Genomic DNA, 72,089 nt, shown 5'->3' with positions numbered 1-72,089 from the left:
CACAACACACCAGTCACTGTGTGTGCAGCGCAAGGGGAGGCTATATAGTGGTGTATCAGTGGTGTTGGTTGTTGGGCTGCCTTCTAAGGCTTCCTGACATTCCTGCATTGCTGTTTACCCACTGCTCCGCAAACTGCTTTTTTAAAAGCAATCCCAATTTTTTTTTTTGTCCTGCTGAGAAGAAAAAAAACTGCTTCTGCTGCTAGCGATTTTGCCTGTACAACACACCAGTCACTGTGTGTGCAGTGCAAGGGGAGGCTATATAGTGGTGTATCAGTGGTGTTGGTTGTTGGGCTGCCTTCTAAGGCTTCCTGACATTCCTGCATTGCTGTTTACCCACTGCTCCACAAACTGCTTTTTTAAAAGCAATCCCAATTTTTTTTTTTTGTCCTGCTGAGAAGAAAAAAACCTGCTTCTGCTGCTAGCGATTTGGCCTGCACAACACACCAGTCACTGTGTGTGCAGTGCAAGGGGAGGCTATATTGTGGTGTATCAGTGGTGTTGGTTGTTGGGCTGCCTTTTAAGGCTTCCTGACAGGCTGGCATTGCTGTTTACCCACTGCTCTGCAAACTGCTTTTTTAAAAGCAATCCAATCTCCCTTATCCTCTAGTCACTTTTGTCACAGCTGTGCCATCGAGCCTGTGACATAGCGCTCAGATATCAGTGGGCCTCACACAATCCAAAAGTGTCCAGTGTCCACAAGTGTCTGCAGAAATTCAAAATCTCCCTTATCCTCTAGTCACTTTGGTCACAGCTGTGCCATCGAGCCTGTCACATAGCGCTCAGATATTCATTGGGCCTCACACAATCCAAAAGTGTCCAGTGTCCACAAGTGTGTGCAGAAATTCAAAATCTCTCTTATCCTCTCGTCACTTTTGTCACAGCTGTGCCATCCATACTGTGACATAGCGCTCAGATATCAGTGGCCCTCACACAATCCAAAAGTGTCCAGTGTCCACAAGTGTCTGCAGAAATTCAAAATCTCCCCTATCCTCTAGTCACTTTGGTCACAGCTGTGCCATCGAGCCTGTCACATAGCGCTCAGATATTCATTGGGCCTCACACAATCCAAAAGTGTCCAGTGACTTCAGATTTTGTATTAGTCTAGCCTGATGAAGAGACCTGAGTAGTCTCGAAAGCTTGCAATGTGTTACCATCTTTTCAGTTAGCCATTAAAAGGTATCAACTACTGAGGACTCTCAATCCTGAATATTTTTCTATCTACTGGCTAACACGGTACAAAGATATACATCTTTCCTGTATCAGTGTCCACAAGTGTGTGCAGAAATTCAAAATCTCCCTTATCCTCTATTCACTTTGGTCACAGCTGTGCCATCGAGCCTGTCACATAGCGCTCAGATATTCATTGGGCCTCACACAATCCAAAAGTGTCCAGTGTCCACAAGTGTGTGCAGAAATTCAAAATCTCCCTTATCCTCTAGTCACTTTGGTCACAGCTGTGCCATCGAGCCTGTCACATAGCGCTCAGATATTCATTGGGCCTCACACAATCCAAAAGTGTCCAGTGTCCACAAGTGTGTGCAGAAATTCAAAATCTCCCTTATCCTCTAGTCACTTTGGTCACAGCTGTGCCATCGAGCCTGTCACATAGCGCTCAGATATTCATTGGGCCTCACACAATCCAAAAGTGTCCAGTGTCCACAAGTGTGTGCAGAAATTCAAAATCTCCCTTATCCTCTAGTCACTTTGGTCACAGCTGTGCCATCGAGCCTGTCACATAGCGCTCAGATATTCATTGGGTCTCACACAATCCAAAAGTGTCCAGTGTCCACAAGTGTGTGCAGAAATTCAAAATCTCCCTTATCCTCTCGTCACTTTTGTCACAGCTGTGCCATCGAGCCTGTGACATAGCGCTCAGATATCAGTGGCCCTCACACAATCCAAAAGTGTCCAGTGTCCACAAGTGTCTGCAGAAATTCAAAATCTCCCTTATCCTCTAGTCACTTTGGTCACAGCTGTGCCATCGAGCCTGTCACATAGCGCTCAGATATTCATTGGGCCTCACACAATCCAAAAGTGTCCAGTGTCCACAAGTGTGTGCAGAAATTCAAAATCTCCCTTATCCTCTAGTCACTTTGGTCACAGCTGTGCCATCGAGCCTGTCACATAGCGCTCAGATATTCATTGGGCCTCACACAATCCAAAAGTGTCCAGTGTCCACAAGTGTGTGCAGAAATTCAAAATCTCCCTTATCCTCTAGTCACTTTGGTCACAGCTGTGCCATCGAGCCTGTCACATAGCGCTCAGATATTCATTGGGCCTCACACAATCCAAAAGTGTCCAGTGTCCACAAGTGTGTGCAGAAATTCAAAATCTCCCTTATCCTCTAGTCACTTTGGTCACAGCTGTGCCATCGAGCCTGTCACATAGCGCTCAGATATTCATTGGGCCTCACACAATCCAAAAGTGTCCAGTGTCCACAAGTGTGTGCAGAAATTCAAAATCTCCCTTATCCTCTAGTCACTTTGGTCACAGCTGTGCCATCGAGCCTGTCACATAGCGCTCAGATATTCATTGGGTCTCACACAATCCAAAAGTGTCCAGTGTCCACAAGTGTGTGCAGAAATTCAAAATCTCCCTTATCCTCTCGTCACTTTTGTCACAGCTGTGCCATCGAGCCTGTGACATAGCGCTCAGATATCAGTGGGCCTCACACAATCCAAAAGTGTCCAGTGTCCACAAGTGTCTGCAGATATTCAAAATCTCCCCTGTCCTATAGACACCTTGTACCTTGTTTTACATTACTATATAGTTTGTTGGATTTTGTCTACATTTCTACCAAAAATGAGGAAGGCTGGTGGAAGAGGCCGTGGAATTGGGCGGGGGTTGGCAGCTGGTAATGATGGTGTTGGTGGTGGATCTGATGGTAGTGGCAAGAGCAAAATAGGACCGAATGCAGGAGGTGTTGAGCCTGCGTCATCGTCTGGCTACATAAGGCCTCGAACGCTTAGTTTTCTAGGAGTTGGCAAACCGCTTTTAAAGCCAGAGCATCAGGAAAAAGTTTTGTCTTACATTGCTGACTCAGCCTCCAGCTCTATCGCCTCCTCTTCTTCAGTTGTAAAAAGTAAAAGCACTGAGTCGTCATTGGAGGCTCATGTTCATGAACCACACCTTTCCTTGTGTCCTTCACCCCAACCAAGATTGAAGGATGACGCAGGCCAAACTACTGATTACTCCATGGAGCTGTTTTCACATACCATGCCTGGATTATCAAGTCAAATGGTGAATTACCCAGGCCAAGATGAATCTGACATGGAGTGCACTGATGCACAGACGCTGATGGATGATTCTGCTGGTACATTCACTCAGAGCACTACATTGTCCTCGCAGTGTATAGAGCCAGATTCTGACCCTGATGAGACTCAGGTGCCCCTTCCCGCACACTATACCACCATACACGGTGACACAGAGGAAGGTGCACATGACATAGAAGAGGAGTTGATGGATGACCCAGTTGTTGACCCAGATTGGCATCCATTGGGGGAAGAGGGTGCTGCTTCCAATAGCTCAGATGAGGAGCATCCACAGCAGACATCGACATCGCAACAGCTGTTATCTGGCAGGCCCGGAGCACTCCAAAGACAGGTTCCAAACATCAAAAGAGTTGCTGGACAGCTTGTCCAGAGGGTCAAAAGATCACAGCGTGCTAGGCCGCAAAATGTCTGCCAAAGTAGGAAGAGTGCAGTGTGGCACTTTTTTGAACAAAATCCTCATGATCAGGCCAAGGTTATCTGTAAGACGTGCGCAAAGACCTTTAGCCGAGGGAAAAATCTGAAAAATTTGAATACCAGTTGCATGCTCACTTGCAAGCGTGGACACAACACCAAACCTCAAGAGCCACATGTGCAACTGATCACAACGAAGGTAGTCAGCAACGCTACATTGTTTCCCCCACTGTAAGCCCACCGGTTAGCACAGCAGCAAATGTTGAGGTGTCGTTGCAAGGCCACAGCAGTCAGGGAATCCCACTGTTATATCAACGAAAGACTGATTCTAGGCCATCAGAAAGAACACCAACTCCATCACCATCATCAACCCTCTCTCAGTCCGCCCTGTCCACCGCTACTTCCACCATATGCAGCTCTCAAGTCCAGCTCACCCTCCCAGACACTATGAGTAGGTCAAGAAAGTACTCAGTCTCTCATCCGCGTACACTGGGTTTGAACGCCCACATTGCCAAACTAATCTCGTTTGAGATGATGCCCTTTCGGTTGGTGGAAAGCACAGCTTTCCGCGAACTCATGGCCTATGCAGTACCACGCTATGACCTACCCAGTCGCCACTTCTTCTCTCGCAAAGCCATCTCAGCCCTCCACCATCATGTGAAAGACCGCATTGTCCATGCACTCAAGCAGTCAGTGAGCGGAAAGGTGCACCTCACAACTGATGCATGGTCCAGTCGGCATGGCCAGGGCCGTTACGTGTCCATCACTGCGCACTGGGTTAATGTGGTGGATGCAGGGTCCACAGGGGACAGCGGTGGTGGGACAGTGCTGCCTAGCCCACTGTATAGGAAACAGTTGGCTGTAGGCGTTCGACCCTCCTCCTCCTCCTCCTCCAGACGCGAAAGCTCATCCACAGAGCGCAGTCGTACGAGCACTCCATCTGCAGCTGCCACTGTTGCACACGATGTGTCCCCCTATCGAGCAGCTAGTGGAAAGCATCAGCAGGCTGTGTTGCAGATGATGTGTTTGGGCAACAGACACACCGCCGAGGTGCTGGCCGAGTACTTGAAGCGACAAACTGAGTCATGGCTGGGCAGTGTACATCTTGAGGCAGGCAAGGTAGTTAGTGATAGCGGCCGTAATTTTGTGGCAGCCATAGCCCTTTCAAAACTCAGCCATATACCTTGCTTGGCTCACACCTTGAACCTGGTGGTGCAGTGCTTCCTCAAAAATTATCCGGAGTTAACAGCCCTGCTCCAGAAGGTGCGAAGACTGTGCGCGCACATCCGCCGGTCGCCTGTACACTCCGTTCGTATGCAGAAGCTGCAGCGATTGCTCCACCTTCCCAACCACCGCCTCATTATCGACATTGCACCAAGGTGGAACTCCACCCTGCACATGGTGGAGCGGCTGTGCGAGCAGAGGCAGGCCATAATGCATTTGTGGGAGGATACACGGCCAGGCACTTTGAGAGCAGACATGGAGTTGACAGGTGTGCAGTGGTCGAAGCTGAAAGACCTCTGTAAAGTCCTTCAGTGTTTTGAGGAATGCACACGGCTGGTAAGCGCAGACGACGCCATCCTAAGCATGAGCATCCCACTTATGCGTCTGCTCATGCAAACTTTGCCGCACCTTAAGGAGCAGGCGTCTGCAGCCAATGTTGATGAGGAGGAAGAGGAGGAGGGAATCCTTGATGACATTCAGCCATTGTCTGCTCAGGGACCTCTCCTGGACGAGGTGGAGGAAGAAGAGGAGGAGGAGGAGGTTGATGGGGATGATTACTTAGGGGAGGAGGATGCATCTCGTGGGGCAAGTGAAAATGTTGGCGTGGCAAGGTCTGGTACAGGGTTTGTGCGTGACTGGAGGGATGTGGATTTGCCAGAAAGTGCTCCTCCAACCAGCACTCGCAGTGCATCATTGACACCGGGAACATTGGCCCACATGTCAGATTATGCCTTGCAGATCCTAAAAAGGGACCCACGCATTGCCAAAATGATGAACGATGACGACTACTGGTTGGCCAGCATCCTGGATCCACGCTATAAAGGCAAATTACAAAACATCATGCCACAGGAGAACCTTGACCTAATATTGGCTAATAAACAAGCAACTCTGGTAAATCGGTTGCTTGAGGCATTCCCAGCACACAGCAGCGGTGATGGTTCTCACACGAGCCGTACGGGCCGGGGGCAGCTTGGCAGAGGTGTTCGTGGTGCACACAGCAGAAGTGGTGTTGGAGACAGGGGTTTCATGACAATGTTGTGGACTGATTTTTCAAGTACCGCTCACACAACTGGTAATACTGCATCGATGGAAAGTGACAGGAGACAGCAGTTGTCAACTATGGTTACAAACTACTTTTCCTCCCATATCGATGTTCTCCCACACAGGTCATTCCCCTTTGACTATTGGGCCGCTAAACTGGACACCTGGCCTGAATTGGCACAATATGCCTTACAGGAGCTCGCTTGCCCAGCTGCAAGTGTGCTATCGGAAAGAGTCTTCAGTGCAGCTGGATCAATCCTGACAGAAAAAAGGACCCGTCTGTCAACCCAAAATGTGGATGATCTAACCTTCATTAAAATGAACCACGCATGGGTTTCCAAGGATTTTGTCCCACCTTCCCCTGATGACACATAGGGTGACAGAAAAATGGCTTGCTTTGGTCCACCTCTTCCTGGTACTTGACCTATTTCACCTTTTGCATCAGCTGAATGTCCAACATCAACATATGCCACTTTCTAAAACTCCCTAAATGTGCTGCCTCCCCCCCCCATGGCCGGGGTCACCACCTAGCGCACGACACCGTGCGAGTGCCGTTGCCCTGGACAGGTGGGTAGGCCGACTCTTGGGCGCGGGCACTGGTACAGGGTCCTTCATAGTGCAATCAAGTGTCTCTGACGGTGGTGGTGCACACCCGCCGTCAGACACACCGCCGTACTATGAGGGGCCCAGTGCCAGTACCGACGCCCACGAGTGGTCCCCCCTTGCTTGGGCAGGGCCCCAGCATTTGCAATCTTTACCTCTCCCTGCTCCTCCGCTGTGTAGTCTGGGCCGTCAAAGCCATACTGTGCCTGACACCGTCTGAGCCTGCCTCCTGATGTATAGACATATATTTTGAATGTGTACGCTATCCATACATGTTATCTGGGGATACGGTACCCTTTCTAACCTTTGTGCAATCACGTGCAATCCATACTGGGCCTAACACCGTCTGAGCCTGCCTCCTGATGTATAGACATATATTTTGAATGTGTACGCTATCCATACATGTTATCCGGGTTAACGGTACCCTTTCTAACCTTTATGCAATCACGTGCAATCCATACTGGGCCTAACACCGTCTGAGCCTGCCTCCTGATGTATAGACATATATTTTGAATGTGTACGCTATCCATACATGTTATCTGGGGATACGGTACCCTTTCTAACCTTTGTGCAATCACGTGCAATCCATACTGGGCCTAACACCGTCTGAGCCTGCCTCCTGATGTATAGACATATATTTTGAATGTGTACGCTATCCATACATGTTATCTGGGGATACGGTACCCTTTCTAACCTTTGTGCAATCACGTGCAATCCATACTGGGCCTAACACCGTCTGAGCCTGCCTCCTGATGTATAGACATATATTTTGAATGTGGACGCTATCCATACATGTTATCTGGGGATACGGTACCCTTTCTAACCTTTGTGCAATCATGTGCAATCCATACTGGGCCTAACACCGTCTGAGCCTGCCTCCTGATGTATAGACATATATTTTGAATGTGTGCGCTATCCATACATGTTATCCGGGGAAACGGTACCCTTTCTAACCTTTGTGCAATCACGTGCAATCCATACTGGGCCTAACACCGTCTGAGCCTGCCTCCTGATGTATAGACATATATTTTGAATGTGTACGCTATCCATACATGTTATCTGGGGATACGGTACCCTTTCTAACCTTTGTGCAATCACGTGCAATCCATACTGGGCCTAACACCGTCTGAGCCTGCCTCCTGATGTATAGACATATATTTTGAATGTGTACGCTATCCATACATGTTATCCGGGGAAACGGTACCCTTTCTAACCTTTGTGCAATCACGTGCAATCCATACTGGGCCTAACACCGTCTGAGCCTGCCTCCTTATGTATAGACATATATTTTGAATGTGTACGCTATCCATACATGTTATCTGGGGATACGGTACCCTTTCTCACCTTTGTGCAATCACGTGTAATCCATACTTGGCGTGAGAACGGCTGGCGAGCTGTTAAGCAAGCTGCAGCACCTGTGGTTTGCACACGTAAGTTTTTCATTTTTTCAGGAATGACGGTTAGGCCTAATTCCGGAACTGCGGTTGACCTGCACTTACTGGGAAATCATTGTTCGCGGGTAATAACTGTAATCAGTGATCCCCATCACTAACGTTGTTCATCGGGTTATCTGCACCTGTAAGCGACAAACGCTGGCCTTTTCAGTGTAGCGCACATGCAGCCACGGACATGTAAGGGCATGACACACCAGTTATTGTCCAATCTCATGTGCCTGAGCCTCACGTGTCCCTCTAGTAAGCCGGACTCGGACCGCGGGGCATGACGGAGTCTCGTTCGTTAACGGAATTAAGCTTGCAATGTGTGCATCTGTTCTGTAGCTGGCATGGTTGAGGTTTCCCAGGTGGAGTCGAATTTAACCGTAGGCTCCACTCCTGGTGGTGCCCTTCTGGACATTCCTTTAAGGTTCAGCTTTGCAACCATACTGCCCACGTAAAACAAACACTTTGCCTTCATGAACGCTGTTTGGAGGGTCATGACTCGTGGGAATAACGCCGCCCAATCAGTTAACCTGCTAGAGAGATCGTTCGTTGCTCCCAAGCATGACATCACACTCCCTAGGAAGAAGGTAATGCCACTGTGGCGACCGTACTCCTGGGGGCGACACAAGTGCACTGATGCCCAGCCACTGCTCGATGAATCTGCTGGTACATTGACCCAGACCACTACATTCCCCTCGCACGCTACACGACCTGAATCTGACCCTGATGAAACTCAGGTTACCCTTCCCATATACAGTTCCATCTTACACAGTGACAAAGAGGAAGCTGCAGATGAAAGTGCAGGTTCGGCCCACCCGCCATCAGACACACCACCGTACTATCAGGGGCCCTGTGCCAGTGCAGTCGCCAACGAATGGGCCCCCCCTGCTTGCTCAGGATCACAGCACTTGCAAAGTTGAAATACTGTGCAGTGAGATGGAAGATGGTGACGACGAGGAATCCAGACAAGTACAGGGATTCCCTAGCGAGGAGACTTATTTGATTGTTTTCAATGTTGGGACAGCAATTTTTGGGGAGCACTATACTCTGGAGAATGATAGATGGGGCCCACCATACACTGGAACATTCCAAAGGTGGACATCAGACACTGGAGCAGCATTTACAGGGCCCATTATACACTAGAGCATTAGAAATGGGGCCCATTATGTTTGGAGCATTATTTGGGCCCATAAGACAGTGGAGCTTCATCCATGGGGACCAACATATACTGTAGCATTATGTGGAGCTCATCATATACTGTTTCAAACATTATATGGGACCAATGATTCTGTATGGAGAAATAGATGGGCCTCGTCATGAGATGTAAAAAGTGAGGTATTTTTCATTGTACTATACCGCTATTTCTCTGCCGTATCGGAGCATGATGAGTTGTGGTATGTGTTAAAGGGGCGCTCTTTCGCCCAGGGCACATGAAAACCTGCAGCCAGCCCTCCCCCCCACAACTTTAGCCAAATAACCCCCATTTTTCAGTGCGTAACTTGTATTATGAAGTTAATTAAGGTTGACAAGCTTAAGTAAGAAGAATTGATGCTTTTGGCATTCAAATGGGCACTGTAGGTGTGTTTCCTGTCCTCCTCTCACTGCCGACTTTTATTCCCCATTGACTTACATTGGGTTTCGTGTTTCGGGACGACCCCGACTTTTCCCTATAATCGGACGATCTTGCTCGACCCGACTTTTGGAAAAGTCGGGTTTCACGAAACGAAACGCGACCCTAAAAAACCAAAAGTCGCTCAACTCTATTCTGTACTATATGGACTGTGGGTCGTTTTTTTTCTTTGGTCTTATGGTTGTTTCCGATTATGTTTTTGCACTGCTTCCTGCCCTGACCTCCGCTTGTTTCCGGTTATGCTTCTGCACCGCTGCCTGCCCTGACCTCTTCTTGTTTCCGACTACTCATTTGCCTGCTGATTTTGTTCTTCTTCCTCAATGCCTGCACTGGTAAGACCCCAGTAGAGGTAATTTATATAAATCCTGCATCCTAACAATGATGCTGGGTTGTAGGGCTTCTGGTCAGAATGGTAGGATGATGCCTCAATGTGAAGAAGGGTAGCACCAGTTCTTCACCTAACAGTATGGAATGCTTATCTAAAAAAATGATAAAGGAACAGTACAGTATAGACAAAGGTCCCATAAACGCAAAAAGAACTTTAAGCATAAACATATGAGACAACAAACCAAGTGGCTCAGAATACCACATCCGACCCAACCAGCAGTTTTGTTGAAGGTATTTTCCTCTGAACTTTCGTTAAGAGGGTACAACATCTCAAATACATTAGACTGGTGTGGGTCTCCAACCATTTAGGAACCCTCAAATCAATAGTACAGGGGTCTTGAATCAGCCACAAAATTGCTTCAGGAAGAATTGGGTGGAGCACTGGTTTCATATGTACCCTGCCGCTCATGTCAAGGTCTATGAAAATAACCAAACACAAGGCTGAGTACTCAGATCTTATAGGAACCTCCCCAATAGTGAATGGCCATCTCTCCATTCATAGTTCCCCAGGTCTGTAGACAGATGCGGGTCTCACGTCCGGGACCTCTGCCTATCAGACATTTATAAAATATTTTATGGATAACACATAAATGTATGAGAAAACTCCTCTTGTAAATAGTGCGCCTCAAGTTTCATCTGCGGTTTGCAGTGGTATGTATGGAAAGTGGACTGTGCCTCAATTATTGCTATGTCACCTGAAAGGGAACTCCTACAGCATAGAGGGGAACCAGAAGGAGCTGAACCAGAAGGCACAAGTATGCTGGCTATGAGGGAATCTGTTTCTGTGAGGGAAAGCCAGGACACCGAAGCCCAGGTGTCCTCAGCCATGGCTACGGTCCTGGCCAACCCTTACATTAGTATAATGCACTCCCCATAGGAATAGTCTATAGCATAATGCACTCCCCATAGGCAGCCTCTATATTATAATAAACCCCCATAGGAAACCTCTAAATTATAATAATCCCACATAGGCAGATTCTATATTATAATGCACCCCCATAGGCAGCCTCTGTATTATAATAAACCCCCATAGGCAGCCTCTGTATTATAATAAACCCCCATAGGCAGCCACTGTATTATAATAAACCCCCATAGGCAGCCTCTGTATTATAATGCACTCCCCATAGTCAGATTCTATATTATAATGCACCCCTATAGGCAGCCTCTATATTATAATGCACCACCATAGGCAGCCTCTGTATTGTAATGCAGCCCCCCTCTCATAGGCAGAGTCTGTATTATAATGCAGCGGCCCTCTCAAAGGCAGCCTGTGACATGCAGAAATAGTGCTAACTGCTGTTGCTTCAAAAGCATCCAGCAACTAGAGGGGTTAACACAGTCACAGGAGACAGGGATTGGTTAGCAGAGTTCCATGGGGATTGTGGGAAACTTGTTTACATTCTGGCAGCAGCCGAAAGGGATGAGTGGTGTATGATCTGTCTCTAAAATACGTTCAGGCAAGTGCACCATAGGGACACAGGATTCCATTACAGAGTGGAGCTGGGATACCCCTATACTGCTATTGGAGAAAGTCTATCAGGAGCAGGAAGATAAGTAAGATAAGAAGTGGTGTTACAGGGATAATCTCCCTCAGCAAACCCTGCCCCCCTCCTCCATCTCACTGTGCTAGAAGAAATGCTGTGCACTGCTGAGCCTTTGTAGAGTCTTGAACTGTGCTAACAAAAGAGACTGTTAGTCAATGTGCCTCTAATAAGCAGCTGTACTGTTATAAAGCCTGTGCTTAAGGCTACTTTCACACATCAGGTTTTCGGCGTCAGGCGCGATCGGGCGTCGTGCCGGAACGCCGGATCCGGCAAATGTTTAGTAAAACCTGATGTGCCGGATCCGGTTTTCTGCCGGATCCGTCTTTTTCTTGACAGACAAAACCGGATCCGTCTCATCCGGTTCATCCGTTTTTCTATCCGTTTTTCGACGGATTACGCCGGATCCGGTTTTTAAAATTGACCCTTGTGGCCTTCTGAACGGGATTGGCTACTGGAAAACTAGATATAGCATGTTCCTACAGCCCTTCTTTGACAGGTTGTAGAGAAGAAAGTGCAGGTTGGAGAGAAGAGCAAGTTACTGGCGAAGATGGATGTTGTCATTGGAAATATTACCACTAGAAGTTCTGTGACGGTTTCAGGGACAATTTTCCACTATACTTTATGTCACCTCAAGGCAGAGTACACTGGGATGACAGAGTGTGAAAGATTTGTGCCCTAAACTTGTGTACCTTCTGTACCAACAGTATATACCTTTGCCAACCAAAGTTGGCTATCTTGTCATGGTCTTACTATTTTTAGCTTTAGGCCACAGGTGTGTACCTGGTTGTGTTTTATGCAAAGTATTTCACCTTTTAACAAAAGTTGTGTACATTGTTAGGAAATCACCAACAATAAACACAACTTTTTAGGTGAAATACTTTGCTTCAAACACAACCAGGAACACAACTGTGGCAAAAAGCTAAAATTTACCCACAGTTATATACCTGGTTTTGAATACCTTTTTACCTTTGAAATACCCTGTATTTAACCTTTTTTTAAAACATAGTTCGCCGCAGAAAGAAATGACAGACAACCATTGTGAAACGATAATTTAACTTTTATTTAAATTTTTATTTTTTTTATGTTTTTAAAGTGCAAAAAACTTTTTTAATAAAGGTTTTAAACCCAATGGGCATTTTTATTACAACAAAAAAAATTACAAATCTGTGTACTGTGGGGTGGAAATACTGCTGGAGGGGCTGCGGGACACTTCGACACTGGGTGTGTGGAGAGAGGACTGGGATCGTAGTGGGGAAGGAACAGTTAGAGGTGAAGGTGTGGAAAAAGCTACAGAATGGGTGGACATGTGGGAGGCAGAAGAGGTGGTGGGCGGTGGAGTGGAGGGTTGGGCAGGGACTGTAGGAGCAGATGATGTTGATGGAAAGTTGTGTGGGGAAGGAGTTTGGTACGGGGAAGGAGTTTGGTACGGGGAAGGAGTTTGATACGGGGCAGGTTGCTGGAAGAGGGGAGATGACTGGTACTGGGGAGGTTGCTGGTACTGGTGAGGTTGCTGGTATGTAATAGGAGGGGGAGGATGGAAAGTGGCTGGAGGGGGTGCAGATGTAATAGGAGGGGGAGGATGGAAAGTGGCTGGAGGGGGTGCAGATGTAATAGGAGGGGGAGGATGGAAAGTGGCTGGAGGGGGTGCAGGTGGAGGAACTACAGTGGTGGGAGGTGGAGGTTGGGAGGTAACCTGCTGTAGAGCACCGTGGCACGAATGCATTACATGCATCTGCTGGGTAGGAGATAGTGTTGCCATGCGCTCCACAACAGACCTGAAAAAGGTGTGGTTTGGCGAAGATCTTGCTTCTGAATGCATGGTTTGCAGAAGTGTCTTCACCTCCAGAATGCTGGAGTTGATCTGCTGAAAGCCTGCGGAGATTTGCTCTGACAAGACTTTGAGACAGTTCTGGAAAGATGCATTCAGATGCAATAACTCTTGCGCATAACTCTTTTCCTGACCCCTCTCCCGCTGCCGCCCAGTACCCGCAGGTGTACTAGAGGCGGCAGGGGCAGAAGGGTGGGGTAAAGGGAAAGCGATCTCCTCACCAGCAGCTTCATGTAATGTAGACGGCCACGATGCTCCTGTGCTGGTGGATGGGACAGATGGGTCGAATGTGTGGGAAGACTGGGAAGGTGCAGATGTACCGGGGCGGTCGAAGTGTCCCTCGGTGCCGGTCTCCTCAGGGATCGCCTCAGAAGGGTCCAATCGTGCAGGCTCCCGAGTGCTGCTCACCGTGCTGTGTAATAAAGAGAAAAAAAAACAATTAAAATACTGACATGGTATGGCCCTGGCTGAAAAAAAAAAGTTACATCTAACATTTTTTTCACATGTGGTGTGTAATATTTACCTTCTGGTGAGCATTGTTTCCATTGTTGAGGAACGACAGGGCTTGTGCGTACTTGTACTTGCTCCTGCGTCCTCCAGATCCACTCGGGGCCCGCATCTCTTTATTGAACTCCTTCTTGAAACGATCCCTCACAGACCGCCACCGATTCACAATTCTGTTCCCTGAAACGAGAAAGGAGTGGTTAGTATACAACATCAGTGTTTCACAAACTCCAGTCCTCATGGTCCCCAGGGGTCATGTTTTCAGGATTTCCATAGTAAATAGAAATCCTGAACACATGATCCGTGGGGACCACGAGGACTGTAGTTCGGGAAACACTGGTTACATCAAGCAACCGTTACTGTATATACTTACGCTCTTTAATCTGGGCCCGAGCTTCGAGGTCCTCCCAGCGGCCCACAAGGAGAGAACAGATTTCCTCCCAGAGTCGTCGGGTAACGATCAGGTCAGCGTGGCGGCGGTCAGCCATATTCCAGAGCGGCTCCCTTTCTCTGACGAGATCGATGAGGCGGTCCACATCAATCCCTCCATCCTCACCGTCAGAGTCGGGAGCACGCTGTGAAGGCTGTTAAAGAAAAAGACAAAAATAACATAATTAGCCTCCACAAAAGAAATGAAATAAAAAGTGCAAAAAAACAAAGCAAAAATATTTATACTTACACGCTGGTGACCGCCGCGTTGCTGTCGCCGACGACCCTGGGAGGCACTGCGAGGACCTCTTGGCCGAGCACCAGATTGGGAAGACTAGAGAAGAAAACAAAAAATGTTATGTCTTTGGATGTAGGCATTTGTTTGCTGTGTGTGGTCTGCAGAACATTGTTTTCTATGTGTTGTGTGTAGTGTGATGTTGTGTTTCTGCGTTTGATGCAAAAAACTTACCAATTGTGAGCCCACTGCAGGTGTCTGTCCACCCCTTCCTTCTTCTTCTGGGAGCTCCTCTTCATCTTGTGATTCCTGTTTTGAAATAAAAGGCAATGAATAGACATATATTACAGAGATGATGGATTTTGGAAATAAAAACTTACCGTCAAACGCTGACGATGCGAGGGAGGGCTCCCAGAAGAAGATGTGCTGTCCTGTTGATGGCCAGACTCCATGGCTGTGGGTATTGCTGCTGCCAGTGATGCCATTTCTGCTGCTGCTGCTGCTGCATCTGTTTGGCGGCTGTTGAATAAAGAGAAACAAAGGGCCAATGAATATCTTGATATTCCATGGCCCTAGTTTGGAGGAATGGGGGATTTGATAATTACCGTCTCTCATCTGCTTCGGGACTCCCCTCCCGTTCAGCATGCTGCTCCATTTGGGGTGGTGCTGATGGTGCTGCTGCTGCAGATGTCTGCTGCCTTTTCCTGCGCCTGGTTGCTGTCTTGGGTGGCATGTTGGGTGTGGCTGTGGGTCCCACTGTCTTGCTTTTATATATGTCTTGTGGGCAGAGCTACTGAGCATGCTCAGACCAAAAAAACCGGATCCGGCCACCGGATCCGGCTTTCGCCGGATCCGGCGCATTGCGGCGCTCATAGGCTTTCATTGTGTGGAAAAGCCGGACGCGCCGGATCTGGCGGGTACGGCTTTTTCGCCGGAGACAAAAAACGTTACAGTAGACGTTTTTTCCAGACGCCGGATCGCGACACATTGCGACACATTGCCGGATCCGGCGAAAACCGGATGAAACGCATGGCCATCCGGCGCGATCCGGCGCAAATGCAAGTCAATGGGGGGGAAACCGGATCCGGCATTGCATTTCGCAGGATCCGGTTTCTGTCAAAAGCGCCGGATCGCGCCTGAAGGCGAAAACCTGATGTGTGAAAGAGGCCTAAGAGAGTTGAATTGTACTGAATGTACTGTGACATTAAACTACACTTCATGAGGACTCTATCTCTATTAGTTGTATCTGTGTGAACAAGTGGATCCACCTTGTGCCTGAGGAAGCTGCAGTACATGGTCACCCAGAGTGACGGTTCCCCCAGAGTTCCAAAGAATTCATGAGACCTGTTCCACCCCTATCTAAACCTAGCGGCATGTTTGTAACATTGGTGGCCCGTTCAGGGAACTCTGAGTGGGAATTAGTGTGTAGAGGCAAAGTGACTGGAAAATACAGCAGCACCTCAACTCTGCTACACCAGTTAATGGAGACCAGCCATAAAACAGCACAGCACCTCAACTCAACTCTGCTACACCAGTTAAAGGAGATAAGCCCTAAAGCAGCACAGCACCTCAACTCAACTCTTCTACACCAGTTAAAGGAGATAAGCCCTAAAGCAGCACAGCACTTCAACTCAACTCTGCTACACCAGTTAAAGGAGATAAGCCCTAAAGCAGCACCTCAACTCAGCTCTGCTACACCAGTTAGAGGGGACCAGCCCTAAAGAAAACTCACTAGCAGCAATGGATGTGGAAATACAAATGGACAGGATCAGTGAACTGCTTCAGTTAACATGTGAAGAATTGAGAGCAGAGGCAGAACATATAAAGATATCAGAAGAACAGATCTCTAAAGCACGCTCCTACAGACAACTTGAAGCCGCCATTAATACATGGATGAGCTGGGGGAGAAAGAAGCTGAAGATGTCATGAGGATGTTCCCCCAGGAGCTAACAGAGTTTCTAAAGGGGTTGAAGTTGGAAGATGGAGGGGTAGCACCAAATACTAAGATCGGGAATCTCCTTCCGCAGACAGAACTATAGGAATTGAAAGAACAATTCAAAGCCTTAACAACAGCCCTGCAGAAATCTACCAAACTCTCTGAACATGGGACAGGCTCTGACCGAACTGTTAAACTGCTTGGGCTTGATAAATCAGGAAAACTATACTCTTCAACACCACAAATCACCATAAGAAAAGAGTTCAAGATCCTGGGACAGACTGATGAGTGTGAGCAGAACGAGAAACTGTCTTATATGAGCTTGTTGCACCAGATCGATGCAGGATTATTGAAAGGCTACCAGCCAGATGAGATTATTGAGGGGGTGGTGAAAGCGATCAGCCCAGGACTGAACCTCCGCAATATGCTAGAGATGAAAAGTCAATTGACCCTACCACAGTTGAAGATGATTTTAAAAGGCCACTATAAAGTAGGAAGTCCTTCAGAATTGCTCCACCGTCTCATTAACATCTCACAGAACACTACTGAATCACACCAAAGTTTCTTGTTCAGAGCGATTGAACTTAAGGATAGACTGTTGTTCACATGTAGAGATATAGGGATGGAGGAGTTGGATGCTGGGTTAGACCAGAAGAAGTTCTTGAGAGTGTTGGGAATGGGCTTAATCAGCAAGGATATTAAGTTACAGCTGAAACAGTACCTAGGAGTCCCAGGCAATGAAATGGGCCATCTGTGAACAATTTAGAGATTATCTCTATTACAGCAACTAGTTTGAGGTTTACACGGACAATAACCCCTTGACCTATGTTCTCACTACAGCCAAACTGAATGCAACGGGTCAGAGCTGGGTAGGTGAACTGGCTGACTTTAATTTCAGTATAAAGTACAGGCCAGGGAAATGCAATGTGGATGTTGATGGTTTGTTGAGAATTCCACTAGAACCTGAGGAGTTCATGCAAGAATGTTCAGAGGAAGTCAGTCTGGAAGCTACTGAGAGCACTACCCAAGCAGTACAAGCTCATCAAGAGTAAGACACACCATTGCGGTGTCCGTTGATGGTGGAAACCACCGTAAAAGCGAAAGAACGAGATCACCCCCTGTCCATTCAACAACTACCAAAAGGATCAATCCGTAGAGCACAACAGGAAGATCAGATAATTGGCAGATTACTTCCTTATGTGGATCAAAATCGTTTTCCAAGTAAACAAGAGAGAGATAATGAGTCACAAGCAGTATCATTTTTAGTTAAAGAATGGATGATGCTCTTCCTCAGTGAAGATAGTATCCTGTATAGTAAAGGAAGACAAAAACAGCAGTTGGTGCTACCCACAGTGTACCGTAGGTTGATCGTCAAAGAACTCCATGAAAACATGGGACACCTGGGAGTAGAAAGAACAATAAACTTGATCCGTGAATGTGTCACACCCTCGCCTTGGCTAAATGGCGCGAGCCGGGGGTTGTGGCCCCACTGTGCCACAGACCAGACTACCCTGGAAGGGGCATGACTGCAACAGCTACCTTGGTCTTCACTGGAGCCTCTGATGGTGAGGTCAGGCTTGTGCAGCAGATAGCTGTCGGGTGCCACTCCAGGGTGGTGTCTTGCTGTGGCTGCTGATCCCACTTGGAGACAAGTCACTTGGACAGATGTGGCTGACAGGCAGACTGAGACACAGGGCAAGAAGGTACGACAGATACAGGGTAAGCAGGCGTGGCTTGGAGACACTGGTTTAGGCGGGCATGGCTTGAGACACAGGACAGGCGGGCACGGCTTGAGACACAGGACAGGCGGGCATGGCTTGAGACACAGGACAGGCGGGCACGGCTTGAGACACAGGACAGGCGGGCACGGCTTGAGACACAGGACAGGCGGGCACGGCTTGAGACACAGGACAGGCGGGCACGGCTTGAGACACAGGACAGGCGAGCACGACTAGAGAAGGAACAGGTAGGGACCTGTTCACACAGCAGGTGCAGGTATGGATGCAGGCAGGCAGGAGTGGAATATGAAGGAACAGGTTTGGACCTGTTCACACAGGAGGTGCAGGTATGGATGCAGGCAGGCGTGGAATATGAAGGAACAGGTTTGGACATCTCAAGAGCAGCTCGACGAGGCATGTCAAAAACTTTACGGAAGGCCACCAGGAAGGCCCCCAGGCTCATGACGACAGGGTCCCCTGCTTCCCAAAGGGGACAGATCCAATTCAAGGCATCACCAGCTAGGTAGGACATGATATATGCCACCTTAACCCGGTCAGAGGGGGAAACAAACTGCATTCTGCAGGATGTAGTGCAGGCACTTTTTCAGGAACCCTTGGCACTCTTTGGGGTCCCCATAGAACCTAGGCGGATCTGCTGGGTCGTGCTCTTCGTAGGCCAGGAGCTGCTCATAGATGGCCTTGGAGACTATGAGTGGTTCAGAAGTCTCCACAATTGGAACCACACAAGGCGGAACAAACTCTTCCGGTGGCTCACACTGGCAGGGAGAGAGTTCATGACGCTCTGCGAGCGGAAGGACATGGGACTCAGCGGGGACCATGGCCTGTGCAAACTGTCACACCCGCGCCTTGGCTGAATGGCGAGAGCCGGGGGTTGTGGCCCCACTGTGCCACAGACCAGACTACCCTGGAAGGGGCGTGACTGCGACAGCTACCTTGGTCTTCACTGGAGCCTCTGATGGTGAGGTCAGGCTTGTGCGGCAGATAGCTGTCGGGTGCCACTCCAGGGTGGTGTCTGGCTGTGGCTGCTGATCCCAATTGGAGACAAGTCACTTGGACAGATGTGGCTGACAGGCAGACTGAGACACAGGGCAAGAAGGTACGACAGATACAGAGCAAGCAGGCATGGCTTGGAGACACTGGGCAAACAGGCGTGGCTTGGAGACACTGGTTTAGGCGGGCACGGCATGAGACACAGGATGGGCGGGCACGGCTTGAGACACAGGACAGGCGGGCACGGCTTGAGACACAGGACAGGCGGGCACGGCTTGAGACACAGGACAGGCGGGCACGGCTTGAGACACAGGACAGGCGGGTACGGCTTGAGACACAGGACAGGTGGGCACGGCTTGAGACACAGGACAGGCGGGCACGGCTTGAGACACAGGACAGGCGGGCACGGCTTGAGACACAGGACAGGCGGGCACGGCTAGAGAAGGAACAGGTAGGGACCTGTTCACACAGCAGGAGTAGGTATGGATGCAGGCAGGTAGGAGTGGAATATGAAGGAACAGGTTTGGACCTGTTCACACAGGAGGTACAGGTATGGATACAGGCAGGCGTGGAATATGAAGGAACAGGTCTGGACCCGTTCACACAGGAGGTGCAGGTATGGATGCAGGCAGGCAGGAGTGGAATATGAAGGAACAGGTTTGGACCTGTTCACACAGGAGGTGCAGGTATGGATGCAGGCAGGCAGGCGTGAAATAAGAAGGAACAGGTTTGGACCTGTTCACACAGGGGGTGCAGGTGAAGGCAGAAGTGCAGAGAGAAGCTGAAGAAAGAGGTTCTGCAGTGGCAGCAGGAGTGGAGCAAAGCTGAACCACAAGGTCTGTGGAGAGAAGCTGCAGCAAGAGGTACTGCAGCGGCAGAAGGAGCCGTGCAGGCAGAGCGGCTAAGGAGCCGGGCAGACAGAGTGGCTAGAGAGCCGGGCAGGCAGAGCGGCTAGAGAGCCGAGCAGGCAGAGCGGCTAGAGAGCCGAGCAGGCAGAGCGGCGAGAGTGCAGATGCACAGATAAAGCTGCGAGAGTGTAGATGCACAGATAAAGCTGCGAGAGTGCAGATGCACAGATAAAGCTGAGAGAGTGCAGACGCACAGATAAAGCTGCGAGAGTGCAGACGCACAGATAAAGCTGCGAGAGTGCAGATGCACAGATAAAGCTGTACGAGTGCAGACGCACAGATAAGGAGGACACAAGGAAAGACACAGCAAGGAAGGGAGCCACGGACATGGAGAAAGGGAGACTGATAGACAAAGGTAGGACTGAGTTCAGACAGAGAGACAGGGACAAAGACACAAGGACCAGGATATTCAGCCTCCTGGCAGGTGGGCAGAGAACAGACAAGGCACTGGGAACAAGACTCAAGGACCAGGATATTCTGCCTCCTGGCAGGCGGACAGAGAAATGCTAGGCAAGGTACCGAGACACAGGAATACAGACTAAGAGCCTTCAGAGAAGGCAAGACATAGGACAGGGCCTGGCTAGCTCAGCATCAAGGAGCTAACTGAGTTTAGACATTGCACAGGCAATGTTTCAGTGGGAGCGGTGAAACTAAATAGTCAAGGGCTCCAGGTGATTGGTCAGGGACAGATTACACAGGTGCACCCTGACTGCATAAGAACCAGAGAGTTCAGGCGCCGCCCCCTATACACACAGTCTGGAAACATGGAGAGCAGAGGCACAGAGCTGGCAACAGACAGAATTCACAGCATGGCTTGAAGCAGAAAGTAAGTTGGTGTGCGGGGGATGGGAGGCCATGCAGTGAAGCCAGCAGTGTTGTTACAGAACGTTTCTTCTGGCTGTACATGCAGAGAGATATTGAGAGGTATGTGACCAGGGAGTGTGGGTGTCTGAAAGATAAACGTCCCAACACAGCAATGGGTTAGCTAGGCGGGTGAAATGTTTCAAAAATCTTCGATAGTACCCAGTAAGCCCTCGGAAGGCCCGAATGTCTTTCACCATTGTTGGGGTGGGCCACTCTTGCACAGCTGCCACATTTTCACTTGCAGGTCTCACTCCTTCACCAGACACGACATGCCCCAAATATTCAAACTGTTTGCGAAAGAGATTACATTTTTGTAGCTTCACCTTCAGGACGTGGCTCTGTAAATGACTTAGCACTTGTTCAAGTCACTGCAGGTGTTTCTCAAACGTGGCCATGTAGACAATGATATTGTCAAGGTAGATCAGTGTGGCCTCAAAATTCAAGTCCCCTAGGCATCTCTCCATCAAACATTGGAACGCCCTGGAAGCGTTAGGCCAAAGGGCATACGGTTGAACTCGATTAGTCCCATGGGCAACACAAACGCCGTCTTTGGCTGGTCATGTTCAGCCATGGGCCCCTGCAAGTACCTGCTGGCCAGATCAAGGGAAGAAAGGTAATTTGCCTGTCCGAAGGCAGATAGGGTCTCCTCAATTCTTGGCAACGGATAGGAGTCCCGCACTGTACAGGCATTCAGCCATCTGTTTGCATTCTGTGTTCATCCATTCTGGCCTCTTTAAATGCTTCCAATTCTTCCCTAATTTTTGGATTGTCACTGATTGTGCAGTGAGAATTTAATTTAGCAAAATCTCCCATCCTTCTTGAACATTTCTGTCCTTTAGAATATTCAGCCATTAAAACTTTCCTACCCTCTTTCTGAGTCCATTAAAATCTGCCTTTCTGAAGTCTAACTTTAAATTCTGAGTCTTCGCAGGTCTTCCTACTCTAGTAATTCAAAATTCGAGGATATCATGATCGCTGCCTCCTCGTAAGTTCCCAGCCACCTTTACTTTCTCAACCATTTCTTCCATGTTGGTAGGGATTAGGTTCAAGGTGGCATATTTTCTTGTTCTCGGTTCTACCTTTTGAAAGATAAAGTTGTCAGTGAGAGAAGACAAAAATTTTTGGATCCATTACTTTTGCCTGAAAGAGATTACCACCAAATATCTGTATAGTTAAAATCTCCCATGATCCTTATGTTAAAATTGCTATAAAAGAGAAATAGCGCAATAGTGCATTTTCCGGTGTGCAGATAACAATTTGCAAGTAATACACTCACCAAATGGAGTTTTGTAACAGGCAATGGAGAATTTGCTGCTGCAGAACCACAGATCCATGAGGGACCAACATAGATGATTCAGGATAGGAAAAATGTGGTCAGATGATCCGCGCTGCAAATCACTAAAAACTCAGATTATTAATACAGTGGTGTTTATTCTACGTATTTCAGAGTCTCACAGAACTCCTTCTTCAGGAAAAACCACCATAAAAAAAAGAGTCAATCCATATCTTCAGTCTGTCCAGGTGACCTATAGTAAACACCTACAATAGTGTCCTTTCTGTTCTTCTCTTGTTGTATTCTTGCCCAAACAGGTTCTACAGAGCTACCATTCTCTGAAGCTTGGATCTCTGTGGAGATATTTGATTTCCCAACATACAATGCAACACCTCGTCCCCTCTTGTTATGCCTGTTTCTAATAAATAAGTTGTAGCCTTCATAGTTTAACTAACTGTTCCGATCCAGGCTCTTTGAAAACAATTCCCAGACATTTTTTTGAAACCGCAATATTGGTAACAAATTCACAGGCCATCCCCTTTCAAATCACTTTCTTACACATCATGGAGGTTCTATTAAAGACATTAAAGTTACTGGCATAAAAGTGGTTAAAAAAAGTTGGAGAAAAGGAAACTTTATTTATCAGATGTCAAGAGAAGAAAGTAAATGGATATTCGAAATGAATACATTGATTCCTAATGGCCTAAATAGTGAGATTGAACTTTTTGCTTTCAATGTCTGAATATGGATAGTAAGTGATTGCGGGTATATAAGCGCCTCTCAAACTCTATGGACCATCTCTGACGAAGGAATCTGCATATTCCGAAGCGCGTAAGACAATAGTGTGGTCCTTTCAACGCTCCTTAGCCAGTCACGTGACTCCTCACGTGACCGTGATGTCACTCAAGGTCCTGCAGCTCCTCTGCTTCACCTTGCCAGCTACAGCTTACGCGCGGTGTCCTTACCATTCCATAGTAGCGGCTGGCACGCGGAAAGCTTGACTCTGTCACCGGCCGGGACAGCGTCCAATACCCAAGACATCACTTCTTGCTTGAAGCAACTGAAAATCCATATCCTTATTTGGGTTACGGCATACATCGGCATCTCTTCATTGGACCTTTACAGCCAAGAACTTTCTACAGCCTACTGCTATGCTGAGATTAAGGTACTTTTAGGTCTCCCTATGATCTGGCTATAGTAGCTATTTGGCTTTTAACTATAATTACTGTTATTTTATAACAACTGCAAGTATTGTTGTGTGTGTATTTAAATAAACCCCACTGCTGTGTAGGTTTTACTATAGAATCTTTATCCGGATACCACTTTAGCGCAAATAATATAATTATTTTATTCCACTTTTTTGAAACCCACCACAGTAACCCTCAGGGGTTTACTGTTTATGGAATTGATCACATCTACATGGGCATCCGAGAGGGTAGTGCAAAGTGAAAACTCTTACAAAAAGAAACCCTCTGGATAGTCATGTTAGATACCCTTATGCCTAATGGTCTCAATGAGGCCATCTGCTTCAAGTCTTTTCTTTGAGATATTCATATTTGTTTTTTAGTCTTGACAGTGGTATATAGGTTTTATACTTATTTTTCTCTTTTCTATATATATTTCCAGTGCTCTTGGTATTGATATTATCTATATGCTGTCAATATAGACCTTATCATCGGCTTTGGATTTGATTCCTACCTGCGATACTACAATCAACTTTTCAAGCACACCATTGATTATGATTCAATCAGCAATCTTGTTCCAGTTCTGAGGGGCTATATTATCTTGTATTCCAGACATCTATTAGCACTACTACTGTATATATTATGTCTTATATCTGTGGTACTTAATTTTGGTTATTTATTCGGCATTAATGTATCTATCGACACCTATAAAAAAAATTTATAAGAAGGGCCAATATTGATAATATATTTATCTACACATATATTTGACCTGAAGATGCCTCATTAAATTTTAGTGTTGATATATACATTATATATATATATATATCGTTTTATTTTTGTGTTACTGTTTCATTTTCTGAGTATTTTACTACTTACTATTCACCAAATCTGTCTTTTGTATGCATTACTATTGGGATACGGCTGATTTTTTGGTCTACACCATTTCCTATCTTTCACCCGGACTACATATATGTATACTGGGATACAATCTGAAGTTACTTAATTTTGATTCTTTTTGGCAAAGTTATGTGTAACAGTCTGTAGATGTATGTATAAATGCCCTTATAACATTTAATATATTATTATACTTGGCATAAAATGTCCGGATGGCCAATAAGATAGGAGAATTCTTCTAATATCTGGTGTTATACCCTGTATGTTACGTTATTATTATGCTGCAGTTTTTTAGTAGTGCCATGAGAACAATGTGCATTGTTATCCGCTTCCCTTACCTGCTGGAACATTACGTCACCCCATTACTAATAGACGGTGGACGTTTTCGATTCTGCCGGATCTATATATCTGGCTGGTCTGCTTGTATTGACTTTACTGCACAGACGCGACTCACGTGTGCGCTGTACCGCCGCTGTGGCTTTGTGCGGTGGTAGAGTTGCCGTGGTGATGGCAAGAGATGATGCACTTCCTCCTTCCCATCACACACCGCGGGCACCGGTGCACCCAGCTGGGGGTGGTGCATCACGCAGTCATACCCTCCCCTCCTGTATATAATCCCACTGTTCCTCATTGCTAACTACGCCTCTTGAAGAAACCGGGTGCGGTGAAATGCGCGTCGGGGCTTTTTATGCATTCCCCTAACGCTCCTGCTTTGGCTGCAATTTCTCAAGGTACTATGCAGATTAGCTTTACTTTAGCTTTTTATCTTTGACATATTGCATTTGTACTTTATATTGGATTACTGTCATCTCTGGTCTGCCAACCATAGCACTCTTATGAGACTTTAGCAGCCTAGTTTACATCCATGCAGTACTGTTGGCGAATGGGTGTTCTTTAAGTACTACATATTTTATTCCATCTAGTACTTACACATTTGGCTATATTATACTCTGAATATCCTGTCTTTTATAATTATTGTTGCAATAAAGTTTATTATCTTTTCTAAAGAGACCCCTATATTGTTTAATTCAATATATTATATAGCAGTGATTTCGCTTGGAATTTGTTACTGAGGTCACACTCTCTCCTTTTTCTTTTGGTTTATACCTACAATAGTGTCCTTTCTGTTCTTCTCATGCTGTTTTCTTGCCCAAACAGTTTCTACAGAGATACCATTCTCTGAAGCTTGGATCTCTGTGGAGATATTTGATTTCCCAACATACAATGCAACACCTCGTCCCCTCTTGTTATGCCTGTTTCTTATAAATAAGCTGTTGCCTTCATAGTTTTATTCCAATTATGTGTATCATCCTACCAAGTTTCAGTGATGCCTATCACATCATATCTCTCTTCCTGTATTAGCAGCTCCAGTTCTCGTTTGTTTCCCATGCTCTGTGCATTTGTACAGACATATTTTAGTTTGTATTCGTTTTTTGTTGCTGCTCTTTTTTCATTCAGAAGTTGTTGTCTTTGTTCTGTATTTTCACTTCAAGTAGCAGAGTTCTCAAAATATTTCATAATCTGCATACTTTTTCCTGGCCATATATTTCCCATCCCATAGTGCTCTAGTTTAAAACTCTACTGATGAGTTTATCAATGCATCTACAATCATGTGTTTTCAATGTAAAGTTAACATGTGGTTAATCACAAATTTACATTTGTTTCTGCTTTCCGAAATGAAGCGACGCTTTCTTTAACAGGGACTTTGCATGCTATATCTGGCTGATCCTGACCTTGATGGTTCCGGAAGCAACTTGTTATGTCTCACTTGAAGAGATGGATCCACAAAGCCATTGGCTTGTCTGATCAGTTGTTAATCAGCACAGACAGCTGGTGATATAAGTTGAGCAAGTTGGAACCGTGTTTTCAGAAGTGGCCAAACTGAAGCAGCGGCAACTAGAGTAGTAGAATAGGAGTCATGGCATCTGGTTAAGCAAATTAGACTCAGCAATGATTAGGAACGGATGCGACAGAACTGAGTTGTGTGAAGAGGAAAGATGAAGGAGCTTGATCACGCTAATTCCAATGCAGGAAAAAGGATTAGACTTGGATCCAGGAGAGTAACATGAGTTTGTTTTTGTGGAGCAAGACAGGAATGGACATGCGAGGGTAATGTTTATATTCTGGGGCTTTGGTTACAAGATGAGCCCACCTCTAACTTGTCCTTGGGCCTTTCAGATCTACAGCGTAGGGAAGAAATCTAGCTGTGGCCATTCTGTTGAGTCCATTTTCCACTTCTCTGCAACCTTATAACCTCACATTAGAAGCCATTAAAGTCACATCGCTTCAGGTATTTCCAAGAATGAGAAATGCAATAAGGTCACAGCTGCAATTGGTTCCAAAGGATTACAGGGTGCAAAAAGAGAAGTCTCAGTGACATGCACCTTCCAGCAGGCATCCTCTCTAGACTCCACTAAACACCATTATTCCTCTATTTCAGGTCAGGAAAGGATGCAACCCATCTACAGATTCCTCTAAATTGATTTGTAAAGACCTTTTCTCTTCCCAACAAGCTGCTGCAGCTCTCCATGGCAAATGCCTATCTCCTCTCACATCCCCCAACAATACGTGCTGTAGAGCGGTCCACCCCTCCATCCTAGAGCTCAGAGACATTGGGAGCTGGATGGTCCCCTCACCAGCTCCTCTTACCACTGCTCTCTTGGAGGCACCAGAGAGGAACCCACTGTTGACTGGTTGGTCACAAGTAGTGTTGAGCATTCCGATACCGCAAGTATCGGGTATCGGCCGATACTTGCTGTATCGGAATTCCGATACCGACTTCCGATATTTTTTCAATATCGGAATTCGGCATCGGAATCGGAAGTTCAGTTGATTGACGGCCTGACGTCATCATGATGCGCGGTGTGTGCGCATCATGATGCGCCGTCATTTCGGGCCTTCCGGGGGTCTCTGCCGGCCTGCCGGGGGGCTGTGCCGGCCTGCCGGGGGGCTGTGTGGACTGCCCGGGGTCTGTACCGGCCTGCCGGGGGGCTGTGTGGACTGCCCGTGGTCTGTACCGGCCTGCCGGGGGGCTGTGCCGGCCTGCCGGTGGTCTGTGCACCCTGTGGGGGTCTGTACCGGCCTGCCGGGGGGCTGTGCCGGCCTGCCGGGGGGCTGTGCTGATGTCCGGGGGGCTGTGCAAGCATCGTCCGATGGGACTACAAGTCCCATCTGGCGATGCCTGCTACCATGACAGTGATTGACACATTAGCCAATGATGGGACAGTAGTAGTCCCATCATCCGGCTAATGTGTTAAATGTTAAAAAAAAAAAAAATACTACATACATACTACATGCATGCTACATACATACTACATGCTACATACATACTACATATATACTACATACATACTACATACATGCTACATACATACTACATGCATGCTACATACATACTACATATATACTACATACATGCTACATACATACTGCATGCTACATACATACTACATACATACTACATGCATGCTACATACATACTACATGCTACATACATACTACATATATACTACATACATACTACATACATGCTACATACATACTACATGCATGCTACATACATACTACATATATACTACATACATGCTACATACATACTGCATGCTACATACATACTACATATATACTACATGCATGCTACATACTACATACATACTACATACATACATACATACTACATGCATGCTACATACATACTACATGCTACATACATACCACATACATACTACATACATACTACATGCTACATATATACTACATGCATGCTACATACATACTACATGCTACATACATACCACATATATACTACATACATACAATACATACTACATACATACTACATACATACTACATGCTACATACATACTACATATATACTACATGCATGCTACATACATACTACATGCTACATACATACTACATATATACTACATGCATGCTACATACATACTACATGCTACATACATACCACATATATACTACATACATACAATACATACTACATACATACTACATACATACTACATGCTACATACATACTACATATATACTACATGCATGCTACATACATACTACATGCTACATACATACTACATATATACTACATGCATGCTACATACATACTACATGCTACATACATACCACATATATACTACATACATACAATACATACTACATACATACTACATACATACTACATGCTACATACATACTACATATATACTACATGCATGCTACATACATACTACATGCTACATACATACTACATATATACTACATGCATGCTACATACATACTACATGCTACATACATACCACATACATACTACATACATACTACATACATACTACATGCTACATACATACTACATATATACTACATGCATGCTACATACATACTACATATATACTACATGCATGCTACATACATACTACATGCTACATGCATGCTACATACATACTACATACATACTACATGCTACATACATACCACATATATACTACATACATACAATACATTCATACAGTACATACATAGACATACAGTACATATAACATAGAGTAACATACTTACCAATACTTGTCACATTGTTCCCCGAAGCCATTGTCGTCTACGGAATAAATATTAACATAACAAACCACAAAAATACTCACCCACGATCCGAAGCAGTCCACGAGTGTGTCCCACGACGATCTTGGGTAGAGAACTGCAGCATCAGATGATGCTGCCGTTCTCTACGGGCTGCAGGAATCCAATGACGGAAGGTAGGTATCCTTCCGCACTGTATTCCTCCGCCACTTAAAAAAAAAAAAGTCCCTAGTCTCACTTTATGCCATTGCTGCGTGGGAATTTCCCACACAGCAATGGCATAAAGTGAGACTAGGGACTTTTTTTTTTTTAAGTGGCGGAGGAATACAGTGCGGAAGGATACCTACCTTCCGTCATTGGATTCCTGCAGCCCGTAGAGAACGGCAGCAACAGCTGATGCTGCAGTTCTCTACCCAAGATCGTCGTGGGACACACTCGTGGACTGCTTCGGATCGTGGGTGAGTATTTTTGTGGTTTGTTATGTTAATATTTATTCCGTAGACGACAATGGCTTCGGGGAACAATGTGACAAGTATTGGTAAGTATGTTACTCTATGTTATATGTACTGTATGTCTATGTATGTATTGTATGAATGTATTGTATGTATGTAGTATATATGTGGTATGTATGTAGCATGTAGTATGTATGTAGTATGTATGTAGCATGCATGTAGCATGCAGTATGTATGTAGCATGCATGTAGTATATATGTAGTATGTATGTAGCATGCATGTAGTATATATGTAGTATGTATGTAGTATGTATGTAGCATGTAGTATGTATGTAGCATGCATGTAGTATATATGTAGTATGTATGTAGCATGTAGTATGTAGCATGCATGTAGTATATATGTAGTATGTATGTAGCATGTAGTATGTATGTAGCATGCATGTAGTATATATGTAGTATGTATGTAGCATGTAGTATGTATGTAGCATGCATGTAGTATGTATGTAGCATGTAATTTTTTTTTTTTTTTTTACATTTAACACATTAGCCGGATGATGGGACTACTACTGTCCCATCATTGGCTAATGTGTCAATCACTGTCATGGTAGCAGGCATCGCCCGATGGGACTTGTAGTCCCATCGGACGATGCCTGCACAGCCCACCGGCAGGCCGGCACAGCCCCCCGGCAGGCCGGCACAGCCCCCCGGAGCCTGCACAGCCCCCCGGCAGGCCGGCACAGCCCCCCGGCAGGCCGACACAGCCCCCGGAGCCTGCACAGACCACCGGCAGGCCGGCACAGACCACCGGAGCCTGCACAGACCCCCTGGCAGGCCGGCACAGCCCCCCGAAAGGCCCGTACAGACCCCAGAGAGGCTGTACAAGGGCAGGAAAGGGTTTTTCTTATTCCGATACCGGAAGTCCCATAGACTTGAATGGGACTTCCGGTATCGGAATCGGCGATATCGATACTTTTTTTAAAGATCGGCCGATACCATCCGATACGATACTTTGAAGTATCGGACGGTATCGCTCAACTCTAGTCACAAGTGAATGGGAGATGCTGCAAATACTATTTCCAATGACTCAGGATTGCAGAATCATCAGTGCAGGGTCATCAGTGTCTTAGGTTTATGTAGTCACTCCCGTGGTGTCACAGTGTCCAGCCATGGTAATGTGGAGCCGCCTTCCTTGTAACGCCACCACTGGACAAGTGAATCAATATACAATTTTAATTTAAATTGTGGACAATGGACCAGGAAAAATACAGAAGTCATATGGCTTTATAGCAAAATTTAAAATTGCCCCCAATCTCTTAAATGTGATGTTTCACCACAGACTTGTGTAGTATATCTCTTCCATCAGAAGGGTTTGTTCTGTTCATAAATCTGAAAACTTTGGCTATTTGCAGCTACTACTAGGAGCTCAGTGAATAGGGATATATACAGCTACTACTGAAAGTAGGATCGGTGAAAATATCTAGACAATGAGCCCTCCCCAGTGGTTGCAAAAAATGATTGTCAGAAAGCAGAAGCACTTCTGTGTCTCTTAGCTAGGGTCTCAGCTTCTTTGTTGCCTCCTCCTTGGTTCACCTATGTTACACCTTTACAGGATAAGTCTTACTTAAAACATATTGTTATAGTTCTGTACGGCATTGTTCTTCAATATCACCATGAGCCCTAAATCCTCACTGCCATTAAACCAAACTTTTCATAAATCAGTAATATGAGCGAAAAAAAAATAAACTTTGTAATGTATCTTATTAAAGAACTCTGCTTCTTTCTCAACTTTCCTCCACTTCTTCTCCTCTTCCCTGCCCCTAAACTCATTATTAACTCTAAAAAGCAATTACTTTAAATCCATCCTGCTCAAAATACAATTGACTGCCAGCTAACTAAGGGATCAGGTTACTGCTGCCTACTAAATTCTACAAAGTGAGAAGGATGGCCCAGGAGGGAGGAGCAAAGTGGGAAAAAAACACAGTGCTACTGGTTTTTAGTAAGTGTTCACTCTAATGCTGGATTCACAGCTACCCTGCTCAATACTGCCGCATAATTTCCTCCATGCTGCTGCTTCTGCTTCTAAACATCTTCTACGTAGACACATGAGAACAGAGATCCCTCCTCTCTGTGCATTTATGCGGTGTATGTGAGACAACATATCAGCCAGTCTACACCCACTAGCTCAGAGAAAACTTAAAATGAAAGATGGAGCCTAACGAGGAAACCTTGTGAAAATGCATGATAGAAATGTAATGTAATAGTGTTATCCCTCATGTACACGCATGTTATTCAGAACACTTACCCAGCAATGACAGGTATACTTTAAGAAAGCATTTGATATTATCACTTAAGATTTAGTAGAGAAATTCATAAAACATGGACTCCTCCCACACATAAATGTTTAAGAAATGCTTTTATTTTGATTTCTTTACATTTTTTGACATCATAAAGCCCTTATTTTGCTCAAGGATCTGCTAAGTGTTCTCTGGATACAAGGACTCGACGGGAGACTCAAACACGCTCCTTTATGTTCAACAAAACATGGTGCCTGTACCTGGAAGGTAAATGTCTAAGTGTTGGCGGCTCGTCAGCCTCCGTCATGACGCTTTCAGCCTTACATACAGGGTGGAGGAGATATGTCCTTGTTTGTTCAGCAGTCCACAGCTCAGTGATAATTCCCAGATTAGGCTAAACTTCCTACAGCTCAGTAATTAGACATTTACGTGGCAAGCGTGGGGGTTACATGTATAATTTATCATTTGGTGAAAAAAAAAAAAGAACCAGAAAGATATGGAAGAAAAAAAAATAAAAAAAAATAAAAAGCCTAAAATCACCGCAAGCTCACACAGAAGAAAAATAATACAATATGTTCAAAACAAACAAACAAAACGGTCCCATGTTAGAAAACGGTAGAGATAAAGCGATGTCGTCTTCTCTGGAAGCTCGGTAAGTGCAGATATGACTATTTTTTTTGCATGGAGAAAAATCCGTCCGGGCTTCTATTATCACAGCAAGGTTGTTCGATGGGATTCTTCAGAAATTCGACAGATGCTGCTCTTCAATTACAGGTTCCTGATCTTCAATAACTGGTGGAAGTAGATACTGGAATATAAAGCAGAAAATTAATTAGTCGCTGATATAATACATACCTGGCCATATCACTATTACTGACATCATCTCTACCGTTAAAGAAGATTTCCAGTTTTATGTAAATAATGATTAAAGGGAACCTTTGTCATCAAATATGATGTCTTATCTGCCATCTTCATGTTATAGAGCAGGAGGAGACGAGCTGATTGATATATCGTTTTTTAGGAGAAGTTTCAGTAAATCTTGCAAAATATTCATTTAAATTCCTACTCTTTCTATGCTTAAGAGTCCAGTGGGCGGACATATTTAGTGTATGACTCAGTAGGCCCTCCCACTGGACTCTTAAGCATAGAGAGAACAGGAATTGAAATGAATTAAACACAGGTTGCCCTAAATCTTTCCCTACAAAACTATATATCAATCCGCTCAGCCATCCCTGCTCTATAACTTGCGGCCTACAGATAGAACTGCATTCACAGTGTGACAGATTCCCTTTAAAGGGCTTTTTGAGTTTCTAGTATTGATGGCCTATTGTCATAAGCCTTCAATATTAGATCACTGAGGGACTAACTCTTGGCATAATTGCTGGAACTTTATTCTCCCCAGTGGTGATCCGGTATCAGTCACAGTGGCGGCTCAGTATACAGAGAGGCGGCTGTTACTGCGTCCCGGCCCTGACTGACGGCCGGACCCAATGCAGAGCCAGTGTCAGTCATGGCCGAGGATGTGGTTACAGCCGCTGCTCTGTATACTCAGAATGGTGACTGAGCCAGCGCCGGCACCACCCCCGTGACTGAAACCGGAACGCTGCCAGGGGGAAAAAAAGTTTATTTTCTCCCTGCAGGGTTTGGCTCCGGTCAGGTTAGTAACGCCATTAACCTGCAGATTAACCTCATAACTGAAGGTTAGTGGTGTTTTTTCTGGTGACAGGTTCCCCTTAATGATTCACTGACTCTACTAGGTAAACATTTCTGGAGGCTTCAGTGATTACACAAGCCTTGAGGCTTCTTTAAAAAGCAGATTAATGGGGATCCCTGCCAATCTTATGTTCAGTGTATGGAGATGGCTACTCTTAGCATGCTCCTGTACACACTAGTTTTCTGTTTGGAAGTGACGGTCAGTCTTTTGATAATCCTATATTCATGGTCCTACCAATTTCTCAACTTAGCAGGATATCACCTAACCATAAATAAGTGATAAATTGCCGATCACTGGAGTCCAACGTCTTCTGATCTCAAGAACAGGGCGCTAAACTGTTCCGTTAACATGGAGCCTCACTGCTTCATTTATTCTAAGAGACTACTGAAGAAAATTGGGTATGAATACTGCAGAATCAGTGGTGATCCAAAAGCTTAGACCTCCAGTGATCAACAGCACATTATCACCTAGAATTTGGGAAACAGATATGTATGTGTATACATATATATATATATATATATATATATATATATATATATATATAAAAAATACACAGTACATATACAGCTATAAAAAAACAATTAAAAAAAATCAATAAAAGACTGTAAAAAAATGTGAAAAAAATTTGCGACTAGCATTGAATACGGTTAACCAATGGCTGAATATATGAGCATAGGACAGGAAAGTACTGGGCTTGGGGATGGGCGTGTGTGGGGGAAAGTAGAGAAAAGTGCAGTAAATCAAGAATGGGAAAATTAAATTGTTTTTTTCTCTATATAATTTAAATTTATTGTATTTATATGCATATGTAGAAAAAATATAAGAATCAATTCGTAAGCTCCAATACTGAACTTTCAGAATTGGGATATAGACTTTCAGAGGGTATATTAGAGGAGATATTTATTTATGTAAATTATTTATTTTACTCATTTATATAGCGCCATTAATTCCATGGCACTTTACAGGCATTATTAGCACTGTCCCCATTGGGGCTCACAAACTAACTTCCCTATCAGTACGTCTTTGGAATGTGGGAGGAAACCGGAGAACCCGGAGGAAACCCACGCAAACATGCGTGCCGTCCGTAATATATGTGGCTATTCTATATAATTATCTACAATAAGTATTACAATCTGTAAAACATGTAAAGTAGAATTGCGCTGCCTTCCCGTATCTCATATACTGCTTCAACTTACTCCACATTACAGATTACCGTATGTAAAGAGTAAGACCTTCTATACAAGAAATTACATTTTGCTTCATTTTGCTAAAACAAACAGTACAAAAGTGTAAAATGTTAATTCAGAACTGGCAAAACGGAAATCATATTGTAGTTACATTATATCTTCACTGTTAATGTGCGGGTTAGCGTTATTCAGCTTAGTTAAATTGCTATTATATGTGAGATAAGCAGTGGTGGCATTCTCCTACATAGCGGTTAGTAGTGAAGGGTATGACCTAACACAAAGAAGGATGATCTGTGAGCGTCCGATTACTAAGACCCCCAAAGTGGCTGTGGATGCACTATGCCACATCATCTACTGCCAGATCCACATGATCAACCCATGATAAGCCACAGAGACCGCGAAAAAGGCCATCCCAAAATACAGTCATTACATTCTAGTGACTGGAGTGGATCTCGGTGATCAAATCCCCACAGATCGGGCATATCTCATGAATCCTACTGACAGGCTATCAGTATCTGTTCTGGGAATCCCTTTTAGCGCATTAATAATGATAATTAACCAATAAAATGAGCAAATTGTTGCACTTCCATAATATGCAATTAAGGGCTTTATATACCAGGGGAAAGTGTGAAAGAAAGATGTTTTTTGATGTAACCTCTGTTGTAATTGAAGAAAATTGCATCAACTACCAGTACTTCTATTTTTACCTGGCTTTGATAAAGTACAAAACTGCAAAGGGGTGAGGGCAATTAAAAAAATATGAAATTTGCTTGTTCAAGATGGCGGCTTTCCACATGGGTTTTGCAGGCCCGTTGGTTGAAAACATATTGGTAAATGAGTAGATCCATGTTGACGTTGGATTGGCCAGATATCACAAACACATTGCCGTCTATTATATATTAATTAAAAAAATAAGAACATTTTGAAATTATTTCTTGGTCTATGAGGGCACTTACTTGAGCTGGAATTTAGGCTTCCATACTGTAGTCCACCTCCAAAGCTAGATCCAAATCCAAAGCCTCCACTGCCCAGGCTTGCACCACCGCCAAGTCCGGAGCCAAGGCCAAGCCCTAAGCCACCTCCAAGGCCACCTCCAAGGCCACCGCCTAGACCACCACCAAGGCCACCACCAAGTCCAAGGCCTCCTCCGAGACCACCTCCTAGTCCTCCTCCAAGGCCACCTCCAAATCCGGCTCCACCGCCAGCTCCTCCACCACCTCCCACAGCAGAAGATACAGTAGATTTGGACATTTGGACGGTGATGCCACTTCCAGAGCTGAGTCTGTAAGACAGAGAGACAGAGGATTAAATACATTTTATGTGCCCATTTCCAATCTCAACTGATAAAGTTTGATAATGAATCCAAACATGGGAGCTACAAGGAGGTGGGTGATCCTTGTGGCAACCTATAGAATGGTCACTAGGGCTGGCTTTACAAATTCACTATTTCTCTCATTTGCCCCGTATGCAAAAATGGTTGAGTGAGTTGAGTCAGTCAAATATACATGTTTCTGACACCTAACACATCTGATGGTGACTTAGCTCCCCTATGAACAAAAAAGGATTGAACATATTTAAATCCAACTGCCCGATCCTTCTTGATGATCTTGCCCAAATCAGTTGCTGTTGTTCTCTTGTGTATTGTCAGCTTATCATTTTAATTCCCAGGCTCCTGCTCCATAGATCTGGAGAAAAGTAAAGGTCCCATACACATTAGATAAAAGTCATCCAAGCCTACTAATTTTGCAGGGATTGGCTGACCACCCAATGTGTATGGTAGCCTATTGACTCTCCCTTGACCAATGATGACAGGAGAGAGAAGGATCTGTCATGTGGAATTTCAATGGCCAATCTATTTTTTCACCGTAGACCTAAGCAAGGCCGGGTGAGATGGGTGTACATATGTATGGGTGAATCAGGAGAGATAGCATGATCGTTAAATGAATGACCATCTGTCTAAAGTGCATGGCCAGCTATAAAGGTGAATATCATATATTTTATTTTTACTTAGGAGAAGAAGGAAGGAAGAGATGATGGTCATTTTCTCTTGTATCTAGAGTTTTTCTTTAAGCAAATGATTGTGTTCCTTTTAGTCTCTGAAGCAAGTGATGTTATCTACAAACTCATTTATCACAACCCCAGAAATCCAAGTAATTAGACACTTGATTCAGAAAACAAAGATTCTTGTAGCTTTTAAAAATACCTAAAAAGCAACACAAATTGTCACTGTTCCATAAATGTAAACTACGTACCTGGGACAAGGGACTAAATGAAATGGAACTGATCCGAATATGAAATGATAAGAGATGTAGGTCAGTCCATGTGCAAATCTTCAGGGTTGTCAGTGTTGACAAAAACAGGCCTTCAGGTATTGGGTCAACAGAACTTAGTAACTGACTGGGATTTTGAGGTAGGAGTGAAATTTGTGCTGGTCAAGGGGTCTACAACTTGGACAACTGTTGGCCAGGCCAACTAGTCCGTGTCAGTTTCAGAAAGTGCCACAAACTTAAGTAAGATAACTGATGCTTGTATGGCTATTTCTCCAGGCTCCACCATACCCATGAATAATCAGTTAAGGCAAATTTTCTTGTGTTATTGGGAACAGGAGTTGTCCAGTTGAGGGAACATGTTTTTTCCCACTTAAATGTATGTGTTTTAGGCTAAAAATCATTTTTGCAATCGGTTTAGTTAAAAATGTTGCACTATTTGGCTTTCACATGCTTTTTGCTTCCATGAACATTACATTTTGAAGTGGTCTATGGTCATCAATTAGCTGAGAGGAGCTCAGAAAAAGAGTTACAAACTCCGTGTCAGACAGGCAGGACAACCTCAATGACGGATTTTCAACTGATTCTGCAGCCATCAATAGACAGTGAAAGACAGAGGCCGTAGAAGGCAAACAGTGGAAAATTAAAAAAAAAAACAATTGCAAAAAAAAAGATTTTTTCCGCCCCCAAATACATGCAATTAAATAAAAAAAGAAAATTGTCCCCAATGGTGGATAACCTAAACTTATTGCATACTGCTGTATTATTGAGTTCAATATATAGACAGTATACCACAAGCTGAGCCCTAGAAATATGTACAGAAGTAAAAAAACGGCACAACATTTTAGAGAACAATTTTAAGTAATAAACCATATGAACTTTTCACAAATGTTAACAATTGCATGTAAATAGAGTTACTTGTGCAAAAAAAACCTGTAGTAAAATCTTAGGCCAGAAGCTTGTAATAACGATTTCCACATGCCGTGACATTAATAATGGCAGAAACTAAAGTACGTTTGGATCAAAGTTAATCAAGTCTGGCTTTTTTTTTCAGATGTAAAATGCTCTTTAAGGTGCAGGCAATAAGAATGTTAATTCCTGTTGCTTAGACCTCTGCTAATCATTTCATGGCATCTCAAGAACTCTAAACCTCTTCTGAAATATTTCTTTCCCTCTTTCAAAGTTAGATGAAAGATTTCTCGTCTGGAACGAATGGTGTACCTGGCTGTCCCTTTCTATAGGAAGAATATAAGCACTTAAATGGTCATTGCTTTTCCAGCTAGCCTGATGTCATTTCATAGATAATGTGATAAATAGGCAATCTGCAAATTACTTTATTTAAAAAAATAAATGACACTGATAAATCACTCAAAAGTGATAGAGAGTAGTAGCAGAGACATTGAAACAGATTGCAGGAAGTAGGGACCGGTATTTGTTGATTTACAGGAAGTGGGGCGGCTCGTTGTCTCTCTGCTCCTGCTCTCCTGTCTGTCAAACTAGTGATTGGCTCTTTTTGGTGATCTGGCTCTCTTGGCTCCGCTCACCAAAAAGAGGTGGCTCTTTTGGATCCTAAATGGATCCCTATTAAAGTTGTGTTCACAATATGTGAACACATATTTAAAATGACATGAATGTAGCCAAAAAACCCTATGGCTGGATCTCCACCTACTTGCAGCCAGCCATAAAATTGACGAATTGGCAGAGTTTGAGTCATGTTGGTGGAGTTACGTCCGCTGAACACCAGAATTTTACGCCAAGTAAGAGCCATTCAGAGAATTCTGTGAGTCTTACTGGGTTGCCGGCTCCCATCGTTCACAGCAAGGAGCCGGCTCTTTGTCTCGATGCATTTATGAACGACCCATCACTATGCCAAACTGCATATAGGCATAACACAGAAGTAGGCAAGACAGTCATTGATCAATGGCATACTAAAAAGTCAATGGCCGACCTTCATTAATCAGTTTTAGGCAAGAAATGTACTTTAAGAAGTCATAATTACATATAGTAGTGCGCTTGAAAAAAGATGTCCATCAGTTCAATCAAGTGATGGGAAATGTTAAAGGGAAGAGGAATAGGATCATCAATAATGCAAGATCCAGTTTACCCTGAATGCAAGATTTTCCTTTCTGATCACAAGTGTCGATTGGCACAATCAACATGTAGAACAAGAATTGTAGACATATTCCGGAACCTAATTTTTTTTATGTTTTTTTTTTCCTAAGTGGCCAATGATGCTTGCACATAAATTTGTGACTTTTCTCGAAATTCAACAAAATTTGCGCAAAGTGCGCCTTTCAATACATTTTGTATTAAACCAATTTTTACTTTAGACAGGAGTTAACCGAGTTCGGTCTTATTAAATGTGGTCCAAAGAATCAAAAATATTGACCCTGTAGATCGCCGATGTCACAGCAAAGGACGGGGAGAGCTGAAGCAGCTCCTCTAACAGAACAGCACAGAAGGGTTAATGATAGAAATGCAAATATAGGTCAGACTATCACTTACACGCCAGCAGCAAAACATGAGGTAAGTAACCTCTATGTAGGTCACCGCGCAGTATATTACCAGTGATTTATTGATTACAACAAGCAATCTATAGAAAGCTCTATACAAAATGTCACCCTGAGAACCCGGCACCATGCAAGTATCTGCTGCTCATGTGTTATATCAAGGAGCGGTAATTCTGCACCTAGTATCTTCCCCGGCGTCTTTCTGTTATGCAATCCCAGCTCTGTTCTTTTATATTATTTCATTCCTTCTAACAAGGTATTTATTCCTCTGTTCTGCTGTAATGCCAGGAAGATAGCAGTCAGCGCCGCATACAGAACATAATGCATTACGCCGCTCTTCTGTGCTCTGCTCTATTTCACTAGTAATATTTTACTGGAAATACGGCACGACTATTTTTAGCAACCCATTAACAAGTACGCAATGAAGAAACACATTAAAGCGAGGGTCTTGTTTGATGCAGAAGCCTCTCTCCAATGTTCAGAGGGAAACGTCAGAATATCAAGAGTGAACATCAGCAGAGAGGAACATAGTCATGTTTTTGCGTAGGGACGATTTGCTCGGATTGATAAATCTCTAATAAATAGTTATTTTTCCCTTTTGTAAAGGAGTCTGTGTCTTATCCAGTGGTATATATACAAAAGAGTGGTCCCAATATCCCATCACCCAGGAGAGAAGAGAATGGCCAGGTAGCTGTTACTTTTCCCATCTCTATAACCCGTGAGCCATTCCTTACCCTCTGATTTACTAACAGTGTGGTTCCTCTGGGGCGGGACTTCTCTGCAGATTATCCTGCCCAGTAGCAAAGAAGATACCACACATATTCATGTTCATATTCATCTATATTCATCTGCGGTGACCTAAGCTAGACACGAACATGGACTTATTGGGTCACAGGAATGGTTTTTGGGCGTGTGGTCTTTTTCCCTATTGTAGAGTCGTCTGTTTAATGTGCAGTGGTATGCATAGAAAATAGGGGACTCCATATCAAAGATCAAAATGGGCAACGCAACCCAGGTTATACAGACAAAGAGAAAATGGATATGTGTATATCACTACATCCCTTATCTCTTGGGCCTTTTTGATTTGCTAAGAGTTCAGTTCCTGATTTGCTAACAATCCTGTTCCTCTAGGGTGGGGACATCTCCACAGCATATTCTACCTGGCAGTAAGGATGATACCATTAGCCAGGACCTTGTTGAAGCTGCCTGGCCTGCTTTTATAGCATATATAGAAAAAATATATAGATACACAGGAATGGGTCTGAATGTATGTGGGCCCTTAAGTCACAAAGGGCCCTCATCCTATCCAAGCTCAGCCTGTCAACTCTCCAATTGTTTACCTAGATTGTTAAGCCCCCTTTACCACTGACAAACAGTGGACTCTAGCATTTGCCCAGGTGTGTCTAGTGCAGATGTCAATCCTATAGGGAATCCTACAATTAAATATGTTCTCCTGATATATGATATTGAAGACCTTTCCTTAGTAAAAATTTGTCAATATCAGATCGGTGGATCTGTATTACCTCCACCGATCACTGTTTTTTAGCTGTAGCGGCAGCCGGATGTAAACACTGAACGAAGCTGCAATCAATGTGTAGCAGCCGTTGTTCAGTACCGCAGAACAGCTCATCTTCTCTTGAGGTTAAGACATCCATATCATATGACCGGAGAACCTCTTTAAGCCTCTGGGAATGAGGGAATACGTGGTCGTCTGTTACTTCCCAGGCCCAGAACGCTAATCTGACTCCTCATTTTGCATTTTGCCGCTGCTCTTTCTGTTCGGATTGACTTCTGTATACTAACACTTGCCCATCACTGGGGAGTTCATGCACAAAAAATTGATTACAAGCAAGGAAAAGTTACAATAATTCCAAAGAAAATATTTTTTTTCTGGGACTCGGATAACATCTGCACATAGACTGTTGCAAGCGAGTGTCATTAAGGTGGGCACGCCACAGTACATACATTGCCTCTATTTGTTTGTACTGATAGAAAATGCAGTATTACAACCCCAGTAAATTATTCTAGCTATTAGTCATTTTGCTATCTATCCGGTCTATCCGGTCACTTTAGTCTTCGGTTTTTATTTTCTGTTCTCCCAGCTACATCTGATAAGAGCGTGTTCTTCTCTCCGGCTGCCTATTAAGGAATAACTACAGTTCTACATTCTGGTTTTACAGCAGAAAGGGCAAAAAGAGAGAAAGACAGCTAAGACCCTACTGTCGTTGCGGTATAAAACATCCCCCCCCCCCAGCCCGAGTGCGGCCTGACCTCCTGGGCAATATACCTGTCATATTATGACAGACTATGGAGGCCATAATGTAATCAGTCACATTTTGATTACCCAGCTCCTTTTTTTTTCTTCCTCTCACTCCAGTATATTTTTCACATTCTCTAAATTTCTGCTTATTTTTGGCTGACATGTCCCTCTCGACTCTAAATTGCTCTGCTAAATAATTTAAAATGGATTAGACCAGAATTCTTCCCGACAGTTTAAGGATTGTGAATAAATGCTCCATTCAGGCTTTTTTCAATATTACTTTTCTTTTTTTCGACAGCGGATTTTTTGGTCACTTCCAAATCCACTACAATTACTGAGGTTATATAAAAAGGTAGAAATGTGACTTCCTGAAAATTATCGTAAACGTTCATATCTACATTAGTCACCGGTCAATGTATGACGTCGTGACTAATTAGGACCTAGATTTTATTCTAGCCAGGATAAAGCATCTAGAAACGATCCTGGTTTCTACCCATCGAAGTCTCACTGAAAATTTGGGCAAAAGGTTGTCCATAATCCAAAAAGTCCTACAACTCAATGATCTGGCCCAGCCCTATTGCTTATTAAAGTTTAAAGCTTTTGTGAAAAATGTAAATTGTCCATTTCTACCAATGTATTCTATCTCATTTTTCCTTTGGCTCAACTTATACTCGAGATATAAGCTGACCAACTTAATAGAAAAACACGGCTTTTCGATATTCCATCAGAAGACATTTATGAGATATGTGCCTATATATGGCGACGAAGTGGTTGCGATGTGATCTACAGCACCTTCTGTTTTTTTGCCAGTATAACACCATAAAATGCAGATTTTGTACTGTGACTTTGTCAGATGTCTTAAAGAAATTTGGGAAAAACTCAGGGTGGGCAAATTAGAAGATCGAACGATAGCCTTTTTCTCCATGTTATTAGTCCTACTGCAGGATGTCAAAGTGGTGACGATTGTGACAGGCACCAATCTGGGGACACAAGGTCATAATGATTTTCATTTAAAGAGGTTGTCTGCTGTCTTTTGATTGATGACCTATCCTTAGGATAGTTCATCAATGTCTTATCAGCTGGGGTCTGACACTTGGCAGCCTCGCCAATCAATTGTTATCAGTGTCAGAGGCTGCCGCCGGCTGCTGGCTGTCTCTTAGTAGTAGCCGAGGCTTGGTACTACACATCTGCCTCCTATTCAATTCAATAGGAGGCGGATGTGCCATACTCTGCCGTGGCCACTATCAGAAGGCGGCCAGCTCCGCAAGTGAGCCCTTCCGACTGGTCATCAATGAAAAAGCAGTGGACATTTTTAGTGTATAAATGACATTGAAACACCTGGGAAAGAGTTTTCTGAATATTTCATGCTAGGAGTGCAGTGAGACCTTTAAATTTAGGAGCTGTGTATCAAACCAGGTTCCTTTAAATAGGACCTGTCATCAAGTTAATAGTGGTCAATTTTTTATCTTAGGCCAGGGTCACACTTGCGAGTGCAATGCGAGAAAGTCACATGAGTCTCTCGCCTCAATACCCGGCAATGCCGCTGGCACTTGGGACTGGAGTGTGCGGTTACATGTCTTTCTATGCAGCTGAACACTCCGGTCCAAACCGCCGGCGGCAGTGCCAGGTATTGAGGCGAGAGACTCGCGCAAGTTTCTCGCATTGCACGCGCAAGTATGACCCTGGCCTAATTCTACTCCCGTTGCTTCCCTGAGTGTTCTGTTTTTTTTTCTAAATCTGCCATACACATCCATAGTTATGGGCCCTTTTATTTAGTGCAGATTCTTCTGCCGTTTGCCAGATGGTTGTTGGGGACATGTATTTAGGTTCCTATGAATAATTACCTGTTGAGCACCGTCCCCTTTGCAACGACTATAAAAATGAGACTAAATAAAAAAGTTCACATGTCTGCAGTTGTATGGCAAATTGAAAAAAAAACAAAAAACAACATACAATGACTCAGGCGAGTAGCGGGAACAAAATGGTGACAGGTCGCCTTTCATTCCAGGGACCCTATACACCTCTGCCTGTGAATGTAGCATATCCCAATGTAATATACGCAGTGATCATTCTAAACACCAGGCTGATATTTCAATGCCAATTTCTCAGTGAAGTAAAACATTGTCTCATATCCAGTTCTTGGTGTCCTAAATTTACCGAATAGTCACCTTACCTGATCTGCTTAGGGTCTGATTAATTCATCCCACTCTCACTGTATGTTCCTGGGCTGTTTGAGCCAAGCTCTCTAATTTACAGCCTTCTACACTCCATTACTCAGCAAAACCTGCTATCAATCAGCTGGGATCAAGGGAACAGCTGTTCACGGTAAGACAAATGCAGGTCAGGGAAGGCAGTAGATCCTGAATGAACACAGCAAGGACGGAAACCTATTCCATGCTGCAGGCTATAGAGCGCTATCTAATGCACCGCACTTTTACCAACTAACCGGCTCTGATAAATCCCATGGTAAACAGCTGATAACTAGTGATAAGCGACAGTGCTAAGATAAGGTGTTATCCACCATGCTCGAGTGCTAACCGAGTATCTTCGACATGCTCGAATAATATGTCTGAGTCCCTGCGGCAGCATGTCTCGCAGCTCTTTGAGAGCTGCAACACATGCAGAGATTGGCTAACAAACAGGTAAGCCATGCATGTGTTACGGCTGTCGAATAGCCACAAGACATGCAGCTGCAGGGACTCGAACATATTATTCGAGCATGCCGAAGACACTCAGTTAGCCCCCGAACATGGTGGATATCACCTTCTCGGAGCACGTTCGCTCATCACTACTGATAACTAGTGTGACAGAGTAGCAATGCCATATCGTCCAAAATCATACACATATCTAATCATAAATTCCAAAAAGATAATGGAATATTTGAAGTTTTTCCCTATTTTCCAAGAAACTAGCTCAAAATTGGGCAGAAAGCTCCCTTTAGGACTATTTAATGTACGGTATGTTCCACCAATTTATTAGCAGGTCTGATCCATAAAAATTGAGTCTTTTGGCAAAACAATTTACCATATGTACATTTTTGCCAACAGACTCAACACTTGCCAGTTTTTCGAAAGTGTCCTCCTAGAGAAGAAAAGCTGCCTGATACACACAGATAGAATTTTTCGCATGAGTCCTGCCCTTTTTGAGAGGCAACACCCATCTGACCCTGTTCCTACCTGTTGGACATCTAATAGAATGTCTGCTCTGTGTCTAATGTTTGAACACTCCAATGTCGGGCACAGGAAAACTTTTGGGAGTGCTGTTATTGGGATGTTTAGGCTGCACACAAAATATTTGCCAACTCTTCTTAGAGTTTGGAAGGTCTCACCTTTTTTTCCGGGAGAGTTATGATCTATAATTAATAAATATATATATCATATGAATTATTGTTTCATACCTCAATTCTTCACTGTCCATCAGTTTCTTGTAGGCTGTAATCTCTACATCCAGTCCCATCTTCACGGCCAGCAGATCCTGGTATTCTTGACCATAGTGAGCAATTTGCTGTTACGGTAAAAACGAGCACAATTAGAATGTGTCTTTATACTTCCGTGATGATACAACATGAATAAATGTAAATTATTTTTTGCAACGGTTGCAAATAAACAGGAAAAACCTTTTTGGAATATTTTCATCTCTTTTTGACGTTTAGTACGAGTCGATCAAGAGGTTTAAAAAAAATTATAGTAAGATTCAATGTACTCGGTATGAAGTTGTGTCTTACGCTAGGGCACTGATACTATCCCTATCAGATAGTCCTAAAGTTAAAACATGGATTCATCAGCTTAACGCTCGGTTGTAATGCTAGAAGTAATACGCTCCAGTGTATTTCTTTGGATCACTTTCCCTTGCAAGTTGAGTTCTCAAGATGTTCCTACCACGGCTCTTGCAAGCCTTACCTTTCTAATGTCATCTAGTTGAGATTTGAGAGCTGTAGCCTGCTCTTGGTAGGTGTCAACCTCGCTGGATGAGCTGGACTCAGCTTCTGCAATGGAAGATTCCAGCTGAAGGTTCTGTAAACCAAGGTAGGAGTCAGTTATGTTATATAAGGTACATACTACATTTACAGTAGACATAAACTTAATGGAAACATACAATGGCTAATGATTTTCTTTCTTTTATCCAAGAAATATATTTTGTTTATTCAGATATGAACATCTTTCTAACTTTGGAAGAGAAGATACGAAACCCAGCACTGCAAAAATAAATAAAAAGACAATATACAAATGTCTTCATAAAATGGAATTAAAAAATTCAGTAGAAAAGTATATAATATGAGTCTTACACATATGATATGTGTAAGGACTCGCAGTAGTCCGAAACGGGTGAGACTCACATCATATACTTGTCCACTGGATTTTTTTTATTTCATTTTATATTTGTATATTAAAGATCATTTTTTAAATTATTTTTGCGGTGGAGGATTTTGTCTCTTCTCTATTAAATGTTACTCGAGGGCACCGGCCTGGAGTTTCTGTGCATCGCTTGTATCATTCACACTTGTCATTTCTCGCATTAGTGATGAGCTGATACAGCTTTTCCTATTTTTTTTCACTTTGGAAGTCATCTCACCAGAAGTTAATATGGAAGGGTGGAGTGTCTTGAAAATGGAAGCTGTTCTGGCACCGCAAATCAAGTCAACAAGGAATCCTTGCTCTATGAATTTATCATTCAATGATCGGGGGCTGTTCTATAAGCTAGATATATCATCTAGCACAGGACAGATAATAAATGTATTATGATTGGAGGTTTGAAGAATGCGACCCTCCATTCATAAAAAATACAGGGGTGCCAAAGTTCACCGTGTGAATGAAGTGTTAGTGAGCATGTGCGACCACTTCTATATGCACTGTCTATAGGAGTAGTGGTCACACATGCTCACTACTGCTCCATTCACACTGAGGAATTTGGGACCAAAGATGGTGGTGGTGGGGGTCTCTGCAGTTGGACCCCTATTAATCATACATTTGTGATCTATGCCGTGTATAGATGATAAATGTTTTTGTGACTGCAGGTGCTTTGAGTCCTGAATATTATTTTGAAGGACATATATCTGGTTTTGAAAACCCATGCAGTATATGGAGAGATCATTGTTTTCGATGTGCAGATACATCTTTTCTCCTCTGGGAGCACTGTAGGGGAATCAAACACTTACTGCCAGGTTGCCCCACAGATTACAGGTGATCGCCAAGATTCCCATCATTGGTACAAACTGGGATCGGCTCATTTTTAAGAAGAACTACTAACGGAAAACCATTGTAGAAAGCAAACAAACCCTATCTGTACATTATATATAAAGTAGAACGTGCAGACATTCAAAGTATAACAGGTTTGATTACTTGATACCTACCAGAGACTTAACCCTTTCGATCTCACGAATTATAGCGTCGACTTGGAGTTTGATAGATCTGTATTCTTCCTTGAATGATGTCAGTGCTTGTACAGTTGGCTGCGTGGATCCAGATGCCAAAAATAACTGTAACATATGGAAATCATTATTATATAGTGAAGAATAATATAACCGTATAATTGTATGCTAGCCCTGCAATTCTCTTGTATGTAGGATTTATTATGAAGGTGACTTCTAGATACCCAGAGATCTAGCTTAAAGCTTCCCAATGCCAAATATGTAAATAGAGAGAAAACCCATTAACCCGGTGCCATTTATATCACTGGTGTCCCCCTAGGTACCAGGGTGTAACTGACATCTCAGCACCTCCACAGCTCCCCCAGGCAATATTTACTGTCCAATTATATTTGTTGTTTCTGTATTATAGTCCGTACCCAGTTATTAGATTGAGAAACCTAATTATGGGGAACATGGCTGCTCCATCAAAATATCCCAGTAAGTAATATGCAAGGGCAGGCAGCCAAATGTCCTTCTAATAAATGTTCATGATGGCCATCAGATTAGGATCAAGGTCTCCATGTGTACATCCAGCATCAAGTTGCACAGTGCCAAGCTATGGGTCCAGGGTCAGTGGTGTCTCTAGGAGGATAGGGCAACGACAAGCCACTTTGCTGCTGTCATAGTACGGTATTGAGCGATAGCATTAGGGCAGCAGATTGAGACAAGGAGGTCACTTAAAGGGGTCTGTTCATCTGCTATGTTCAGGGATGCACCAGTTTGCTTCCCTCAGCCTCATGAGAAAGCTTAACCAAAGGGACAGTTCTGCTGGCACATCACCTTAAATAATGAAAGAATGGGGGAACAAGCACAAGGCCCTTTTTGTCCTACAATGTAAAGGTGTAAAAAAAACACCATCAGGGGGCAACATACTAATTGTTCCTATCCAAAGGCGGACAATATGATTGTTTCCTCCCAGAAGTAGAGCTGTCAGCCCAATGCTTGTTCAGCCAATAGCTATTCCTCCTGTCCCACCTCCAAGTTTGGCTTGGTCCAACACACATATTTCCAAGAGCACAATAGGGGAGAAAGCCAATTCCCAATATCTCTAACTGCAGCTTATCTCCCCTCATAAGGGATCAGGCAGATGAAATTCAACATGTCCAATTGGTGTTGAATTGGAATTGGAGCATCCCCAAACACTTAAAGTGGGCCTGCTCATCTCCTGTGTTCAGGCATGCACCAATTTACCTTTGGGCTTCATGCAAGTTAGGGAGCAGCGTGATCTTGAAGATCGACAGTTTGGGCCATGGGCATGGTTGCACCACTGGTCTGAACTGTGCGCATTTCCCTGTTGCAAGCATAGGCAGCTTTGACTCTTCAGCAATGGAGGAGCACAAGAGGACTGAATCAATCCGGCTTCTGAGCACAGCTTGTAAACTCTAAGACACGTACCTTGTTCTCGGCAGCTGCGAATGCCTCGTGTTTGGTCTTTGCGACAAGTAATTCATATTGTGATTTCATGTCAGAAATGGCTGATGTCAGGTCCACAGCTTGGGCATAGTTGTCAAATGAAATGGAAATTGCTGCCTTGGTGCCGCTGGTGACAATGGACTGGACTTCTCTGACTTTCTGTGAATCGGAAAAAGGAGAATAGTAGATCATCAATCACACCAACATAGGAAGAGCGTTAAGGATGCATAGATTATAATCTGAGAGGTTGGGGATATGTATGGAAAAATTAATCTCGCCTCCCTGATTCTTAATAGTTTGGGGATTTGTAGAAGTAGATCAAGAATATTTTACTAATGTTATTATGTAATATGTGAATTTGCTTTGAGACTAATGTTCTTCATGTATCTGTTACTTACAGCATCATAGATCTGCTTGGACAGAGCGATCTGATCTTCCACTCCAGTTAGTTTGGTCTGCAAGTCGAAGATTGTCAGGTACAAATGATCAACATCCTGTAGGGAAGAGAAAAAAAGACTTTAGTTTACAATAGGGATGGGCGAATCTACTCGTTAGGACTCGTTACTCTGCGAGTAGTAGGGGACTCGCAGGACTCGGTACTCTGCGAGTTTCCAAGCGATTACTCGCACAGTAAAGAGTCCAAAGTAAATCAATGGCAATCCTAGTTTTGGTCCGTTTTGTATTCTACTCAGATTCTCAGATCAATGCTTTCTGCTTTCAGAGTTTAAATCCGAGTTTTGCTTTCAGAGTTTAAATCCGAGTTTTGCTTTCAGAGTTTAAATCCGAGAGCATTCAGAGTTTTGCTAACTCGCTATCACTGTAGGATCATTTTTGACAGTCAATCCGGGTCCAGCAGCAGAGGAATCGCTGCAAACTCGCTTCCCCATTAATTAACATTGGACTCGCTAGACTCGCAACGAGTAGCGAGTCCTGCACTCGGACTCGTTAGAGTCTAGCGATTCCGAGTAATTTAGGATTCGCCCATCCCTAGTTTACAAGTGAGAAAAATATAAGACTGTGATACATAGATAAGAGATAAAGATTATACATAAAAGATAGATGATAGATAATGATAGGAAGATAGATAGATAGATATGGGATAGATATGGGATAGATAGATAGATAGATAGATTTGGATAGATAGATATGGGATAGATAGATAGATAGATAGATAGATAGATAGATAGATAGATAGATATGGGATAGATAGATAGATAGATTTGGATAGATAGATACAGTAATTAGATAGATAGATATTAGATAGAGCGATAGATGATAGATAGATAGAGAGATAGATAGATATTAGATAGATGATAGATAGATAAATAGATAGATAGATAAAGATATAGATAGATACACAGGTAGAGAAGCATGTCAGCGCTATCTTACCTCTTTAAGTGTAGTCCATTCCACCTCCAAAGACTTTGTGTTTGAGCTGTCCTCATCATATCTGCAAACACCAATGATAAATCGGTTTAGTCTGAGAATGTGGAAACAGAACTGAAAAAAATATTGTGAAACCATGAAACCATTTTCAGTCACTGTGATTTTTGTTCATTTTTGACCATCTCTTTAGATAACTTCCTGGAGGAAGCTGACAGTGAGTGTTCTATTTCCCTACAGCTCCCCTACAGGATAAATGAAGCAGTGCTCATCTACATTAATAGGCGATTGGTGTAATGCACGGACATATTATATCCTTCTGGTTGAGAGATAATCATTGTAGTTGTCGAAGAAGATTGAATGGACCCGTAGAAGCGTCAGCCAGACGCGAAACGGCCATAGTCCTTGTATGTGTTTTGTCTCCCCTGTCGGAAACTCCCTTTGTACCTGCACAACTGCACTTTATGGACATGTCCATTTGAAGCAATTAAAGGACTTTTAGCCACAAAGGATCAGGTAAATGCAGCTTTTCCATTTCTCTTTTTCGGTAATCATTGTAGTTGTTCTCTACTCTGCAGTGGTGATTTCATTTACTTATTGGCTATCAGGTGTGGGTCCTGAATGCTTAAAGGGAATCTGTTAGCAGGTTTTTGCTACCTCATCTGAGAGCAGCCTGATCTATGGAAAGAGAAGCTGAATCCCATGATGTATCACTTAGATTACTGGGTGCAGATGTTCTGAAACAATCAGAGCTTTTAGATTTAGCAATGCAGCAGAGTTGAGAAAGCTGCTCCCTCCCAGACCACAGCTAACCACGCCCACACCACAGCTAATCCCACCCACACCAGGCTCTGTACATACAATGTCCATAGACAGTGAGCTATTTATCACAGGAGTGGGCGTGGCCGGACTGATGTAGTCTGGTAATGTTAATCTCTTAGTGATAAATCCTTCACAGTTAGTAAACAACAGCACTGAGTTTGACAAGTGACACATCCCTGACTTCTGTGCTTTAGCCTCTATCTCCTGCTGTCTTCAGATTACATAGCAAAAACCTGCTGAAAGATTCCCTTTAAGTGTTACTAAGTCTTACGTTTTAATGACTTCTGAAGATATATTTTCTAAACTACACAATTCGTTTATTCAAATAGGAATTGCAGCCAAACTCGCTGTAAAAATGATATCTCACTGTGTAACACTCTGCAACATGTGATGTGAATTCTCAAAAAATTGTGTTTATGGAGAAGCCCTCTAAATTCAGCAGCCATAATGAGCCCACTAGCCCACTAGCGCCCTGCTATTTTAATGATCGGCATTTCTGGCGCTCACTCACTTGGCTTGGATTTCTTCAATCACTTGCTTGTAGTGATCAATTTCGGCCAAAAGTGCTGTCTTAGTTTGGGATAGGACGTCAATCTGGGCTTTGTAGCCGGCAACAGCAGTAGTTGCGACCACTCCAGCGTTGGCTGGGCCGCTGGGGTCACTTCTGTTGTACAGATTGATCTGGGCTTTCAGGATGGTGTTCTGTTGTTCTAGACTGCGGACCTGAAAGCATAAAACATGCCTCATTACAGCTCGGCATTCATGTGGTTCATATATTAATATAAGTGGACACACTCGGTTCTGCGTCTTTGACAAAGTTGCCTAAAACTAACTATTGTCATATCTGGCATTACAGCTCAGACACATTGAAATAAATGCAATATACATGGATACAGCCCATGGTCGAGTGGGGTCAGGAAGAATGCCGAACCTTTTTACTATATTGTAACCAATCTTAATTAAATAGTATCCTGGAAACTTTATAGATTCTTTTTGTTTAGTGCACATGATAGCTATCTGTACTCACCAAAGGGCTCATAAAAAAGGGCCATTTATTGGCAGCCTATGGTGGTGGTCCAAAACAGCACTTCGAAGACATACCGGTAAGTTCATTCGCTAGTACAGTAGACCATCAGTAAAAAAAAATTAAGCTCGTCTCCTGATATTTTATTCTGTGGTCATTAATCCTCCCTTCATGTACAAGGAGGGTCCTTTATAAAAGTTACGGGACTTTCTGAGAATCGAGGATCCAACATCCACACTCATGACAGTCTTTGTGACAATTAGTGATGGCGGCAATAGTCAGAGCGTCGCTGGAGTGAAGGTATCGAATGTTCATGAGCAGTAACATTCATTGCATACTGCTACGTATAGTTTCATTTTTCTCATATAGAGCGACAAAATCCTGATCGAGGCATGAAGGTTACATGACACAATTATTACTACCTGTAGTCACCACTATAGGGAGATAACATGAGTGCCAAATACTGATAATACAGTATGCAGTCAACGCCTGCACTCCCCCTAGTGGTGACTGTAGGCAGTCAGAATGTTATCAGATAGCTGTATTCTCTCTATATGGGGCCTCTGTAGTAAAAACTCAAAAATTATATATATATACATATTTATTTTACTCATTTATATAGCGTCATTAATTCCACAGCGCTTTACAGACATTGTCGACACTGTCCCTGATGGGGCTCACAATCTAAATTCCCTACCAGTATGTCTTTGGAATGTGGGAGGAAACCGGAGAGAACCCAGCAAACACGGAGAGAATATACAAACTCCTTTCAGATGTCGTTCTTGGTGGGATTTGAACCCAGGACCCCAGCGCTGCAAGACTAACCACTGAGCCACCCTCATATATATATATGTTAATGAGTACAGATACTTAGAGTTATGAGAGATGATGTGAGACAAGGATTGTAATTAAGTTTAAAATGAACCAAAGTGATTGAAGGGAACAGGGTAAGTAGCCCCCGTTATTTGTCATGTGCTCAATAAACAAAAATGTTACTATGTTAAGAGGAAGATACAATAAAATATAAATATAAAGAGTTAATCCTTAGAAATACCTTGTCAATGAAGCTTGCAAACTTATTGTTGAGACCCTGGAGCTCCTCCTTCTCCCTCAGGCGGGTGACTTGAACAGTGTCCACAGAGGGTAGGGATGGGTCAATAGATGGGATATCAGGAGCACCTGGTCCACCGCCCAATCCACCAAGTCCTCCTGGTTTGCCAGCAGCAAACAGGAAGGATGGGCTTCCACCATAGCTGCCTATTTTGAAACCTCTACCACCTAGGCGACCTCTTAGCACACCGATGGCTCCACCAAATCTACCTCCAGCACCACCAATGCCACCACCTAACCCAAATCCTGCTCCTGCTCCTGCACCGCCACCGAAGCCTCCACCAAACCCGGCTCTCAGACCAGCACCACCAGCCAGACCAAAACCACCTCTTGATCCAAAACCTCCACCACCAGCTGCTGCTCCTAGCCCAACTGCTCTGGAAAGTCCAACTCCTCCAAAGCCACCACCAAAGCCACCACCAAAGCCACCACCAAAGCCTCCACCAACCCTAGCGCTGCTCCTGGCTGCAGAGAAGAGCCTGTTGCCTCCATAAGATGCGCCATAGCGCACAGCAGAGCTGCTGACTTTCACTTGCTTTTCCACAGTCATGTTGAGATGTATCCAAGGCTGAAACTTCCAGAACAGAGCTGTATCTGGACCTCTGTGCAATTATATACCCCTGCCTGGTGTCCAAAGGAGACGCACAAACTCTGCTTCCTATTGGGTGAGGCCCCTTTTAACAAGACTCATCAAAATTCTGCAATCAAACTCAGCCTAAGGGCAGGTAATGATGAAGTTCAAGACAAGGGTTAGCAAGCTGCTGAAAGAATTAAGAAAATGTCAGCGTACAGTGTTTAAATTTAAGCTCATTGCCAAAGGCTGGCGTTGCCTTCACTTTGCTCCCAGGCTGGAAGTTGTTGGAACTTGTCATTTTTATATTCTGATGATCATCATTTTTTGGTGGGATGTTCCTCAGTCATTACATGGACTAAATATACTGTATGCAGGCGTGAGAGAGGAGCCTGAGCTCAAGTCAATGAGGATCTTGCCACGTAGCTACTTTTATTGACATTAGATGTTAATATTGTACAGCCATGGTCACATCTCCAGGTTTTCAGTGCAGGACATAAACTCAGATTATCCTACCAATCAATTCACTTTAAAGATGCTCTGAACCTAAACTCAACCTGCAGTAGGGTCCTTAATCCTACCGAAAATCTATCTATCGATCTATACACCTATCTATCTATCTATCTATCTATCTATCTATCTATCTATCTATCTATCTATCTATCATCAGCCTACCCTTTAATATCTACATCCATTTGTAGTTTTCATTCTCAGACATACTAGAGTCAATTTCATAGAAAGTTAATTAACTCATCATGTGTTTTTGGAGTGTGGGAGGAGGCCGGAGTTCATGAGGAAAACCCATGAAAATATGGGGAGAATATGCAGCTCCCAAGGGCATAGCTAAAGGCTCATGGGACCCGGTGCAAAAGTTTAGCTTGAGTCCCCTCAGTGCAGCTTCATTTCGGAGCCATAGGCCACGACTCACCTGCTCCTGTCAGCTGCATCACTGGATCTAGTAAAGGAAAGTTATCATCAGAAAATGGCCTATTTGTTAAATCAGGTTTTTTTGTTAAATATATTTCTTAATTTTTGGGGGCAATTTTTTTTTACTTTATTACATTTCATTAAAATAATATAAATAATCTTGCAATTTTCACTAGTGACCACTGGTATTTTTTTTTTTTTTTTTAGACTCTGACTTCCTTTTGTTTCAGGAACCAACAGATGTAATTGGCCCCAATGGTTGGATTGAAGCATTTTAATGAACATGTACAAAGGCCATTGTGAAGGGAGAAGGGTCAGCTGTGACATCGCCTGTTGTGATGGGTGGATCCTGTGTTATCAGCTGTGTATAGAGATGTACAGTAACATGTTAATTTAATCCTGCCTGCTGAAAACACTTCCTGAATTGGGAAGTGGGAGTCTTAAAAAGCCCCGGTGGCCAGTGTAAAGATAGCAAGATCATTAATTTGGCTTTATTTTTTTTTTAGTAAAGATCATGATATGAAAAAAAACTAATTTCCAAATGTTTATTTCAAAAATACCTGTACCACAAAAAACCTGATTTATACAATAGTCCATTTTCAGATGACAGATTCCTTTTAAGTGACCTGTCGATGTAGCATTAGAAGTGCAGAGTCAGTGTTAGTAGTGTGAGTAATTTTACTTTGAGACTGTATAGCTGGTGAAAAGGAAAGTTGGAGACCTAGGCTCTGTTCCTTCTAAGCCAGGTGATCCAAAACGTCACCAAACTAATTGTACAGCGCCAAATTGTGTGCCGTAATTATTCCTGGTGGCCAAGAGGAGAGAAAGAAAGGGCAAATGTTTGCATCTCTCATTCTCAAAGGCTGCAAGTGGGATAATCAATGTCAGGATCATTGGTGATCTAGGGCATAATTAGTGTGAATGTGGCATTTCTGGTGTCGAGTGGGTTACATGCTCATCCAGTCTCAGCATTGTCCATGCAGCCGGTAGGTTGGTTCCCTCTCATGCAGTGCTCGCTATGCCCCTCTCTTTTACACAGTCTGTTCTATGCGGTTCTTCATTCCTCTTAGGCAGCTCCCCGCAATCCCCTGTCATAGACTAATCCTTATGCCCCATTCTCACACAGACAGCTTTTGACGTCCCTTTCCCACAGACTGTTCTGTACTAGTGATGGATCTTTGCAACCTATCCGAAACAGAGTCAGCTCCCTGCTAGGAATTATGGGAGCCGGCACCCCGGTGAGGGCCACTAAAGTCTCTGAAAGGCTCTCACTAGGGGTAAAATGGCACCCAACCAAGCCAACCCTTGCCCACCCATCGATTTCTTTAGCTGCAGGTAGGCAGGGTTTCAGCCCCGCGTAGGTGAGGTTTCAGCTCTGTTAATTTCATTGTAAACATGTGTTTACCTAGGGTAAATGCATATTTAATAAAGGTCCATTTCCGATTCAAGAGCCGGCTCTTTTTGGTGAGCGGAGCAGGGACGCACCACCAATAGCGGTAGACCATGCGGCCGCTATGGGGCCCGTGAGTCGGGAAGAGGGGGGCAGTGCCAGCGCCTGCACTGGGCCCCAACTACATGGTAATTTCATCTGTACGGCATCCTGGTCTTGGATGCCGATACAGTTGAAAACAATGATAGGAGGGTGAGTGTCAGCTGACTGTCCCTATTCCATTATTTTCCCTCTGTGTCGAAGCTCTGTGACATTTCAGCGCAGAGGGCCTGATGATGACACTATATAGGGCCATCTGTGCCAAACAGTGCAGAGGGTCAGAAGAAGATGCACTGCAGAGACCAGAGTAGAGGGGGAATGGGGAGTGTTTATTAATTTTTATGTATGGAGGACTATATAGGACATATAATACTGTATGGAGGACTATATGCATCCCGTAATACTGTATGGAGGATTATAACCTCAAAAATAACCAACTGATGGAGTAGTCACAAACCACCAAAACCCTTTAAAATATCAGTTTATTAAGAAACATTAAAAGCTTTAACATTATATACATGCTGGTCTTAGAAGAAAGAAATGATAGGGAGAACATCAATATCCAAAATTTTGTACACAACAACTTGCATACACCAAATAAACAGTCCATGTAGGAAATCATTCAATTATAATGTCCAAATGACCATCGCCTAAAGTGACACATGTTGTTTAATGTATAGCAAGTTGCTAAGCCATGAAGAGGGAGGATAGATGAGCCCGCCATGTTGCCCGAATTCACGTTTATCATATTTGCTTTCTCACCTTGAGAAAGAAAATCACTTTGTTAGGTTTTTTAAGTTGTGAGATATGCTCTTCTGTGACCCTGCCTTACAGTATATTAAGATTTTTTTTTGGGGGGAGGCCCAATTAGAACTTCTGCTATGGGACCCTATGATTTCTATGTATGTCCCTGTCCCTATGCCCTCCTCTCACACTACCTTCCAGTCTGTAGTAGGCAGACGATTACTGACCGGCTTTCCGTTTCCTTACAACATTGATCATATAGATGAGTCCCTTAGAGAAGACTTTCCTTGAGGGGAGTTTCTGCATTGCACAACTTGAAGTGAACAGTGGTGGTAAGAGACTTAAGGCCCCGTCACACATAGCGAGATCATTAGCGAGATCGCTGAAATGTCACAGGTTTTGTGACACAACAGTGACCTCGCCAGCGATCTCGCTACATGTTACACATAGCGGCGACCGGCCCCCCGCTGCGATATCGCTGATCGTGCTGGAATGTCCCATACCATTTTTTGATCGTTGGTGTCCCGCTGGCCAGCATGCATTGCTGTGTTTGACACGCCATTACAACGACGAGCGACCTCGTTGGCGACTCGGAACTCAGGGTCGCAGGCGTGAGTCGTCAGAATAGCTGCTGTGTGACAAGGTCCCAAAGACCGACGAGGTTGTTATACGGATCGCCTTATCGCTGGTGCGTCATTGAGTAGATCTGCCTATTTGACAGCTTTCTAACGACCATGTAGTGACGTACCAGTGATCCTTACCAGGTTGTATCGTTGTCGGGATCGCTGGAGCGTCGCTATGTGTAATAGTACCCTTAGCGTATTGGTTCCAAGTGGAACAGCTGCGTCTCCTGTAGTTATCCAACTGCAAACACCATTGTTGCCCTTGGTTGGAATTAAACCGAGACTCCAGCTCTGGAAGACAACAGTGTGAGCCATTGAGCTACTGTGCTTGAACTACTTTCCACCAGTTTCTTTTTTCTGATCTCTGAATTAACGCTTGAAAAAGGAACAGAAGACATTTATTAATTTACCAGTCATGTGACTCCACCAGTGATTTAGCCTCTGAGGTCATTAGTTGGTGTGAAACCTGGTCTAGAGACTGGAGGTATACTGGAGTCTGTTATGGGGTCTGTAGTTATGCAGGAGAATATAAACTTGGCACACACACATGGATTCCAATGGAATATAGTGTTTTAATAGAATGCAGTACATACAGTCAGTGATGTTTCGGTCTATATGACCTTCATCAATGTACTGTAAATAAAATGATTACAAATTTGTAAAACTAAATAAAGTATATACATATCATGTACATAAGATAAGCTGGGTGCAGTATGTATTTTTTACAGATAATACATGCCAAGTAAGATCAATCACAAAATAGCCAAAAGGCATATTATATACATTGCTGAGGAGAACAATACTAAAGATCAGGTAACAAGTAGTAGAAGAAGCACATACCCCTGTACTGTACTGAGAACTTTATATGAGGGCAACAAAAGCCTGTGAGGAAAAAAAGGCAGGGTCATGGAGTTTGTATCGCAATATAGTGCTGGTATATAGGAGCGTGAAAAATCTACATACCAATAGTGGTTGGGCAGACTGCTTGTGGCCGTTTATCTAGAACAAGAAATAGTGCCGCCGTTAAGTCTATATGTCCCGTTTTAGGCTGAAGTGTGTTAAGGTGTGCCATTAGGAACTTACCGGTCTATAGTGCGCAGTGCGTATGCCAGCAATGACACGGCTTCCACCACTTGTCCCGGGTGCTGGGCTTAGCGTGGCCGACGGTGTATTTATGTGGAGAGAATATGGCGGCCGGGCGGAAGTGTGGAGCCGGAAATGACCCAGCGTGCGATTCACCGCAGCCATCTTGCGTTCCACCAGCCGGAGGGCATTGTGGGAGGGGGAGCGGCCTGCGCTTCGCATCTCAATAGGGAGATGCTGTGAGGGACGTGTGTAGACTGTGCATCTGATCATGCAGTCTGTTTTATAATGGTGGAGGAGAAAGATCACGGGTGCTTCACTAAAGAAGTCAGGCGGTGCCATACAGGGAAGTAGTGACATCGTGTGCTCGAGTGGTAGAAATCTCACTGAATTCATAGTTGTGGATTCTGCAATAGAGAATACATAAGATTAATACCATGTCCAGATAAAACATAATAGCATAGTAGAGCTCGACCTAAAGGGGTAAGACACAAGTTAAAACATCATAAATGATTGAACATCATAATCCTTATTTAACCCCATAGGTGCCAGAGTATTGAGCTCATGTATCCAGTATGCCTCTCTCTTTTTGAGGAGGTGAATAATGTTACCACCCCTGCGTGGGGGATGGACCTGCTCTATAACTTGGAATTTTAGTTGGGCAATAGTATGTCCTGCGCTGATAAAATGAAAAGGGATTGGAAACAATAAGTTTTTACACCTGATGGTAAATTTGTGCTTCGAAATCCGGTCACGTATGGGTTGTGTAATTTCTCCCACGTAAAGTAACCCACAGGGGCATTTAATCAAGTATATAACGAAAGATGTATTGCACGTATAATATTCTTTGATATTGTACTTCTTCCCTGTGTAAGGATGGTAGAAGGTAGTACCCTTTTGGACATTATTGCACTGCACGCACAGCAGGCAGTGGAAGGTACCGTATTTTGGGTTCATAAGGAAACGTCGTGGTATGGATGGACGGGAGGAACCCACGTCTGCTCTAACCAAATCTCTTATGTTTCGTGGTCTCCTGAAATAAGGGAGGAACGGTTCCTTAAATTCGTCAATATTAGGATGGGCTGTATGCAGAATATGTCAATGTCGGCGCATGGTAGTGTGTAATCGATATGCCAAAGGATGATAATCATGAACAAAAGGAATGCGGTTCTTGATTTTAAGTTTTGTTGGGTGGTTAAATCTAATGAGTTCAGTATATTTGGAGGGTAATTCCTCTCCATGAATTTAGAACGCATTTCTTCCATGCGTTTGTGTGGCGCCCCTGAGGGTTCAGTCGCCACAGAGGTACTGCACCTCCTCCTGAGGATAACTTTTGGTTATCCTTTGGTCTGACTGGCATCTGTAGTTATTCTGAGGTCTTGTCTGGAGTTTGAAGTTACTCTGGGGTCTGGATAGCGGACTTTCATCATTCTTAGTTCTTTCCTATAGTTATTCTGAGGTCTTATCTGGGCTCTATAGTTATTCTGGGGTCTGGTCTAGGGTCTGTTCTGGGGTCTTTAGTTATACTTAGAGTTGAGCGACTTTTGGTTTTTTAGGGTCGCGTTTCGTTTCGTGAAACCCGACTTTTCCAAAAGTCGGGTCGAGCAAGATCGTCCGATTATAGGGAAAAGTCGGGGTCGTCCCGAAACACGAAACCCAATGTAAGTCAATGGGGAATAAAAGTCGGCAGTGAGAGGAGGACAGGAAACACACCTACAGTGCCCATTTGAATGCCAAAAGCATCAATTCTTCTTACTTAAGCTTGTCAACCTTAATTAACTTCATAATACAAGTTACGCACTGAAAAATGGGGGTTATTTGGCTAAAGTTGTGGGGGGGGGAGGGCTGGCTGCAGGTTTTCATGTGCCCTGGGCGAAAGAGCGCCCCTTTAACACATACCACAACTCATCATGCTCCGATACGGCAGATAAATAGCGGTATAGTACAATGAAAAATACCTCACTTTTTACATCTCATGACGAGGCCCATCTATTTCTCCATACAGAATCATTGGTCCCATATAATGTTTGAAACAGTATATGATGAGCTCCACATAATGCTACAGTATATGTTGGTCCCCATGGATGAAGCTCCACTGTCTTATGGGCCCAAATAATGCTCCAAACATAATGGGCCCCATTTCTAATGCTCTAGTGTATAATGGGCCCTGTAAATGCTGCTCCAGTGTCTGATGTCCACCTTTGGAATGTTCCAGTGTATGGTGGGCCCCATCTATCATTCTCCAGAGTATAGTGCTCCCCAAAAATTGCTGTCCCAACATTGAAAACAATCAAATAAGTCTCCTCGCTAGGGAATCCCTGTACTTGTCTGGACAGGTGCTGTAGCTTGCTTAACAGCTCGCCAGCCGTTCTCACGCCCAGTATGGATTGCACGTGATTGCACAAAGGTTAGAAAGGGTACCGTATCCCCGGATAACATGTATGGATAGCGTACTCATTCAAAATATATGTCTCAGGAGGCAGGCTCAGACGGTGTCAGGCCCAGTATGGATTGCACGTGATTGCACAAAGGTTAGAAAGGGTACCGTATCCCTGGATAACATGTATGGATAGCGTACACATTCAAAATATATGTCTCAGGAGGCAGGCTCAGACGGTGTCAGGCACAGTATGGATTGCACGTGATTGCACAAAGGTTAGAAAGGGTACCGTATCCCCGGATAACATGTATGGATAGCGTACACATTCAAAATATATGTCTCAGGAGGCAGGCTCAGACGTTGTCAGGCCCAGTATGGATTGCACGTGATTGCACAAAGGTTAGAAAGGGTACCGTATCCCTGGATAACATGTATGGATAGCGTACACATTCAAAATATATGTCTCAGGAGGCAGGCTCAGACGGTGTCAGGCACAGTATGGATTGCACGTGATTGCACAAAGGTTAGAAAGGGTACCGTATCCCTGGATAACATGTATGGATAGCGTACACATTCAAAATATATGTCTCAGGAGGCAGGCTCAGACGGTGTCAGGTCCAGTATGGATTGCACGTGATTGCACAAAGGTTAGAAAGGGTACCGTATCCCTGGATAACATGTATGGATAGCGTACACATTCAAAATATATGTCTCAGGAGGCAGGCTCAGACGGTGTCAGGCACAGTATGGATTGCACGTGATTGCACAAAGGTTAGAAAGGGTACCGTATCCCTGGATAACATGTATGGATAGCGTACACATTCAAAATATATGTCTCAGGAGGCAGGCTCAGACAGTGTCAGGCACAGTATGGATTGCACGTGATTGCACAAAGGTTAGAAAGGGTACCGTATCCCTGGATAACATGTATGGATAGCGTACACATTCAAAATATATGTCTCAGGAGGCAGGCTCAGACGGTGTCAGGCACAGTATGGATTGCACGTGATTGCACAAAGGTTAGAAAGGGTACCGTATCCCTGGATAACATGTATGGATAGCGTACACATTCAAAATATATGTCTCAGGAGGCAGGCTCAGACGGTGTTAGGCCCAGTATGGATTGCACGTGATTGCACAAAGGTTAGAAAGGGTACCGTATCCCTGGATAACATGTATGGATAGCGTACACATTCAAAATATATGTCTCAGGAGGCAGGCTCAGACGGTGTTAGGCCCAGTATGGATTGCACGTGATTGCACAAAGGTTAGAAAGGGTACCGTATCCCTGGATAACATGTATGGATAGCGTACACATTCAAAATATATGTCTCAGGAGGCAGGCTCAGACTGTGTCAGGCCCAGTATGGATTGCACGTGATTGCACAAAGGTTAGAAAGGGTACCGTATCCCTGGATAACATGTATGGATAGCGTACACATTCAAAATATATGTCTCAGGAGGCAGGCTCAGACGGTGTTAGGCCCAGTATGGATTGCACGTGATTGCACAAAGGTTAGAAAGGGTACCGTATCCCCGGATAACATGTATGGATAGCGTACACATTCAAAATATATGTCTCAGGAGGCAGGCTCAGACGGTGTCAGGCACAGTATGGATTTGACGGCCCAGATTACACAGCGGAGGAGCAGGGAGAGGTAAAGATTGCAAATGCTGGGGCCCTGCCCAAGCAAGGGGGGCCCACTCGTGGGCGTCGGTACTGGCACTGGGCCCCTCATAGTACAGCGGTGTGTCTGACGGCGGGTGTGCACCACCACCGTCAGAGACACTTGATTGCACTATGAGGGACCCTGTGCCAGTGCCCGCGCCCAAGAGTCGGCCTACCCACCTGTCCAGGGCAACGGCACTCGCACGGTGTCGTGCGGTAGGTGGTGACCCCGGCCATGGGGGGGGAGGCAGCACAGTTAGGGAGTTTTAGAAAGTGGCATATGTTGATGTTGGACATTCAGCTGATGCAAAAGGCGAAATAGGTGAAGTACCAGGAAGAGGTGGACCAAAGCAAGCCATTTTTCTGTCACCCTATGTGTCATCAGGGGAAGGTGGGACAAAATCCTTGGAAACCCATGCGTGGTTCATTTTAATGAAGGTTAGATCATCCACATTTTGGGTTGACAGACGGGTCCTTTTTTCTGTCAGGATTGATCCAGCTGCACTGAAGACTCTTTCCGATAGCACACTTGCAGCTGGGCAAGCGAGCTCCTGTAAGGCATATTGGGCCAATTCAGGCCAGGTGTCCAGTTTAGCGGCCCAATAGTCAAAGGGGAATGACCTGTGTGGGAGAACATCGATATGGGAGGAAAAGTAGTTTGTAACCATAGTTGACAACTGCTGTCTCCTGTCACTTTCCATCGATGCAGTATTACCAGTTGTGTGAGCGGTATTTGAAAAATCAGTCCACAACATTGTCATGAAACCCCTGTCTCCAACGCCACTTCTGCTGTGTGCACCACGAACACCTCTGCCAAGCCGCCCCCGGCCCGTACGGCTCGTGTGAGAACCATCACCGCTGCTGTGTGCTGGGAATGCCTCAAGCAACCGATTTACCAGAGTTGCTTGTTTATTAGCCAATATTAGGTCAAGGTTCTCCTGTGGCATGATGTTTTGTAATTTGCCTTTATAGCGTGGATCCAGGATGCTGGCCAACCAGTAGTCGTCATCGTTCATCATTTTGGCAATGTGGGGGTCCCTTTTTAGGATCCGCAAGGCATAATCTGACATGTGGGCCAATGTTCCCGGTGTCAATGATGCACTGCGAGTGCTGGGTGGAGGAGCACTTTCTGGCAAATCCACATCCCTCCAGTCACGCACAAACCCTGTACCAGACCTTGCCACGCCAACATTTTCACTTGCCCCACGAGATGCATCCTCCTCCCCTAAGTAATCATCCCCATCATCCTCCTTCTCCTCCTCTTCTTCCTCCACCTCGTCCAGGAGAGGTCCCTGAGCAGACAATGGCTGAATGTCATCAAGGATTCCCTCCTCCTGTTCCTCCTCATCAACATTGGCTGCAGACGCCTGCTCCTTAAGGTGCGTCAAAGTTTGCATGAGCAGACGCATAAGTGGGATGCTCATGCTTAGGATGGCGTCGTCTGCGCTTACCAGCCGTGTGCATTCCTCAAAACACTGAAGGACTTTACAAAGGTCTTTCAGCTTCGACCACTGCACGCCTGTCAACTCCATGTCTGCTCTCAAAGTGCCTGGCCGTGTATCCTCCCACAAATGCATTATGGCCTGCCTCTGCTCGCACAGCCGCTCCACCATGTGCAGGGTGGAGTTCCACCTTGTTGCAATGTCGATAATGAGGCGGTGGTTGGGAAGGTGGAGCAATCGCTGCAGCTTCTGCATACGAACGGAGTGTACAGGCGACCGGCGGATGTGCGCGCACAGTCTTCGCACCTTCTGGAGCAGGGCTGTTAACTCCGGATAATTTTTGAGGAAGCACTGCACCACCAGGTTCAAGGTGTGAGCCAAGCAAGGTATGTGGCTGAGTTTTGAAAGGGCTATGGCTGCCACAAAATTACGGCCGTTATCACTAACTACCTTGCCTGCCTCAAGATGTACACTGCCCAGCCATGACTCAGTTTGTCGCTTCAAGTACTCGGCCAGCACCTCGGCGGTGTGTCTGTCGCCCAAACACATCATCTGCAACACAGCCTGCTGACGCTTTCCACTAGCTGCTCGATAGGGGGACACATCGTGTGCAACAGTGGCAGCTGCAGATGGAGTGCTCGTACGACTGCGCTCTGTGGACGAGCTTTCGCTTCTGGAGGAGGAGAAGGGTGGAACGCCTACAGCCAACTGTTTCCTATACCGTGGGCTAGGCAGCACTGTCCCACCACCGCTGTCCTCTGTGGACCCTGCATCCACCACATTAACCCAGTGAGCAGTGATGGACACGTAACGGCCCGGGCCATGCCGACTGGACCATGCATCAGTTGTGAGGTGCACCTTTCCGCTCACTGACTGCTTGAGTGCATGGACAATGCGGTCTTTCACATGATGGTGGAGGGCTGGGATGGCTTTGCGAGAGAAGAAGTGGCGACTGGGTAGGTCATAGCGTGGTACTGCATAGGCCATGAGTTCGCGGAAAGCTGTGCTTTCCACCAACCGAAAGGGCATCATCTCAAGCGAGATTAGTTTGGCAATGTGGGCGTTCAAACCCAGTGTACGCGGATGAGAGACTGAGTACTTTCTTGACCTACTCATAGTGTCTGGGAGGGTGAGCTGGACTTGAGAGCTGCATATGGTGGAAGTAGCGGTGGACAGGGCGGACTGAGAGAGGGTTGATGATGGTGATGGAGTTGGTGTTCTTTCTGATGGCCTAGAATCAGTCTTTCGTTGATATAACAGTGGGTTTCCCTGACTGCTGTGGCCTTGCAACGACACCTCAACATTTGCTGCTGTGCTAACCGGTGGGCTTACAGTGGGGGAAACAATGTAGTGTTGCTGACTACCTTCGTTGTGATCAGTTGCACATGTGGCACTTGAGGTTTGGTGTTGTGTCCACGCTTGCAAGTGCATGCTGGTTAAATGTCTAAGCATGCAACTGGTATTCAAATTTTTCAGATTTTTCCCTCGGCTAAAGGTCTTTGCGCACTTCTTACAGATAACCTTGGCCTGATCATGAGGATTTTGTTCAAAAAAGTGCCACACTGCACTCTTCCTACTTTGGCAGACATTTTGCAGCCTAGCACGCTGTGATCTTTTGACCCTCTGGACAAGCTGTCCAGCAACTCTTTTGATGTTTGGAACCTGTCTTTGGAGTGCTCCGGGCCTGCCAGATAACAGCTGTTGCGATGTCGATGTCTGCTGTGGATGCTCCTCATCTGAGCTATTGGAAGCAGCACCCTCTTCCCCCAATGGATGCCAATCTGGGTCAACAACTGGGTCATCCATCACCTCCTCTTCTATGTCATGTGCACCTTTCTCTGTGTCACCGTGTATGGTGGTATAGTGTGCGGGAAGGGGCACCTGAGTCTCATCAGGATCAAAATCTGGCTCTGTACACTGCGAGGACAATGTAGTGCTCTGAGTGAATGTACCAGCAGAATCATCCATCAGCGGCTGTGCATCAGTGCACTCCATGTCAGATTCATCTTGGCCTGGGTAATTCACCATTTGACTTGATAATCCAGGCATGGTATGTGAAAACAGCTCCATGGAGTAATCAGTAGTATGGCCTGCGTCATCCTTCAATCTTGGTTGGGGTGAAGGACACAAGGAAAGGTGTGGTTCATGAACATGAGCCTCCAATGACGACTCAGTGCTTTTACTTTTTACAACTGAAGAAGAGGAGGCGATAGAGCTGGAGGCTGAGTCAGCAATGTAAGACAAAACTTTTTCCTGATGCTCTGCCTTTAAAAGCGGTTTGCCAACTCCTAGAAAACTAAGCGTTTGAGGCCTTATGTAGCCAGACGATGACGCAGGGTCAGCACCTCCTGCATTCGGTCCTATTTTGCTCTTGCCACTACCATCAGATCCACCACCAACACCATCATTACCAGCTGCCAACCCCCGCCCAATTCCACGGCCTCTTCCACCAGCCTTCCTCATTTTTGGTAGAAATGTAGACAAAATCCAACAAACTATATAGTAATGTAAAACAAGGTACAAGGTGTCTATAGGACAGGGGAGATTTAGAATTTCTGCACACACTTGTGGACAGTGGACACTTTTGGATTGTGTGAGGCCCACTGATATCTGAGCGCTATGTGACAGGCTCGATGGCACAGCTGCCTGTGACCAAAGTGACGAGAGGATAATGGAGATTTTGAATCTCTGCGCACACTTTTGGACACTGGACACTTGTGGATTGTGTGAGGCCCACTGATATCTGAGCGCTATGTGACAGGCTCGATGGCACAGCTGCCTGTGACCAAAGTGACGAGAGGATAATGGAGATTTTGAATCTCTGCGCACACTTTTGGACACTGGACACTTGTGGATTGTGTGAGGCCCACTGATATCTGAGCGCTATGTGACACGCTCGATGGCACAGCTGCCTGTGACCAAAGTGACGAGAGGATAATGGAGATTTTGAATCTCTGCGCACACTTTTGGACACTGGACACTTGTGGATTGTGTGAGGCCCACTGATATCTGAGCGCTATGTGACACACTCGATGGCACAGCTGCCTGTGACCAAAGTGACGAGAGGATAATGGAGATTTTGAATCTCTGTGCACACTTTTGGACACTGGACACTTGTGGATTGTGTGAGGCCCACTGATATCTGAGCGCTATGTGACACGCTCGATGGCACAGCTGCCTGTGACCAAAGTGACGAGAGGATAATGGAGATTTTGAATCTCTGCGCACACTTTTGGACACTGGACACTTGTGGATTGTGTGAGGCCCACTGATATCTGAGCGCTATGTGACACGCTCGATGGCACAGCTGCCTGTGACCAAAGTGACGAGAGGATAATGGAGATTTTGAATCTCTGCGCACACTTTTGGACACTGGACACTTGTGGATTGTGTGAGGCCCACTGATATCTGAGCGCTATGTGACACGCTCGATGGCACAGCTGCCTGTGACCAAAGTGACGAGAGGATAATGGAGATTTTGAATCTCTGCGCAAACTTTTGGACACTGGACACTTGTGGATTGTGTGAGGCCCACTGATATCTGAGCGCTATGTGACAGGCTCGATGGCACAGCTGTGACAAAAGTGACTAGAGGATAAGGGAGATTGGATTGCTTTTAAAAAAGCAGTTTGCGGAGCAGTGGGTAAACAGCAATGCCAGCGTGTCAGGAAGCCTTAAAAGGCAGCCCAACAACCAACACCACTGATACACCACAATATAGCCTCCCCTTACACTGCACACACAGTGACTTGTGTGTTGTGCAGGCCAAATCGCTAGCAGCAGAAGCAGTTTTTTTGTCTTCTTCCCTGCCTAACGCTCTCCCTACAGAATCAGCAGCAACCTCTCCCTATACTAAGATCAGCAGAAGTAAGATGGCAGTCGGCGTGCACGCCCTTTTATACCCCCTGTGACGCCCACCAAAGCAAGCCAATCACTTGCATGCCCTTCTGAAAGATGGTGGTGACCCGTGCCTAGGTCATCACGTTGCCCACAGTGTCCGTGGATCCTGATTGGCTGAAAAAGAGCGCAAAACAAACTTTTGAAACGCGACTTTGGCGCGTAAGTCGCCGACCTCGTGGCCGACCTCATCCTAGGGTCGGGTTTCGTTTCATGAAACCCGACTTTGCCAAAAGTCGGCGACTTTTGAATTTTTTAGACCCGTTTCGCTCAACTCTAGTTATACTCAGGTCTGGATGTCAGACTTTCTTTATTCTTTGGTCTGGTATCTGTTTATAGTTATTCTAGGGTCTGGTCTGGGGTCTTTATTTATTCTCGGGTATGGATGTCAGACTTTCTTCATTCTTTGGTCTGGTCTCTGTCTGTAGTTATTTTGGGGTCTGTACTGGTGTCTTTAGTCATTTTTGAATCTGGTCTGAGGTCATTAGTTATACTGGAGTCTGGTCTCTGTCTGTAGTTATTCTGGAGTGACTTTCGTTGTTCCTAGGCCTGGTTTGGAATCTGTGGTTATTCTGGAGTCTGTAGTAATTATAGAATCTAAGCTGCGATCTGTGCTTATTATGGGGTATATTCTGGGGTATTTTATGGGGTCAGTAGTTATTCTTGGGTCTGGTCCTGAGTCGGTAGTTATTAAGGAGTTTGGTTTTGAGTCTTTAGTCATTCTTGGGTATGGTCTAGACTCTAGAGAGTCTGTAATACTCTGGAGTCAATACTTATTCTTTGGTCTGGTCTGTGGTCTGCAGTTATTCTGGGGTCTGTAGTTTTAGGTGTATTAATAATGCACCATAAGACGTCTCTTTATAATGATCAGTGAATGAATAACTGCTAATCCACTGAAACAATGTTCTCAGGCTCTAGGTAATCACTGGAGCACTCAGGGCAGAGTTATTACACATTACATGGAGGAAGCTACTGTATAAAAGAGAATGACAATAGCCGATAGATAAATGAGTGCCTGTGATGTCATTGTCATCATCCATGCTATTGAACCAGTCCTTGGTAAAGAAACTGCTCCTATTACAGTTAGGGCACTCGAGCGATGGCATGAGCAGCTTTGCATGAGAAGTAATTGTCTTATTCTGCAAATACCTCCTCACCTTACAAACCATTATGTTGCAATGCACAGCCTTCATTATCTTCTTTCAATTTGCAAATTCATTGCTGAACAGAATTTAGAATAGATCGAAATACATTAAAAGTCTGTTTAATCAGTTCACAGTTGTTTATGGGCTGGAAAGCTGGTTTCCATGAAATTCATTTATATAATATGCTTCATTCATGTCTGACAATAGATGTTTCCCACAGAGTAGTAGCATGATGGTTGGCCTCGCCATGACTCAGACTTGCCCTCCCAATAGGCTGGAATACTTAATGAAGGAGATGATATGTGATCATATTGTATGTATTATGTAACCATGACAATTCTTTTCACCTTTTCGCCTCCCAGATTTATTAATTGTTCATTGTTAGTCTAAAGACAATGGTGGCACTAAGAGTCAGTGAAGCAAAAAGCTACGAAGACCCCAAAGTCAGATGCTATGGTGTGATTCACATGTTCCTGAGGTTCTTCATCTATAGACACCAGGGTGGGCTGCTGTAATATCATGAACTTATTAGTATAGGTATATCATCAACGTATTAATGCAGATTTGTAAAATGTACAATTGGGTTGGATGAGATTAGAATAAAAAGGTCAGATTTTTTTTTTTGATCAGGAACACATTCACTCTTGTCTATTGGCTAATTGTGGTTTACAGCTCTGCCCCTTAGGCCTCTTTCACACATCCGTTTATTTACGGTACCGGAAAAAACAGTACCTGAGATATCCGTGTCCCTGTGTGTAATACTTGCGGCACACATGTGGCAACCGCGTGCAGCCTGTGTGCTGCATCAGTACCACATGGACGGCTGGCAGGGAAGAAGCGCTACAGTAAGTGCTGTTCCCCGACGGCAGGTGCTGAAGACGCCTCTCATCATACTGAATGATGAGAGTTATATTAAAGTCAGAATGATGACAGCAGGTGGGGGATTTATGGACTATTATTCCCATCAACCTACTCCCATCAGCGCTGAAATCTCATCTCCTAAGATCTTGGTGCTGAGATCTCCATCTGTGCAGGCGCCGCCCCCGGCAGATATTTTCTCGGAGTCCACTGCACAGGAAACTGTTAGGAACACCGCACTGCACTTACTCACTGAGCCAGTGCGCATCTCCTGAGTAAGACAAACTGTGCTCAGATATACCTGTGGAGCTGGCAGCAGCAGAGAAGATGCTTGCTTCAGACCCACAGGGCCTGAAGCACGAGACTGCTGGGGGCATGGCCTAAACTCTAGAGAGCTAGGAGCTGCAGGAAAACTCCTAGAATGGTAACTACGGAACAAAGTTACTAATTGGCATAGACAGGGACTTAAACCAGATCAGGCCGGGGTCAAAGCACGAGATAGCACGACAATTACCAAAGGGCAAGACAGAGCAGATAGTCAAGACGTAGCCAAGAAGTCAGAAACCAGAGAAGCAGATATACAGTACAGAATCAACAGGCAAACTCACAACGGGGGACAGAACCGGATCAGAACCATATAAGCAAGCTATAAGACAACGAACAGGCACACAGGGGTCACAACACTCGGCCAAAGGCAAAAGTATAACTGACAGGGATTGGAGTTTCTCAGGGCTATAAAAAGCTCTGCCTGAACCAAAGAGAGGACACAATAATTAATCCCAGGCGTGCAGGTCAAAGCCTGCACTGAGCTCAAGACATTAACCCCTGACATGCAGGTCAAAACCTGCACTGGGATCATGACAGTACCCCCCTCTCAACGGGGGGCCTCTGGACCCCCAGGCTTCCCCGGGTACTTGGCATGGAAAGCCCGAACCAGGCGATCTGCATGTGCAGAGTGAGCAGGAACCCATGAGCGATCCTCTGGTCCATATCCCTTCCAGTGGACCAGGTACTGCAAAGAGCGGCGCACCCGCCGAGAGTCCACAATATGTCCAACCTCATACTCCAAGTGACCCTCCACCAACACTGTAGGAACAACAGACTCGGAGTCCTCCTTCACAGACCCCACGGGTTTCAACAGAGATTTATGGAACACATTGGATATCTTTAAGGAGGCGGGGAGACGCAACCTGTATGCCACCGGGTCTCATACGGACCAATGAACTTTGGTCCCAATTTAGCTGACGGTACCTTCAAGTTGATGTTACATGTGGAAAGCCAAACCTTCTCCCCCACCTTAAACATGTGTCCCGGGGCCCTCTTTTTGTCAGCAAAATATTTGTTCCTCCGCTGGGCCCGAGAGATATTACGCTGGACTTCAGCCCAGAGGTTTTTTATCCATTGGACGGACCCCTCTGCCACTGGACAACCGGAATCCACCCGTGCCCGTGAAAACTCCCCAAAATGAGGATTAAACCCATAATTGATTAGGATTGGGGACATGTTGGTGGACTGACTCACCCGGTTGTAAAAAGCGAATTCTGCCAACGGTAACGCATCACACCAATCCTCCTGTCTGGCGGAGGTCAGACACCTGAGAATTTGTTCCAGGGATTGATTGGTGCGTTCCGTCTGACTATTACTCTCCGGGTGATATGCCGACGAGAAGGAGAGTGAGATGCCCAATTTCATACAGAATGCCCTCCAAAATTTGGCCACAAACTGCACACCTCTGTCAGACACCACATTCAGGGGTACCCCATGCAATCGGACCACATGATGCACAAACAACTTTGACAATGTTTCTGCTGAGGGTAGTGCTGCCAAAGGAATGAAATGGGCCTGTTTTGAAAACCTACCCACCACCACCCAGATCACAGTATTGCCCCTGGAAGGTGGAAGAGCGGTAATAAAATCCATGGAGAGATGAGTCCATGGCCTATCAGGAAACGGTAAAGGTATGAGTTCCCCAGCCGGCCGGTTATGCGAGCTTTTGGAACGGGCACAACCTCCACAAGCAGCAGTGAATTTCTTGACATCGGACCCCAGTGAAGGCCACCAAAAAACCCTGGCTACTGCCTCTCTAGTGGCCGTGACACTGGGATGAGCACTCAACCTAGACTCATGAAACTCCTGCAGAAGTCTGGGCCGCAATAAATCTGGAACAAACAATTTATCCCCTGGCCTGGTCGTCGGAGCTAGGAACTGAGCCCTCAAAATTTTTTGTTCCAACTCTGATGAGACCCCCGCCACTACCACCCCTATGGGAAGAATGGAGGACGGCGGCTCGGGGGGAGACACTGGGTCAAAAATTCTGGACAGGGCATCCGCATTAACATTTTTGGACCCTGGTCGAAAAGTAATGGAGAATTGAAAGCGTGAAAAAAAAGTGACCAACGAGCTTGTCTAGGAGTAAGCCTCTTAGCAGATTCAAGGTATGCCAAATTTTTGTGATCCGTGATAACAGTGATAGGGTGAGCTGCCCCTTCCAAAA

At 44.7% G+C, this 72,089-nt stretch overlaps 1 protein-coding gene across 1 annotated transcript; it reads right to left on the bottom strand.

The window, feature by feature from the left end:
- Positions 1-31,834: 31,834 nt before the first annotated feature.
- Positions 31,835-53,368, bottom strand: LOC141096613 (thread biopolymer filament subunit alpha-like). The gene is made up of 10 exons (XM_073583347.1): positions 52,712-53,368; positions 51,145-51,356; positions 49,818-49,878; positions 48,827-48,922; positions 48,411-48,587; positions 46,959-47,084; positions 45,508-45,621; positions 45,006-45,112; positions 35,528-35,853; positions 31,835-32,478 (listed from the first exon to the last, which is right to left on the bottom strand). Exons 1-10 carry the CDS (start codon positions 53,315-53,317, stop codon positions 32,456-32,458), a joined length of 1,848 nt encoding a protein of 615 aa, XP_073439448.1. The 5' UTR covers positions 53,318-53,368; the 3' UTR covers positions 31,835-32,455.
- Positions 53,369-72,089: the final 18,721 nt, after the last annotated feature.

This window comes from Dendrobates tinctorius, unplaced genomic scaffold (assembly GCF_039654945.1).
Source record: "Dendrobates tinctorius isolate UK_male_01 unplaced genomic scaffold, ASM3965494v1 ptg000075l, whole genome shotgun sequence".
Taxonomy (NCBI): domain Eukaryota; kingdom Metazoa; phylum Chordata; class Amphibia; order Anura; family Dendrobatidae; genus Dendrobates; species Dendrobates tinctorius.
Note: the sequence above shows the minus strand (reverse complement) of the source record. Positions and strands in the feature narration are given on the sequence as shown.

What these genes read in the sequence shown, in the direction of transcription:
- LOC141096613 (XM_073583347.1), bottom strand. Translation starts at nt 53,317, where the DNA reads ATGACTGTGGAAAAGCAAGTGAAAGTCAGCAGCTCTGCTGTGCGCTAT. An exon ending in ATTGAAGAAATCCAAGCCAA is followed by an intron (nt 49,879 to 51,144) that starts GTGAGTGAGCGC and finishes TGGTGTTTGCAG; the next exon opens with ATATGATGAGGACAGCTCAA. An exon ending in AACTAGATGACATTAGAAAG is followed by an intron (nt 45,113 to 45,507) that starts GTAAGGCTTGCA and finishes TTACCGTAACAG; the next exon opens with CAAATTGCTCACTATGGTCA.